Here is a 72,089-nt window from a genome sequence, read left to right as displayed (position 1 = left end):
GAAGGCAGCAAATAGATACACCCTGTTGCTCTTTTTCAGGCTGAACAATGCCAGTTCTCTCAGACTTCCCTCACAGGAGAAGTGCTCATCCCTCTAATCATCTTGGTGGCTCTCATCTAGACTGTCTCCAACAGGTCCATTCCTTCCTGTGATGGTGACCCCAGAGCTGGATGCACCTGGATTATCCATATAATAAAAGTTGCATGTGCACTTTGGTAAAGGACCCAGGTCCACTTACTTGGTTTAATTTCTCTACATGTAATGAAAATTTTCCATTTAATTTAACTGAGACTTGATTTAATCTTCCTGAAAAGCACTAATTCTCTTTCTCATTTTTATGAAGAATTTGTTGCCTTTGATCTACTTAAAGTGTCATGAAGTTCCTGACCTGTTATTGTCAAGAAATACAGCTTACACCTATGTCATTGCATTGATTCATTCTTGTGGAAGAGCTTCCTACTGGTAACAAAGTAGTTTTAGGCTTGCCAGAAGTGTAGTATTTTAAAGAGCATTTATACAGTAAACACTTTCAGGATAATCTAGGATTCTTCAATATGTGACCATCTGGTTGTAAAATTAGGGGGAAAAGCTTCAGTGTTGCTTAGTATAATCCACTTTCCAAAACTGCTAGTGTTTATATTGACATTTAAAGCTGGGGGTATTAAAATTGATGTAATTATGCCAGTGCAAATTTTAAAAAACTGGGGGGAAAATATGTTTGGTTTTTTTTATAAATACAAACATCTTCTTTAAATCATGGTTCATTTCTTCACACTGCATGGAAGTTACAAACCAGCCAGTTGACCTATTTTTGTCTCTACTTACCCACCAATTATTCATAAGCATAATCACTAAACAAGTTATTAAATAAGTAATTAATCATGAAACAAAATATTTTATTGGCAATGACAATTCATACTTCATATTGTTTTGAAAATCTGAATACAGAGTTTAGTTTCTTTGCCTGCTTTCCCCTACATATTCCAGAGTACTTGTTTTTGAGACGATAAAATGTTTTACATTAATAATATATGTGTAATTCCTTTGAGGTAAATATCTACTAAAGTAGATATTCATGAGATTCATGAAGTCCTACCAACTGTCAGTTTGAAAGCAATATCTTAGGAAATAGTTCAGAAACTTTGTTTTTAAAACATTTGTCAACATATTTCCTGAGTATTAGGTTATTGACTGATACTAGAAAATAAGTTACTTCAAAGCAATGTTTTTCCTAGATAATGCTGGTTTTGTAAAATTAAAATGGTCTAGAGCAAAGCCCATTTAGGTTTGACAAAAGAAATAATTTCCCAAGAAAGGCCACCTGTAATATTTTCTGCTGTCCAAATATTATTGCAACTCAGTTCGGGACATCTAGATTGATATTTTCCATGAAATCTCCCCTCTTCTCAAATTGCATAGAACTTGCATGATCTAAAAGGAGATACCTTACAACTCATACATCTGAGAATTTGTATTTCCTCCATCAACCATAGTAGAGACAAGTCAAAATTGGTTTCAGAGACTCAGTAATTCAGTCAACAAAATCAACAACTTGCAAAAATGCAGTTCACATACAATCAATTTGAAATCAATTATGTTACTCAGTTTAAATCAAATTTTATATTAGAAGCAGGTCTGAAGGAAAATATTGTTGAGTGTTTTGTTCTCAGAAAAACTTTTTAGATTTTTGTATTAACCAAAGATAAGTCTACTTATCCTTAAGAAATATAAATTCTGAATTTATTTCAGCTCAAAGAGATGCCTAAAAATCTTCAAGAATAATATTAAGTATAACTTCATAACCCTTGGCATGTTCTGGATGCTTTGGAAAAGCAAACTTTTTTTTTTAATCAAATGTGCTGTACAGAGCATGAGCAAGGGATAAAGCAAGTGTTTTGCCATGCATTCTGAAATCCAGTCACATGATTGCCATTCTGTCTCATACATGTAATTTCCTTCCGTTTAATGTTTTCCTGCACACACAGTGACCTGTAATTTATTTCTTCATGCAGAAGAAAATAGCCTACAGAAAAAATAACATTCAGAGCATCTGCAGTGTGAAAATTGAGCAACATCTATAGAGGAAAACCAGACTCAGTCCCACATGTATGCAGAGAAGCCACATACACACAGGAAATACCTCAGTGGCATCAAGGGGCAGAAAGATCTTGAAAAACATGCCTCAGCTGACTGAAACCTGTCCCTTAAAAGTCTTCCATAACCACAGGAGCTCTAAGGTTATACTTTAATGTTCTGTGAATCTATTTTAGTGTTATTTTACAACTGTGAAGTAGATTTTTAGAGCAAATATATGACATTCTGCTAAGTGACTTTTAACCCTAGTCTTTTCCAGCTTTACCTTTGCACCCTGCAATTCACTACATTATCCAGATTTCATCTACTACTTCAGAAGGATTTTAAAAATAAGCCTTTCAGCTTTATTCCTTGATAAATGGAAGATTATTTGGAAAAAAAATAGAGAGAATCTCTGGACATTCTAACTCTCAAAAAAAAAAAAAAAAAGGGAATGATAACTTTTATTCTTTAGTATGTTTTCCAAGTTTCTCAGTTCTGATACATAGTTCTTACAAAAATTGTTGCCTTGTCAAACCCTCAGACAAAGACGAGGAAAGTGTACACTATACAACGTCATTTCCCATTAATATGCTGAGTTTTGTGGGCAGTCTGCATTCCATCTCCTTAAACAAGTAAAACCATCACACTTACACAGCCTGTGAGAACTCTAGAATGTTCAAAAGACAAATCATGAAATCAGGCTATTTTTGAGGAAACTCTAGCAGTTATATTTTTGTTAGTCTTTAGCAGGCCTAGGCTTTTCCTTTATTCATGTCATAAAACATAGCATAGACCTCCTTTACAGCACAGCGTTCATCACCAAGTTGATTGTCAAAATATTAGCTACTATGATATGTCTGTCCTACAGTTTTGACAGGGACAGCTGAGGAGAGCACATCAGTGAAAACCAAAGACAAAATACAAGCTGCACCTGAGTGACCACCACTCAGAATAGGCAATAGTTTTTCTGGAGCAGAGCTTATGAGTAACTAGTTCCATCTCCCAACGCAAGAGTATCCCAACAATACTGTTATTCAGGCTGTTGTGAAAAGGTTAATTTAAAACAAAAGCAGTTACAAAGGCAAAAATATCAAAAACACCACATGTGTTAGACTTTAGTATCATGTCCCAAGTGAAAGAGAAAGAGCAGCAAACAATCTAACTGGTGCAAATTCAGTTGGCTGAACTATATTTGAATTGCATTGAACCTGGCAGCAGCAAAGGCGGGTAAGAAAGGTCTTCTCCTTCCTCCTGAAAATCTTGCTTTAAAAGTCTTCAACAAGTGTAATACAGCCTGAGGATAAATACCAGCTTGAAGAGAAATAGATGACAATTCTGTTTATTTCAGTTTTTCAAACTATATCCCAAAGCTCTCATTCAGTAGGTGTTGAAAGTAGAAAAAAAAACCACTGCAACTATAATTCCAAGAGCTGCAGGAAAGCAGGCATACACAATGTGCATGCCTTGACCATTTTCTGGGCATTATTCTGGTTTGATGTGCTGAACACAGAACCTGAATTGAAGGGGAAAACATATGTATATTTCAGCCCACAGAGTAGAAAAGGAGTGTCATGTAACTCAGACAAAGTAGTAAAGCAAAAACGTCTTTTTCAATCACTATTGGCAGATACATGTATCTACAGGTATGCATGTAGACTCTTACTGTCAGTGAAATTAAAACTGACAAGTGAAAACTTGGCACTGCATGATGTTTTGCAAATTTGATGAACCCACAGCAGGACCTAGAAGCCCTTAATCTCTGCATTTAACTTTAAATAAGTAATTGCCTTTTATTAAAATATGAACAGCAGGGACTTAAATTTCAGCTAGAACCTTGAAATTTCATGTTGCTCTTTGTTCCAAGCTACCAATCTAAAAACCCAATGCCAGTGTCAGTTACAAATAGATGCAATACAGATAGGAAACTGGGAATGTGCTCTAAATACAGTTTATGGTATATTTGTTGAACTGGTTCACAATTCCGAATATATATACTTTAAAAAAAAAAAAAAAAACTTTATTAAATCCAAATATAAATTTATGGTTTGGAAACAGTTTGGAAATATTTGTAATGACAGTATTCTTCATGTTTATTTTAATGACAGTATTCTTCAAATTTCTTTTTTGAAAAATTGACTGTTCACAGAGCTTCTATATATAACTCATTTTCATGTTCTCAGGTACGTTTAGAAGAAAGGACACATCCTTTTGTATGTAGCCATTTCTGCAGGATTGAAGAAAAAGCCTTTTAGTCAATAAACTAAGAAGGGCATGCATTATCTCTTTGAGAAATTCTTTAAAAAATGGAAATGTCTTCAAATGTTTATAATGCATGAGTCCATTAAAGAAGAGGTGACTGCTATCTCAGATTAGACCACTAGCAAGTAAAACTTGCTTTACTTCCTACTACTAGGAAGTAAACTACTACCCACTACCTTAGGTTTGGGGTTTAGAGACCAGTATTGGGCAATGCTTAGGAGCTGTTAAAGACATGCTGTTTATTCTCCTTGAACAATATTGGTAGTACTTTTATCATTATTAATACAAATTAGGGCACATATTTCACCACTTGTGCAGGAGTGAAAACTTGTAAGGTCTTCATGTGAAGCACAAGAGCATAGGAAAACATTCCTAATGTCCGTGTCACATATTAGACCTTTAGATTATAATAATTTTGACATTTCCTTCTCAGTTCATCATATTCCAACTTTGTATATGGTATTTCTTTTACCTTCATTTAATGTTTCTCAGTCTCCATAGATATTCTGGATTCTTGTGCTTGCATCTACTTTCTACCATACTGAAAATGGGTTGCCAAGGTGAAGAGGCCAGCACAAAGCACTGCATTGTTTTCTTGATCAGTGTTTATTTATTCTGAACAATGTGTACTCTCAGCTGTTCTGTTTATTATGTTTTGTATGCAACCGAGTCTCTTGCTGCGAACTCATCATTATCCAGCCTGGTCATCAAAGATTTAAAGGTGCAACAATTTATTTTTTTACTTAAAAATTCACCTGGTGCCTAAGAGGTCAATGCAAATCACCAAAGGCCTGTAGAATAAACATTTGCTGGCTTTTTGCTTCACAAGTTTGATGGGCATCTTGATGGTATGACTAAGATTACTGAGGAACATAAAGATCACTGTAAGGAGATCACAGCTGCAAACACACCCAAAAATAAGCTTCAAACTACCGCTGTGTTTTCTGAAACGAGATTTGTATTTTCTGTCACATACATTTAATATCTGCAGAATGCTTCTACCACATGTCATTAAGTTCTCCTGAAATGTAACAATCCACTCCTTGTAAAATTACATCAAATGGGCTGTCACTTTTCTGCAATGAACTCCTGATATTGCAAAGGTTGTGCTTTATTGAAGCTTTTCTTTAGGATTTCTACCAACAAAACTGTGAGAAACTGTTGATAGTTTCATATTAAATTATTTGCACAAACAATGACAAATTCTTGATTAAACAATCTGGCAACCAATTTTCATTAAATTGAAAAGCTGTTAAATTATATAGGCTTACTTTGCTTTAGCACTCAGGCTGCAATCTACATTTAATAGTTGCTAAGCATTCTTCTGATGTCTAAACTCTTTCTAGACAGAAATAAATTGGATTTTGTAATAAAAATAGAATTAAAGAAAATAAAGTAATAGGAATCTATTAATTTTTATTTGCTTTATTTTGTGCCATCTGCATGGTAAGGACTTTGTAAATGGTATAGTAAACAAGTGCACATATGGACAGAAATATATGCCAAAAAATTCTCCAACAAACTGAGAAGTGAAAGTAAAATGATAGGTAGGTAGCCATCTTTCTTCTGTTAACAGGTGACTTCTATTACTGGTATGTGTACTAGATTTTTAGGATTTGGGTGATTTGTTTTAAATTATTGTCATGCTTTATTTCATCCACTTAGTAAGACTTTAATTTGTCACAGGACTGCAAAGAGAGAAGAAAGCAATGCAAAAACCTCCGCCATTTCTGGAAAGGACTCGTAAAGACTGCTAGCTGTGTCTTGATTATTAGTATTTACATTTTACCGAGCTTTGCAAATTGTAAATTACAGGGATAGGCACTCTCTCTGTACTCTGCTAGCACTGCTTTCTGGGGTGTCCAACTAATGCCAGCATTATTCAGCATACATAGAATGGGAAGCTTTTTCTTACTCTTATTCAACAGTGCAGCCAGGTTTACATAGCACAGAAAATATTTTCCCCTCCAATAAGAACTAAAGACAGCAAGGCATTAGCAATTTCAGGGTATTGTTGGGCTAACATCCACAAGTCATGCCCAAATGAGGTGACAAAATCGCCTTTCCTTCTAGCATCATCCTGTGCTGAAGTTTCTGTTAAGGGATGAAGAACGTCAGTGCAAAGGGCCGACCATGGGGGAAATCAGTGTCCGGTCACTTCTGCTTGAAAGTAAAAATGCCTGTGCCCTAAAGACTTACTGGCCTCAGAATCTTGTATCATTACTATCAAATATGCAAATGAATATTCAAAAAGTTACAAATTAATATTCGCCTCTTGTGAGGGCCATGTCAATTTGGCCTCTGATGTCTGGATTGCAAAATAATAAGTCTTGCAGGTAACATTCAAGCTAAGCTTAATGGAAGCCACTTTAACTCAGGCAAAAACATGCATAGAGTAAATGCCTACCTCAGAGCACAAGAGATCTGAGGTAATAGGAAACTTTCCCTCCTTTATTTTGCTGAGAGCTCTATGGAGGCTTTTCAGCCAGCCCTGAAAGCTTCTTCAAGTTTCACCAGTAGAAACACGTTTTTGCCTGCTTAGATGTGGCATGCATGCTAGCAGCAACAGAAAAAAGCAAAATTAAAATTCCTTCTATTTTCCATTTTTTTACATGACTAACCACTAAAATGTGGAGTGGGAAACCTGGGCTGCATGGGTGAGAGCCCTGTTCTGATCCTTCCTCTGTCAATACTTCCTGTGTCAGAGCATGAGTTCAGCCTCCAGGACAACCATTTGCAGCTATGAAAGACACTTGTACCTGAAGTCAAAACACTCATGGCAATTCATGAGGAGATATAAATAAGTTCAAGGGGCAGCTACAGCACAATAACAGTGCATGTAGGCTCAAGGAAGTATTGATAGCTGCAGATTCTTTCTGAGTCTCATGAGACAGTACTCAGGCCCTCAATCCACTCCACAGACCTATCACAGTAGCATTAAGCACTGTTGCTGTGAAGGTAGTTAGCTATAAAATCGATGTTTTCTACCACCAGAAAAAAATCCTCCCCATCTTTAGCTTGTGCAGCTGCTCTTTCTCGTGCCCGTTTGTAAGCAGGGAACAGGCGTGTTGAAGCAAGCACAAGCAAACCTTGACCCAATCTTCAGCTTGTTATAGAGAGGCACTAAGGCAGAAGAACTAGGGAGCTATTTTTCAGCCAGTGAAGGACAGGCACATGCGTTTTCTCTTTCTCTTTCTTACACATCAGAAAAAAATGGGAAACCAACATGTTGGATGCATTTCCTTTGTGATTTAGTAAATCTCCAGGTTGTTCCTGAGGCAATACAGTGATGTACTACTTTTCCTTCAGGGGAAAGAGAAACTCACAGCATAGCCCCTGCTTAAATGACATTTCAGAAACACTTATTTTCAGTTGGCATAGCTCCTAGCATAAAATACCAGCTTCCTATTTCAAGAGGAATACCCTAATGAATTCGGTCCAAGAAACACATTTTAAACTGTGTAAGTCAAGCCCAGGAGAAATAAAGAATGAAAAACACACAGCATGATCAGTAAGTTTGTGTTACTACAACCTTCTTTCAGTGCTGCTGGCAACATCAGTACAGCTAGTACGAGACAGGTTGCTGAATCTCTGCTAGTAAAGCTATGTCAGTCCTGTTCATGTATATATTACTCAAGAATTTATTGTCCTCAGGAAACTACAGCAAAATACAGTCCAGAAATTATGAGGGCAAACAACAACATTTAAAGAGCAAATATCAAATTATTTTGAGACAGACATAATGTTGAGCATATTGAAAAGAAAAAAACACACTTATTTTTCTTACAATGATCATCTGGTTACAAAGAAAACAATGAAGATGGAATGAACTCATATATTGTTGGTTTAGAAGACAAGAGAAAAATTACTGCATATTTGGCTCTCAGTAGAACTCAGGCGAATTGCTGGCAGAGGCAAAAGTTAAAAAGAAAGGAATTATGAAAATGCTCAACTCTATACTTTCATTATTAGGTCTTCCTCACCCTGCATTTTTAAGTGTTTTGCCTTTGAGTCCTAATATGTCATTGGGCAACATTATTTTTCCTTTTGTTTGCTAACAGAAGTTTTCTATAACCTTCCTCTAAACTGGCTCTTTGATTACAACTCTATATAGACATTTTTCTAAGCAGTAAACTCCTGCCTGCTAACACACTGGGTCATAGAGTTGAGACAAAATACCTAGGAGAGGTCAGCAAGATGGGTTCTATTTGCTGCAGTTCAATTGTTCATGCTCCAATGTACAGACAAGTATCAGTAACAGACCCTAGAAAATTCTGTTTTCAGATGACACTCAATATATTTTTCCAAGAACTGGCATTTGAAACGTATTTTCCAGTTGCCCCATATCCAATGTTTCTCTCATTCTATTAATTTGCAATTTTATTTCCTCCATCAGAGCAATTATAAATATCACTTAGCTGCAAAGTGCTCCATATTTCTCTTCATCATGACCTATTGATATACCACAAAATGTAAAGCCTTTACTCACCCAGACTGCTTTTCTGCCTAGAGCTCTTGAATTGATATCCTAGCAGACAGCCTTGCTCTACAAAATCAGTTACAAAGGGTTTCAGAAATAGCAATTATTCCATAAGATGGAATAAGAAAATCTAATAGTTGAAGTATGTTTTATGTTGTAACATGCAATTTTTTTAACAGTCAGCAGGATCATGACACTGAGAAAAAATGGTAAGAAGTTTATCTTTTGGGCACTTTTAAATACTGTTTAATTTATCAGCAAATCTCAGTGCAAATTAGAATACAGCCTTTTTTAAATCACCATGAAAAACTTCAAGCATTACAAGAGACGGTAGGGTCTTGGCCTACCTGTCAACCTGTGTCTTGATTACAGTGAATTTCATCATTCTCAATTTCATTTTAATGCCAAAGCAGTACTTTAATTACCCAAATAAAAAGGTGAAAGAGGGAAGAAAGAACAACAACATGAGTGGCAAACAAAATAATTGGGATAAAAAAGGTATGGCTTAATTAGTGATTCAAATTTCATGAGTTAGAAAGTACTGCTTAAATACTTCTATACCAAGTACAATCTATATCTCACAGAAGTCCACAGAGCGAAAATCCTCTTCAGCTTTAAAGGACGTTAGATCAGCCCCATAAATGTTAGTTTTGCTTTACATAAATCTGTGAACTGAGGTTTTCCTTCCTTTCAGGGAAAGCTTATCCACTAATGGTGTCTGGCAGCTTTGAGATAGTGTGGGTTTCTGCACACGCCTGCTTGCCCCAGGCCAGTGCTGTGTTTATACGCCTTCCCCTGAAATGCCTTGCTATCTCATAGGAATTACCAAAAGGATGCACAGCATGCCTCCACCCTCAATTAGGGAAAGCTTCTGTTTCTAAATGGCATTTATCATCCTTTATAACAGTCTTTCATCTGGCCAAGCACATGTAGTGCTGTATAGGAGATAAATTCTAGGCAGTAGTGTGGGCACTCAGGAGTTAGCAGAGTATCAGCAATCTAAATATCTCTCTGACAATATCTCTGTAGTATCCCCAGTCCAATCCCTTTCCTAACAACATAGCACAGAAACCATCTGATACAGAAGGAATTTGATCTTTTCATATCATGCTTGAACAAAAAGCCTGAAAGAATAAAATCTAGTAATCAAATTCTCTCTCAATAAACATGGGTTGTCATTGCATTGTCTTCCTTCTCCTACAATCCTTACTTCTCTAGTGGGTGATAGGACTTTTCTAAGAGAGAAAAACCATAAGAGCACATAAATTTTATTAAAATATGATTCACAGATATCCAAAGAGATGTGAGTTTATTATTTCTCATTTTGTTTGAATTTCTCCCCCTTTCCCACAAAAGTACAAACACAAAACATGGGAGACTGTCCCTATCTGAAGGTACCCCTACCGACACACATAGATAGATGATAGATAGATAGATAGATAGATAGATAGATAGATAGATAGATAGATGGCTAGATAGACAGAAAGAAAGAGAGAGTGATCTCAAATGTTTTCTTGCACACCTCTATCTACCCAATCCTGTCTAATTCTTCCCATAAGCTTCACTCTAATTTTCTTTTGTCCTTGTGCTCCTCCACAGGATTCACTCCTCAGGTGTAAGAGAAAACCAGCATGTTCTCAGCCCCACCTTTTCCTTGTCTTTGCTAAAATTTACATCATAAAATCCTCATGGAGTGTTTAAACAGGTTCAGACAATCACAGGTCAATTTTCAACAGAAAGAAATAAATATATTTCCCATATCTTTTCTCCTACAGATGTGTTTAATAACCTAACTTGTGGTCTACTCCATAGTGGAAAGAAAAATAAAGGAAAGGAAAATCCATATTTCTCAAATTCTTTAATTAAGCACTTCTAGATCTAACCAGCTGCTGCTTCCTCTTCCTCTGTGCTTCAAAAAACCAGACTTTCTCAAGAATCACTTTTCTGCTTAACAAAAGTATAGTGGCTTTACCCTCAATTTTCCTTTCGACTACTCCAGTAAAGACCTAAAATCCTGGCTAGGCTGACAACTGCAGGGGAGTCACTTTTGCAAATGCTTGTACACCCTGATCCAAAGAGCAGTTTATCTTTACAGTTTAACTTAATTTGTTTTACACCCTTCAGAACAACCTTTTTCATACCTGTATATACTCTTCAGGCAATAGTCATTCAAATAAACCATGTCAGCAAGCAAGCTTTGCTTTTGATTTCACATTTTATTGTAAATATATCACATTCATCTATTCTTATAGATTAATACTATGACGATGACGGCTGTTTAAAGTTCTGCATTTCCATTTCCACAAAATTTTTCAACTTTCATTGTCAACTAGAATATAGAGATTAAAATGTTCAAAACCACACATCATCAAGCTTCTACAAATGAAAATCTTCAGTACATTTATTTTAGCTACATACAGTAATCTTTTTAATGTTACATCTTACTAAACAAGATCTCATCTTTGCCCTTATTGTATTTCTTTCTCAAAGTATCAATAATAACACAAATAAGTACTAATCATCACAATGAATAGTCTGACTAGCTGCCACATGTAGAATTAAGGAGAAGAAAACTTTTCCTCGATAACATAGTTCCTTGACTCTAATTAATACCTTTAAATTTTAAAATAAATCAATCATGCCAAGTTTTCAGTCTCATTCTGTACATCTCAGCACAGATGTCTGGGTGTGCTTCCTGTACCAGTCTGCCACCCCAGTGTGGTAAGCTACTGACTAGAGCAGACTCTCAGCTGATCAGATTTCCTTCCATGTATGCCACAAATACTCTGAGCCTCCTGAATCCCTTTCTAGCATAACTGATGTAACCCAGGCAGAATTAGAATTACTTCAAAATGAAATGTGTCTTATACCTTTTTAAACTACATGAAAACATGACACAGAGGGACTTGTAATCAGATTCAGGGGAAAGTAGTGAAGTCAAACTCATGATTCACCCATTTGAATTTCTCAATATGGGTTATAAATGAGGCATTTCTAGAGCAACTGAATAATTTGTACATTTTCACAGTAGATCAGACTCATATAGCAGAAGCTGGTTTTGTAATTGTGACACATTGACAGAAATTCAGTGACTCAGTGTTCAGTGATTTTAATTTCCACTTTGATGGCATCCTGTTGGAATACAGGCAAGAAAATCTTATAAAATAAGCCATGTAGAAACACTTGCTACCTACAAGATTTTATTTTCTCACACTAACAGGGTTTCTTTAGCTATATTGCTTTTGCAAACCTAAGTCAAATAATAAACAACACAGGAGTTTTCATTATTTTTAAAGTCTCAGATTAACTTTGTACTCAAAGTCACTTTGATCACTGATATATGCTTATGGGATGAAGCAGAGAATTTAACGCTATCATTTTCTAAGGAAAAGAACACAATAACCTTTCGAAATGGAATAATAACTATCAGTATTAATTTATATAGACTGTTACCCTAGGAAGGATAATGCAAATACATTGATAATATAATAAAAGAGGTTAATTGCTTTGCTCTGTTCTGCACACAAAAACCAAAGGAGGATGTGACTGAACAAATTACTTATACCTTAAGCTGGAAAAGAAGTTCCTTTATATGTTTCATGACAAAAAAAAAAAAGTGTGACTTAAAAATAAAAAACCTAACAGATAAAAAAGTTTTGGGGCTTTTTTTCCCTGACTGGATGTTTAGAAGGAGATTGTTGAGTAATAAAGTCGCTAGAAGGATTTTACTGACATGAGCCATGGAGAAGATCCTGCATATTAAAGAGCAACCAAAACAGCAGGAGTTCCTAACACGGCTGACTGACAAAATCTCTGTATGTCTGTGCAGAGGTAAGTTCAAACATAATGCCTTTAGGAAGAGAACTCTCCACTGTGTGACCTGTTTCACAGAATAGCATTAGAAAGCAGTTAACTCGTTCTGAAGGGTAGGCACTAATCTAGAAAATAGGGTAGGTACTAATCTTAGGAAATAAAAATGGGCAGTTGAAAGATAGCACAGTATATTCAGGTTGTTTTTTTTCTATCTGTTTTTCATTTTTCTGAAATCTTATGTTTTACCATAGCAATCGCACTTCACAAGTTTCAAATCTAAGGTGTAGATAATTAGTAATTGCATATACTTTTCCTCAATTGCCTGAGACAGAACTAGCTGTTGTGAGGGCATAGCTCAGGCCCTCCTCTGGCAAACTATGCTGCATAACAACATGAGGTCAAATCGGAACCTACACATACCCGTGCATGTTAATAATGCGCCTGAAACTATTTGAGAGGGTTTGCCCAAAATGTAGCAACTGAAGTGACAGAAATTCAGTAATCACATTAAGCAGTCATGGAAAAACTACAAAGAGGCTTTTAGCAAAAGAATCAGCCTAAAGAGAGGTTTAGGAGGAGCAGGAGGGCTGCAGTGGCAGAAGGGATGGTGTTGCGGGAGCAGATGCCATCAGAGCTCAGTTTGACACCACACAAGTCACCCAGGGGTGTCCTGGCCTCTGCCCTCCCAGGGGTGCTGTGAGCAGCTTCTCCTCCCCTCCTGTCTGCTGCCCCCGGTCCTGGGCCATGGAGAAGGAAGCGAGCCGGGCTGCTGGCTGGGAGCTCCCCCGGCAGCTCCACCCTGGAGGGTTTGCAGCCAGGGATCACAGGAGGGGAGAGCCTCCATCACACGGGGCTTCTCCAGAGGAGCTGCAGGGATTGCACTTCCTGGGATTAGTAACAGAGGGGTGCTCAGAGGTTGGGGATGTTTATCAGCATTTTCTGAAGGGGTCACAATGTATGGTTTATGAGTTACACCACTGACACTGATCTCTGTATAGCTCATTGATTGCCAGTTAATTACATGTCATAAACAAATCAATAAACCACTTCAATCCCAATTCAGTTTAACAACATGAAATTACAGTCTTTCCCCTGTGAAAGCTCATCATTTAGGGACAAGAAATGGATTCCCTAATGTTATATAATGTTACATTTTAAGATGTGTTGTAGATATTTCTTCCAGAAGAACAGAGTCTTTACAGCTAACAAAATTTTGCTAAGTTTATACCACTACAATTGAGAACATGGTGCCATTTGCCTGTGGCTTTGAAATGTCTAATTAATGTTACCTTCAATATTTTGGAAAGGTCTCAACTAACTCTATAACGAGAGTATTAGAGTTAAAGCAACAGGTATGTCAGTACAGAGATTTCTCTTGCTGTTTTTTTTTCACTCACTTTTGGCCAGATCCTTTGCCAGTTTGTTCCTCTTTTTTTCTTTTACTGCATCTGTCTAATTTTAGAAACAGAACGTGAAGTACGCATTTAAGCAGATTGTGTTTGCCCTTTTCAGAATTTTTTCCTTCATTTCCATGAACCCTCCAGATTACATAGCTCTTGATCTTTTGCAGTCACTTGAACAGCATGTGCGAAAAACAGCTAATCTTAGAGACTTATTTTAGAAACTGCACATAGATAAATATATTCTTTAGATATTATTATTTTATATAATGAAAGCAATGCTACATATAAGGTCTTAATAAAAAATACTGTCATAAAAATGCCCAAATGTGTGTGTGTGTATATATATATATATATATATATATATATATATATATATATATATATATGTATATATATATATATACACAGAGGGAAGATTTTCGTTAAAAATGCAATAGGGAAAATATTTTATTGAAAGGACGAAGTTTATGAATTAAGTCATACATATTTTCAAGATTTCTACAACAAAATTACTACCTCACTTGATACATAAGAAACTATATGATGAAATCTCACTTAGGAGAAATCCCCAAGTGTCTTATTATGCCTCAGTAATCTTTTAATGGTTTTTGCATTAAAACATTTGAATTCTCCTTGAACTTAGGCCTAGGAGTATATTATAAGTAGGGAAAGTAAGTACGTCTGATTCCAGATACTTAATTTTGGGGTTTTTTAAATCCATTTTACAAATAATTTTTTTTCAGTCCTATAGTTTTTTCTTTCATAAAGGAATGCAATGAATATTCTTTATATTGTGAGCCTGGATAATTTCTGAATCATGGAAAATGGAGACATCATAAAAGCTTATTGAAAGCAATTTGAAAAAATAATTGGCTTGAACCACACTGAAAGATTCCTCAGGGAGAGTCATGTCCCTTGCCTTAGGGCTCATGTAAATCTGAAGGGCATATTGATTAAGTGTCAGGACTGGTGTAGTAATGTGTCCCCTGTGGACAGAGTAACAGAACTATCCTCTGTTCCCCAAAAGGAAAGAGCCCAGAACTTTCTACACCGATCAGGAAAAAAGCCACCTCATAGGACCTTTCGGACTTCACCTCAAGTTTGGGGACAGCTAATTGGATGAGAGCCAAAAAGTCCCGCCTGGCCCATTTAGTAGAAAAAGAAGAGAACAAAGAAGCTAATAGCTTTTGTGATGTATTTTTACCAGGAGCACGACTTGTGAACCTGGCTCGGTTTTGAGTTTGTTATTTTGCCTTTTATTAAGCCTTTTTTGTTCCAACGCTGCAACAGAAGCCTCCTGCTCATTTATGCCTCCCAATGGAAGCCGAGCTATCTTGGGGCATAACGTTTGGTTGTTGAGAGCTTATCAGATTGGCTCGAAACCCCAGGGCAAACATTATAGACTGGAGGTTTTCTTCACATGTTTGTGTTTTGTGTAGGATCACACAGGTACATGCAAACATCAGCATGGTGACACTCAGAGCTGAAAGCCACATGGCTGTTTTGTTCCAGATAAATGTACACTACCTCCTTTAATGAAGCTACGTGTCATCCACAAAAAAGCCAGCTGGTATATCATTTGTAATGCACAGATGGTACCAACATGAGGAATGATTTCTTAGTGTGTCACATTCAACATGCACCTCTTCATGCATGTGTAGACTTAGCCCTTGATTTAAAATAAGTAAATTAATTAATTAATAAATTTAAAAGTTAGTCTGATGCATCATTGTGCTGGATTGTGGTTTTGGAACTTGGTTTGGATTTTTAATTTTTTTTATTTAAATTCTTTCTAGGTTAAAAAAAAATTTAAAAGGGTTGATTCTCAATCCTCAACCTGTCAAAGCATAGCGAAAGAAATCCTTATAGCTTGCAGGTTAAGTCTAGTGCATGGTTCACCTGAAGTAAATTGCAAACAAATAGAGATGTTCTTCAGCAATTCAAGAAACGTCCCTTTCTATGCTAATAATGTATAATTAATGATATAAGGAGAAAACAGATTCCCTGCAACTAAACTAAATTTAAATGTACTGAACAACAGGCATCAATGACCCATACTGATGAATCTGAACAGAACCAAATTTTCAGGCTGCAGCTCTGCCTGAAATCAAATACAGAATGTAATATCCAGAGTTTCTCAAGAAATCTTATGTCAATACTAGTGTACAAACATCTGTTTAATTCTTATGATTGACTAGGAATGTGAATGTGACAATTGACTCTGATGTTACAAAGTATCTTTCAATAAGCTGACTTCACCCAAGCATTCCATTTTAGCCCCATGCCAATGCATCACTTCTGTTATAGTCCAAAAGAACTATTATAGAGGAAGCAGGGAATCATCTGCTGACAGAAAAATTTACAAAAATAAATAATACATTTAATAAATAATCTAGACATTTTATAATTCTTACAGACATAAAATCATACATTTACTCTTATTTTAGTGTATTTTCATGTCATTATGTTATAAAACACTCTCCACTACTACTACATCATGTTGTGGTTTTAAAGGATGAAGTCCTGGTTTGACAGTTTTTCAAGAACTGAACTTGCAGAAGAATGCTTGGCTGAAGGAAGACAAAAGTGCTGTTATATGTCAAACATTAAATTATTTTTTGCTTTCTTCCCTGCTGTATCACTGGTATCAGAGATACTGTTTCTTACTTCTCATCCACTTGAAATGGTACAGAATCTTGTTAGCCAGCACTCTTTCTTTTGAAGTAGGATACTTTTTTTTTTGTGGATACCATTAAAACACTGAAGTGTAAATAAGTGACTTCTGTCACAGAGAACACCTCAAAATTTTATTCTGAGATATTTTCATGGAAGTGATAAATCCCTTTGGTCCCCAGACTGTGAGAATATGCAGAACCAGAACATATCAAACACCTCTGAAGGGCTGGGACTCATTTCAGAAATCTGGTGAGGGATTCTGGTATTTCAAGCTGCTTTCCCCAAGCAGAAAATCTTTGCTATTCATAAAATTGAAACCAAACCTTTACAAAGTCTGCAAAATTACTGCTTTTGAAAAAACACATTACTTTGAGAGATTTTTTTTTTTGAGTCTTACAATAAATAATTATCAGAATTTATTTTAAACACAGACATTTTATTAGTACATCAGTACCTATGGAAAATTTTTGAGTTCTGAGAAGGCCCAATCTATAATGCCATTTCTAACTAGCTAAATACTGTTAAAATGTTCTCTCTATTCATATAACATCATAAAACATACAGTTAATTTAGGTTCTAGAAAAACAAACAATAGAAAAAATTAAATTTGAAGAAAAAGGGGAGATATTATGTAGACATTAGTGTCCTTGAGTACTTGAAATTAATTTATTCATTTGTTTGTTTGATTTGTTAATAAGAAGATTGTCTGGAAAATTAAGACAACTATAAGGAACAATTTGATGACATCTTTTAGGCCACTTGATGCGTGTATGCCCAGCAGATAGTATCAGATGATACACCAGGATCTAAAAGATGTTGTGCATACTTGTAGCCCAAATGTGTTGTTGAAAGTGTTAAGTATCTGTAGGTACAGCAGACCTATAATAACTACAGTTTCTCCTACAAGAGCTCTTTTTTGTTGTTATGGAGAGTTGCTTCTTCTCTCACACTGCAGTTTGTCTGTAATTGCATTCCAGTGGTATTGAGAGCATTGGGCACATACATTTATTTATTTGTTTAGGTATTTTTACCAAATTCATGTTTCTACCACTTTGTTAAAGGTCAGGTTTCAACACAAGGGCTCTTCTATCCTACCGTCCATCACAGTTAATAATAAAACAGACAAACAAGTCAAAATGCCTGCAGTATAAATGTACACTGATTTCCATTTTTTTTTCTGAAGCACACACATTCTTGTAAGCCTTTGCTGCATTCTTTCATTGTACATGTTCTGTTAGATCAACCTCATGGCCAGCAACCCAGTAGAAACCCAAAGTTTTCAGTTAATTGGTCAGTGACTTTATATAATTTTAATGTCTCTATTTTAAAACAAGTTATTTCAAGTAATCTTTACACTAATATTTTCAATAATTTAGGCTGAAATTTCCTTTAAAATAAATTCTTTTAGACTGAATAATTTTTCTATGCTAAATATGCTTACCATCCAAAACTTTACTCAGCCTGGAATGAAAGAATAATCAAATTGCCGGCATTTCATTTTCTAGGTTATTTTACCATATTCCCAGTTGTAGTTGTCTAAATATTGCTGTAAAGATTATGCACAGCCATGTTAATAGCCTTGTAATAGCCATGTTCTGGCCTTGCTTACTTATGGTGTCAAGCAAGAAAAATTCATATACTACCTACACTGATGTGGTGACTAGGAAGGGGACAAGGAAGGAGCTACAGACATCATTTATCTGGACTTCTGTAAAACCTTTGACACAATTCCCCACATGTAAACTGGGGAGATATGGATTTGATGGATAGACTGATGGAAAAGGAATTGGTTGGACAGCTATGTCCAGAGGGTAGGGGTCAATGGCTAAGGGTCCCAATGGACATCAATGACAAGTGGTGTCCCTCAGGGGCCTGTACTGGCACCAGTTACTTAATATCAGACACCGGGATCAAGTGCACCCTCGCCAACTTTTAGATGACACTGAGCTGAGTGGTATAGTTTACACACCTGAGGGATGGGTTGCCATCCAGAGGGACCTGGAAAATTTCAACAAGTAGGTCCATGGGAATTTCATGAGGTTAATTTAAGAAGGCCACTTCAAGGTGCTGCAGCTGGGTGGGGGCAAATCCCAGTACCAACATGGTCTGGGGGATGAACAGATGGAGAGCAGCCCTGCCCAGAAGGACCTGGGGCTGCTGGTGGGTGAGAGGCTGGACATGATCCAGCCATGGGCACTCCCAGCCCAGAAAGTCAAACGTGTCCTGGGCTGCATCCAAAGCAGTGTGGGGCAGCAGGGGAGGGAGGGGATTCTGCCCCTCTGCTCTGCTCTGCTCTGGTGAGAGCCCACCTGGAACCCTGCATCCAGCTCTGGGGTCCCAGCACAGGGAGGACATGGAACTGCTGGAGTGAGTCCAAAGGAGGCTATCAGGATGATCAGAGGAATGGAGAACATCTTTTATGAGGAAAGCCTGAGAGAGATGGGATTGGTCACCCTTTAAGAGAAGATTTTGGGGTAACCTAACTGTGGCCTTCTAGTACCTGAAGAGAGCTTATAAGAAAAATGCAGAGACACTTCTTACAAGAGCATGTAGCGACAAGACAAGAGAGAATGGATCCACACATAAAAAGAGTAGGTTTAGATTAGATATTAGAAAGCAATTCTTTACTGTGAGAGTTATGAGGCAGTGGAAGTGGTTACCTGGAAAAGCTGTGGATGCCCTGTCCCTGAAAATGTTCCAGGTCAGGATTGGAGGCTCTGAGAAACATGCTCTAGGGAAAGATGTCCCTGTCCATGGCAGTGGGATTGGACTTAGATAATCTTCAAAGTCCTTTGAAACTCAAACCATACCATGATTCTACAATTCTCCCTATCTACCCCCTAGTCCAACCCCTGGAAAAAGCTCTCTTTGCCTAAAGATATATTAAGCATTCCTGTCTTCTGAAAAGTCATAATACAACTTCTGATGACACACAAACAAATGTGCAATCTTAGATTTTTGTTTTTGCAAACAGATAGGAGTTTTTCTGAGTCTTAGAAGAATTTGCTTCTAAGTTTTGAAGATTTTGTCAACTTGTATAAAAGGTAATATAAGAAAAGGCATAAAAATCAGCTCCTTTTCTTGTTGAAACTATTCTATGAAACACCAAGTCTCTACATATTTTTTTAAATGTGCCTAGGTAGTTAGAAACTACTGTATCATCTCAACTTTAAATAAATAGAGAAACATATACTTATCATGTTAGATCATACTCAAGGAAAGAGGCAATGTTTGTTGTGCGAAACCAAGATATAGCTCTCATTTTAGACAGAAAAAACGAACTTTGTCAGAGGGGCTGACATTCAGAAGTGCTAAGAAACTTACATGCAGCGTGTTCATCCAGTGTCAACCGCTGGATGAGGAGGCTGAGGAGACTAAATGTTATATGAGTATCTTGCAAACATCTACTGAATTTCAAAATCAGGGAGAACTAATTAAGAAAAGAATAAATAAAGAAAATAAAATACCCCCTCCAAAAAAACACATTTTCAAAAACCACATTTTCAATGTATTTGAAAAAAATTCAAAGCCAGACAGTCTTTCCTATAATATTTCAGCATTTCCCTTTTAATCAGGAAAAGTATTTTTACAAATCCTTTTTGAAATGAAAAGTAATCAAACTACTAACTCTGGAGGCCCATAAATATTCTAATTGAATTTTATAACTGCATAACCTGAAAAAAGACCAATATGCTGGGGGTCTAGGAAGAAGGAAATTGTTTCTTTAAACATATTTTATCTTCCACACTGGTGTAGTAATTCTGTCCCTTGCCTACTAATGACCCACAGATTTTTTAAATTAATAAACCAGTATGTGGACTATCCAAACCATGGAGACAAGAAGCACAGACTTTTTTAAACATTGCAAAGATGAGCCCAAGACCTTTTGCTATTCATTTTCTCTACTTCTCCTACTCCAAGTTTCGCAGAGAACTAAATATTACACGTTGACTGACTTGACCTTTGGAGCAATGACCTTCTTAGATTCTTCAGTTGTAGCTGAAGTTGTAGTATGAGGAGAAAAAAAAGTCACACTTGCAACATTACTGAGAACTAAATGTATATAAATAGGTAATTTACAGATCTGGTATGCAGATTTTACTTCATGCTAGCCAAACTTAGATCCAGTTGAACTCCTAACAGTGTCCAGAAAACAAGATTAAATACTTGATTTTCCTTTCTTCAGTACCTCAGAAATGTTGTTTTCTATAAAAATTATAAATTTTGTAAGACTGCATAAAACACAACAATGCTGATTCTGCTGCCTAGGAGGGAATATCATTCTTTAATCTAGGCTCTTCCTTTAAGATACAGTTTATTATCCATGGAGAAAAGATGACAGGGTAATCGTCTGCATTAGTACCAATACCTATGTGCACTCCAAAAAAACTCTAAAAGACCACTAGACGGCTTGTCTCCAATAATAACCAAGACTTTTGTTAAGTATCAGCTGTTCACTTCCAAAGTAGATTGATCCACAAATTAAGCCTATGGGTCTTAAAATGACAAGTCATTGTGTGACAAGTAGGAAAAACTTTAGAAGATAGTGTTGCTATTTCAGGGTGAAAGTATTCACTGTAATCAGTTCATTACTTTTTCGATTTGTCAGAATAAAAGGTTTTTCAGCTAGCACTTGGATTTATTCATACAATTGAAAAAAAAATCTTGAAAGCTTAGTGTGTTTTCTCCTATTGATTGTTTCAAGTATTTCCAGGAAAATTGAAGTAGTCCTAGCTTTCCCTCGTTCCCTTACCTTTCCAGATTTATCTTTTCTTTGGGGAAGAAATAAATAAGCCATTGGTGTAAAAATATTACTTCGAAATTGGAAAAAATGCAGTACAGTGTTTGTCAGCAGAGAGCAACAGAGAGCAGGGAGCAGAGAGTGGGTGCCTCAACTCACAAATTCTTAACAACTCAGGAACATCCTAACTTCCTCCTGTGGATGGTGGCAAATTAGGTTCTGACTCACTTTCCACAGCTCTAGGATAGCAACAAAGTTATGCTTTTGTATATCAATCTATTTCAAAAATTGTTTTGTTCATATGGCAGTCCATACACTGTAATTAACAAATGAAACTGAAAAAAAAAGGAAACCCTTGATGGTGTATGATTTTGTGGTTTCATGTATTAATGTGTTTTATTTATTTGTCTCAATTCCTTTTTATCAAAACCTTGTTAACTCAAATAGTCTAAACAGGATTTGACTCAGTATACCTGAGGAAAAAAAGTGAAACCTGTTTTGGTTTTATTACTTAGAACTTCTATATTTCTGGTGTTTTTTTGAGACACCCTTGAGCTCCCTATGACCTTCTTATAAATAAAACATTGCATTTAAATTATATGTTAAAAGCCAAAATGTTAAAGAAGTGAAATTTAAAGTTTTCTTTTTTTAAGAGAGTAGTTGCTGTTGAAGTCAGCAACTTACTGATCTTCAAATGAAACAGAAGATTGCTGTAATATCACTAATACTGTGGCTGTGCTGCTTCAAAGGTCATTCCATTTGCTGTCAGCAACACCAGCACTTCAGCCAAAGAGCACGAGAAAACTATAGGTCTAAATGACCCAAAATGAATTAATTTTAAAGTTTGCTACAGCTGAGCCCATTGTCAGAGATAACAGAATCAATTAAACAGGAAAAGACCTCTGAGATCATCAGGTCTAACCTTTGACCAAACAGCACCTTGTCAACTAGACCATGGTACTAAGTGCCACATCCACTCTTTCCTTAAACACCTTCACAGACAGCAATTCAACCACCTCCCGGGGCAGCCCATTCCAATGCCCAATCACTCTTTCTATGAAAAAATATTCCTAAAGTCCAATCTGAACCTCCCCAGCCCAGTTTTAGACTGTATCCTCTTTTAGACTGTCACTGGTTGCTTATGAGAGGAGACCGACCCCCATCTGGCTACACCCTCTTTTCAGGTGATTCTATAGAGAGTTGTAAAGTCTCCTCTGAGCCTTCTTTTCTCCAGGCCAAACACCTCCAGCTTCCTCAGCTGCTCCTCATAAGACTTACCCTCTAGACTCTTTCCCAGCTCCATTGCTCTTCTCTGGACACACTCCAGCACCTCAATGTCCTTCCTGAATTAAGGGGCCTAGCACTGGACACAGCACTCAAGGTGTGGCCTCACCAGTGCCGAGCACAGGGGACTATCACTGCCCTGGTCCTGCAGGCCACACATTGCCAATATAGGCCAGGATACCATTGGCCTTCCTGGCCTTCCGGGCACAGCTGGCTCGTGCTCAGCTGTTGTTGAGCAGAACCCCCTGGTCTTTTTCCCCAAGGCAACTTTCATGCCATTCTGCTCCCAGCCTGTAGAGCTGCCTGGGGTTATTGTGACCTAGGGGCAGGACCTGTCACTGGCTTTGTTGAACCTCATCTAATTGGTCTCAGCCCATCAATCCAGACTGTCCAGATTCCTCTGCAGAGCCTTCCTACCCTCCAGCGCATCAACACTCCTGCCCAGCATGGGGTCAGCTGCAAACTGACTGAGGGGGCATTTCAAACCCATAAAATTAAAACTGAACAAATAAAATACCTATCTTGGTTATACTATTGCTCAGCCCAGTTAGTGATACAGCTATGTATAACAACATTCTTGTGTTTACATTTTTATTGTCACATATAATACAAAAGAGATTAATATTATAAAGGATACCACATTAACTGATGTCACAGTAAATGCAAATGTACTTGAGCATCTGCCAGTACCAGAAAACATCATTCAGGGCAAAAGTCTATCAACTGAACACAAGGTGAAGGGTTTATGTTTTCAATGTATTTCAAAATCAATTACAGTGAGCTAATTTTATACGGTGCTTTGAGGTTTGCTCTTGAAAAATGCAAATTCCTCTTAGGATCTAATAAGTAACAAATAGTACAATACTTACTCTATATACATAGTGTAGAAGCATTAGCAAGACAGACTGCAATAAAATCAGGGATCTTGAATTTTATTAGCTATTTTAATGTAAGCAAAATATTGAGTTCCGCTAATGTAGTAACACTTTGTTCTTGTTATTATTATCAATGATGACAGTGATGACATTAACATGATGACATCTTTACCCTGTGAGGTTGTATTTTCGCTACTGTCACTACATTAAACACATCATTGTCTAAAGCCAAAAAGTGATCTTGAACACAATTTTTTCTGCCAATTCTAACCTCTTGGCACGTACTTATATATGTGAAGTAAAAGTTTTAAAGGATACATTTTAATCATAAATGTATTTATGTTCATATTATATGCTTCTTTGTTATTCATAATCTAAAGGACAATATCCATCAGGTAGCTGAGAATTTGGAAGAACAATTTTGGCAGCAATTAAATGCCTAGAAGCCAGATAATCCTCAAAGTTTTTCCAGTTCTTTAATTTGAGCAATTTCTTTTCAACATTGAAATCTCCACTGCATATTTATCCAATCCGCAAGACTGCCCAGCAACATATCTGACAGGTGAGGACAGTTCTGAATTTATTTCACAATCAAGAATCATTCTTATTCATAAATGAGCTGTGATACTCAAATCTGTATTTGCTGCACCCTTAGAATGTCAGGGACATATCCCTTAGCATCCAGATATGTCTTGCTTCAGGAACAGGTTAGTGAAAGGGTAGCAATGGAAAGCATTGATGATGCTCAGTTTCTAATAGTGAAAACGACAGCATTTAAAGGCAATATAAAATCAGTTGCCAAACAGCAACAGGGTACAAACACATAAATCTTATCTTTCACTGAAAGCCAGGTCCCTCTTTCACAAAAAGTCCCCTTTTTGCACTTTGAGCATGGTTGCGTCTCTTCAGCAAGTAATGTGGACAACATCCTGGCCTATCGCACTCCCTCTAGAGAGACTTTACATCCCATATCTGGAATATAACTGATTTCCTGAGGTAAGTAATGCAAGCCTATCACATAAGAGAAAAGAACATATCCCCTTTTTTCAGACCTGTGGTTTTTGAAAGCAAGTTTGAACATGGAAAGGATTTCAGGTTCTTGATGTGGAATAGACAAAGATCTATAACAGTCCCTTGCTCCACACTTTTCCTGTTGGCTGTATCCAGTCAGAAAAATGCCAACAGCACTGGATTTGCTTAGCAGGTTATTTTAAAATCTATTATAATGTGGCTAATATACTTGGCATTATTCTACAGAGAGTTTTAGCACTTCATTCCAGACCTTCACAATGGCAACAAGGTAATTCAAAGTTCAACTCTTCTACATCTGCTGTTTCTGCAACTTACAGTGCAAATTGCTTAAGATTACATAGTAATTATGAGGCTAAATTTGATATGTAAACTCTGATTTTCAAACCAGTCCTTTAAGCAGAAGCCAGTTCTATCCATGTAAAGATACAGATTGAAAAATATAAATATGGAACTAATCTACATCAGTCAGTATTTGCTTTGAGCACAGGCAAAAACAATTATATTTTCCATGTAGCTATCGCTCACAAACCTAGAAATAACAGCATACAGAACAAAAGTCTTAAAGCACTGCAATGATTCTTTTTAATGATAAGTAAATAGAAATATCTCTAGTTTCATAAACTGATACTAGGGGCCAGGATTTAGCATGTAGAGCTCCCAGATGTCAGCTGGAGCTGTACAGGCACAAGCAAAAAACCAATAATTACAATAAAGGCTACTGGCTGGTGATATAGAGCAATGCTTCCTTCACTGTAGCCCAGGGAGCACAATCAACAATCTGAAAAGCCAATTCTGTCATATCAAGGAGGCATCTGTCAATCTCCTAGCAGACATACATTACGCAGCAACAGTCAGGCCACAATTCTGTCATGAAACCCAGAGCATTTCTTCAATTAGCTAAACAACGTAAGTCAGGCTCAAGCACCGTATTAAAACATGCATGGCTGCATCCTTACTGTCAAGCTTGCTTCAATGCTCATTCTGATAGATGCAGAACTCAACAGCTAAAGTCAGAGTTGGAGGGAAGGTTCAGGAGGACAAAAGGCTTTTTGGTTGCCCAGCATTTACTATCAGACCAGCTGGAAGAGCACACCTTGCACCTCTAGGCCACAAAACACACTAGCTGAAGCACGTCACTGCTGCTTCCTCTTCACAGCCAAGTCAAAGAGCCAAATACATGGTATCAGTTCAGGAGGGCACATCAGTTTTGTACAGGAAGTGGGCAAGGAAGCAGGCAGTACACAAAGAAACACCTCCTCCAAGCCTAAAAGGCTGCAGGCAGGCCCCTTGCACTCCAGGATTGCAGAGTTTATCAGTGAGTGGAAGGACTGCCACCAAGTTCCCAGGTAAGCAGGAGCTGAAGTGAGTAAAAGTTTACCTGCCCTAACTCATCCCACAAAATTTCTGACTCACAGGTTTGCTCAACACCCATACAGGCACACCAGTGTGTTTTGCAGCTCCCTACCTCAACAGTATCCCTTTCTGGCACGAAAAATGGAAACCACCTCTTCCTCTGACTATGGCAGCAAATTTTAATTTTACCACTCATTTTTTGATGCAATTTGTTTGATTACAAACACTGAGATCAAGTGTTTGTAAAACATTCTACTGCTGTACGTCACTATTTAAATCACAGAGAAACCAAAAGAAAATTTGCTGAATGAGACTGAAATTTGCTGAAGGCAACCTGAAAGCAGTTGGACATTCACTGCTATTTTGGGGATACAAAACAAGTTCCCATTTCTCAAGTACATCACTAATTTTCCAATATATGGATCTACAGTTACTTAACAGCAAGATGACGTCTTTTCTTTAAAGGAGTGTTACAAAACAAGAAAGTGAATCTAATAGTCCCCTTGACTCTAAATTTAGGTCTGAACTTTGAAACCTACTATAAAATTTACTTTTAGGCCCATTTACCTGAGTGGTTTGGGTTTTTTTCCCTTTAAAACAAGCAATAAACCTGTTTATTGTGTTCATGTATGTTTCTGTTGAAAATGCATATATCTATATAAATACCTGCATAGAGTGAGAGTCACTGAATTTTTGGGGGCAGGGTGGGTTGCACATGGGCATGTGTGCATGCATGAAAGGCCCATATTTGAGGCACAGGGTTGGGAGCAAGTGATGAGCTGCAGAAGGATCCATGTCCATTCTGCCAGAGAACATCAGAGATCTGATTCGTGTTGATTATTTCTTCCATTTTTCTCCTTGCCATACAGTAAAACTTTTGCACCTTTTCTCACAACTATCTCTGATCCTTGGATTTCACTGGTTATCTTGTTGCTTGATAGAAAGATGTGACAGCCCAACCTTCACAGGTTTCTTGGTCACTCTTGAAGTTCCATCCTGCAGGTAGGATCTCTGGAAGAGTGGTCTTTGAAAAGATATCCAAAAAAGTTCAGTCTACTAGAGAACATTATTTAAGATGAAAACAGTCCTGAATATATTTCTCTGTGCTGCAGTACTCTTCACTAGATAAGCGGCCAAAGCAAAGAACAATCTTTGCTGCTTTTTGAAATTTACAGAGGAAGCAAGTAGATAGATAAAGGTAATCTCAAGCTTTCAGGGACAGGAAAAAATGCTTTTAAGAAACATTTTTTTGAGGAAAAACATTTAAAAGTTTTTTATTATTCTATATGCATAGTTGTTGGTAGTGGTTAAATCTGGTTATAAATTCTTAATTTTTGTTATGGTTCTACATGGATCAAAGATTAATAACTATCAGGATCTTGCTCTTATATTACTTAGGACTCTGCAAACATATACAGAGATAAAAAAGTTCCCTTCTTAAGATGATGCTTTCTTCTTAGCATTAGAATATCAGAGTCTCTCATCTGTATGGGCACAGCATTCTACCCATTAATTAACATGGTTAAGGATGACTTGTCAAGGTGGTACAAGCTCCCTATCTCATTACTTAGCAGCCCCATTCTTTAAAGAATAATAATTATTTCCTATTTACTATACACTTTAAAACTATTGAACATGGCTTTCAAAAAGACATTTTAAAAGAGCATTTTTTTAGCTTATGGCTTATAAACAAATGATCAAAAATTCTGAAACTGCTTAACATGTTGAAGTAAGAAAAAACAAATATTGTCAGATCAGATCTGAAATATAGCAACTTAACATGTTAGCAGCAAATCATGTGGAATTTGTTGAAATTCATGTAGAATTATGTTCCTACCAAGATCAAGATAAATTGTATATGTTCCTTTTTTACAAAGCAACCACCCTTCTTATTTGCTCCTAATATTTTAGTCCCTGCAGTCTATCTTTAAAAGTACTATGTATACAGTCCCTTTTTTGTTGCTGTTTTTGTTATTGGGTTTGGGGGTTTTTTGTTCCCACACTAAGTCAAATCTAAGCTCATTCTCTTTTGTTGACATACAATATTTGAGAAAAGGAAACATGCAAATGGTATAAATTATATCCAACATCTGACTTATACATCTAGCCCCACAGGCTTTCTTATGGGTGCAAATGGCAGTGAAGCAGAAAGGAGGACAGCAGTTAGTGGCCCAGATGGAGATCAGTGAGTCTCTCAGGGGTTCAAATGGGGACCCATACTGTGTAATATCTTAATTGATGAGCTAGACAGCAGAATTGAGTGCACACTCGGGAAGTGTGCAGAAGACACCAAGCAGAGTGGCATGGTTGTCATGTCTGAGGGGTCAGATGTCATCCAGAGGGACCTGGAAAATCTTGAGACTTAAGTACATGGGTATCTCATGAGACTTTACAAGACCAAGTGCAAGGTGCTTCACCTGGCCTAAGGCAACCATTGGTGGAAACACAGGCTGGGGGATGAACAGATCAAGGCAGCCTTAGGGAGAAGGACTTGGGGATGCTGGGGGTTGAGGCTGGACATGACTCTCAATGTGCTCTCCCAGCCCAGAAAGCCAAACATGTCCTGAGCTGCATCCAAAGCAGTGTCACAAGAGATATGATTCTCCTCCTCTGCTCCACTCTGGGGAGATCTCAGCTGGAGCGCTGGATTCAGCTCTGGTGCCCTCTAATAAAGAAGGACATGAACCTCTTGGAGTGAGTCGAGAGGAGGCCATGAAGAGGATTTGAGGAGGAGCCTGGAGAAGAGAATTCTCTGGGGAAGTCTCAAAGTCTCACAGCATACTTTCACTACCTAAAGGAGGCCAAAAATAAAAATAGGGACAAGCACTGCAGTGTTGCCTGTAGCAATACAACAAAGGGTAGTGGTTTTGAAGTGTTAGGTCAGTGGATTCAGCCTACATATAAAGAAGAAATTTTTTATTGTGTATGTTGTGAAACACTGGAACAGGCTGCCCAGAGAGGTTGTAGATTCCCATCCTTGGAAACATTCAAGGTCGAATTGGACAGGGCTCTGAGCAACTTGGTCTGGTTGAAAACGTCCCTGCTCATAATAAGGGAGGTTGGACCACATGACCTTTAAAGGTCCCTTCCAAGCCTTCTAATGCTGTTGTAGCATTCTAGCATTCTATTATTCTGTGGCAGTGCCTGAAAAATTCAGTTTCTGATATTAACTGTATTCTCCTGTACTTTCTTTGCACCTGGAAATGACCACCACTTTCTATTCAAAAATAGATTTAAACATTCACTTTGGGCAGAACTCATGGCAGATCCTCACATCACAATATCTCTCTGAAACTGGCTAATTTCTACACATAAAGCTATGGTACATATTACCCTGGCTGACATAACATGATACATTTTTTTGTCACAAGAGCCAGCAAGTGATTGGCAAAGATTCTGATTACAAATGTCACCTTTAACCGATTTTACTCTCCAAATAAGGATTGAAACAAAAGGCATTTCCCTTAACCTTTCTGGAAACATTTTGCTTCTAAAAATGAAAGTTTAACGAGATCCTTGTTGTCTGAAAAAAACACAGCATTAGAATAAAACAAATCGTGTAAATCTAGCTGTATCTAATTATGACCTCAATTTTGCTCTAAAACTGCACATCTGAATAACAATTGTCAAAGAAAGCCAAAGAAATTAACTTATAAAAAATACTTTTACATCTTTTGACCAGAAAGATGTTTCAGGTTAAACTGACAAGGTCACATTTCAATTATTTTCTACTCTCATCCCTGATTAGGACTCTGGAATCAACATTCTGTCTCTGAAACAACTCTTGGCACAGTAACTAGGAAGTTCTTCTGGTGCCCTTCCTTGCAGCTTGCATAATCCACTTCTCACAAACTAAATGTCAAGCCTCTGAAACACCCTCATCCATCAATGTCCTTGCTTTCTAGATTTCAAAAGCTCCTGAAGTAAAGGAAAATATTGTCTGCAGGTACCGAGAGTAGTTCACCAACTCTGCAGGAGCAAGAATGTAAGCAGTAATGATTTTATCTGCTGGAAAAAAGTCTACAAGAGTGATGTTTTATTCTTTTAAACTTTCCTGATGTATTATATGTGTGAATTTCTACACCTTTTTTTCAGTAAAAACTTTCCTAGAAGTCACTTCACATGCAAAGATGTAAAAATGTAAAAAAATTAAAAACTTCACATGCAAAGAGTAGAAAAAACTTGAATGCAGAATAGGTTCTGAGTAGCAGCATAGTAATTTGAAGTCAGTGATCTTTTGCATGTAGCACCTCTGAACTGGAAATCACTGGCTACAAACATCCCTTTAACAGAACAGAGGCTATTTTCAGAGCAAATTTGCAGTTCCATGGAAGTCATTGAGTCATTCAGCATTGTTCAGATCATTGCTGAGTATGTTTCAGGTCTTCCACAAAATATTGGTTATTCATTTGGCCATATATATATGTATATATACACACACATGCACACACACACACACACACACACACACACACACACACATATGCATTTTAATACCTGTCCAAATTAAACTGCCACATCTTCAGGATATATTTTCATTATTGACTGTGATTTCCTTAGTAATGCTTCATCACTGCATGATACAGAGGGAGATTTATGATAGCTTTAGGTTTGTTTGTTGGCTTTTTTAAACAGTTTTTTATTTTATTGTTTGATTGTAATAATATTAATTGAACAAAAGTATCCTGAAAAAGGATCCTCTGTGGGTCCTAGTTCTTCTGGGGAAATTTTAACATCCTTGGACCTGCAATCATAAACATGACATTAATACTGACAGAAGCCTTGGCTGCATTGACCAAGAGGTGTGAAGAGGACACGCAGAAAAATTATGGCCTTGGATTTATGGAGAGCACCTTGTTCAGGTTGGATGAGATGCTGTGAGAGCCTGCCCTGAAGTTAATTTGTGAAGGGACCAAAGACAGGTGGTTTATTTTAAAGACCAGCTCTTCAAAACAAAAGTAGCACAGTGTGTTCCTTTTTGATGACCTGTATTTCCTATGTTTCTTACAGTTCATCTTTATTTTAAGGAAGTAGTGATTTCATCATTCTAACACAGTTTTAAACTACTATTTACTGTGATTACATTGTGAGAATTAAAAGGCAGTGTTAGTACAGACTTTGTAGTTGCATTAAGATTCTGTTATGCTTCATTAGAACTCAAATTTATGTTTATCTTTTCCAGGTGTGCTATGTGTCAGTTCCAGAAATTTTGGAGGTGAGATTCTTGCCAAATTCAAAACAACTCCAGCAAGCAACATAGACAGTGTAAACCACAGTTTATGTGGTCCCCCTCAATTCTGATGAGTAAATAGGCCCATTCCATTTACCTCTGCAAAAGTGTTACTAATCTAAGAGTCAGTTAAACTTAAATGGGGAACTTTTCTTGTCATGAAGTACACCAACACCATTTATAACCAAACACTTCAAACTGCCAAAACCTATATGGGGGACATAATACTAGAGAAAGACCAAAGAGAGCAATTCAAATGAAATTATGTCTGCAAAATACTGTAAAGGAGACAAAAATTCTTTATGGTGTAAGAAACATTCACCCTGCACTTCTCTTAGTGCATCTGTATACTAAGATACTTAATATACTAAGTATACTATAATACTAATCTGATTTATAATCCCACTTTTTGCACAAAATGATGCACAAGAAACCTAGACATAGGGACATGTTTATTAAAAAAAAAAAAAAAAAGCCAAAAGAATAATACCAAAACCCAAAAAAAACCAGAAACCCTTCTGCAAATAATTTGTTTTAGAATAATCTGGCTGTAACAGATCTGCTTTCAGTGTTTATGTCATCTATCTGCCCCTTGTCTTCTTTTCCCTTTCAGAGACTTGCTATTATTGATGATTTGGCATATTATTCTTTATTGTCTAAAAATCAAAATAGTTCAAGCTCTGAAGTCTAAAGCTGCATGAAATATGACTGCTTCAAACCCCTGAGGTTATAATATCATGAGAGAGTCATCTGAAAACAAAGACCAGAAAATATGAGAACTTGCCCCAGGATAGAGTAACATTTGCTACCAATTAGCAGACTTTGTTTGAAATTTTTGCATAATTTTGCCTAGAAGCCAAACTGTGGGTTCCTATAAGATGATGTAAGAGGACTATTTTTCCTTTCTAGGGCAATTCAGTATCCTGCTATAAAAGCTTAGGATTATCTTCAACAAAACAGCTAATTCTCCTGCTGCCTCCCAAAAAGATGTGGAGGGTCAGCAACTCCCCTGATTTGTCTTTTGTTTGGGTGCTTCCCCATAGTCTCTCATGTCTAGAGAGACTATGCCATTTCCAGTGCTGTACAGTCCTACTTTTTGTTGCCATCTGGCCACTTACTGTGATTTCATTAAATCAGATAGATATAAAATATGCAGAAAAACAAAGACCAACTTAGAATCCTCCTGACATGGTAAATACCGAAATTGGTATAATTACTTCCTTCCCTACAAAGAATGAAACTGGATAAGCATTAGGTCATATTTCCAGATCTGAAAATCCATTATGTTGGCATGGATGTACCATTATGATTGTAGTTGATGTTGTGGCTGAGTCAAAGCAGAAAAATCTTTATACAGAATCAAGTGTCTGCCAAAAAGGTAACACAGACTTCAGAGAATAGGAAGCTGGAAGAATCAAAAAAAGAATCATAGATTTTTTTAAGTTGGAGAAGACCTTTAAGCTCATCAAGTCAAACTATTAACCCAGCTCTACCAGGCCCCCCATTAAACCAGGTCCCTAGATGCTAATTCTACACATCTTTTAAATTCCTCTAGGGTTGGTGACAGTAGCACTTCCCTGGGCAGCTTGCTCCGGTGCTTAGATACATTTAGAGGTCTTACATAATAGTAACTTTATCCATCCCTTTTTTTTCCTTTCTTATAGCACAATGTAGCAAATGCAAATGAGAGACAACATATGAAAACTGTATAGAAAGACAGAAAAAGTAGTGTAAGTATCATATCACATAGATCTTTTTTAAAGCAAACCCTTCAGCATCTCATGCAAAATAATTCGTATAGATTCTCAGTTCTCAAGTGTTGTAAAACCAATAGCAACTACTCTTTCCTAATTTGCTCTGCCCTTCCCACCATTATAGCTTTTATTTTCTTATTAAGAATTAAGTATAGAAAGAAAAAAGGCAGAATGCTTGTTAAACTCTGGGAACCACTAGGCATCTTGTTCATATTTCCTGCCATAATATTCTGAAGTTTGTCAGGCTGAGCCAGGATTAGCTGCTCACTGATACACTTCAGCGCTTTTTTGACATGAGACATTACAACATTTTCTTCAAACTGTTAAGATGGATTGTGCTAGCCCTTAGTAAGATGCCATTAAGTTTGGCCATGTCATTATTCTATTCATTATATTAAGTCACCACAAATGGAATTGCAAATGAAAATATAGTGGGGTTTTTTTTCTTTCAGCTTTCTGTCCATCCCATATATTCATACACCAAAATATCTGCTTTACAGAAGAGAGCAGGTTTGATTTTATCCAGATCCCATTTCACCTGAAATGCATCTATGATTAAAGCAGTTTTTATTCTCATTCTACCCTGCCAAAATGCCAGTGACAAGATTTGCTGCTGCCTGAGGTCTGTGCCTGAACTAGAGGTCTTTATCCATGGAAATTAAGCTAGCAGTAAGGAGAACATATTTAAACCAATCTGGTGAGAACAGAGGTTAGTGGGGGTTGTGTGTTACCAGACAGTGGTCTGAGCAGGGTGTTGAAGGGGTGGAGGTATTCCTAACACAAGTGCTCTAGAAGGCTGCACCCTGCCCAGCTGTACAATCTAGCCAGGACTGCTGCGTAGGAGGTAGCACTTTACCAGAAGTGATAGGTCAAGTTTTAAGAAAACAGTGACTCAGATCACAGTGCCCTGTGATTCCCTCTAAGGTCATCTACAGGCTTGAAGGCACAACTAATTCCACTACAACTGGATGCTGATAGAGTTTACTGAGTGGGAGGTCAGAGGAGAGAAAGTTAAATGTTTTCAGCATTACCATACTTCTTCAAGAGCTAGTCATATTTACCATTTCCAAGACACTGAAATTCACATGTAAAAGAAAATGTAGCCTAAGTGTTGCTGTTTTGGCAAACAGCAAATAAATACAATATTGAAATATTTTTTCAAGCAGCCTGCAATGCATGTTGCCTCAAGGAAAAAAAAAAAAGGAATTAACCTCAGCACTTAAATATACTAACTAGCAGCTGCCACAATAAGATGTTTCTAATTTTGTCATTGTAGGCTGTACATAGTGGTATTTTTGCAATCTAACAATCTAATTTTATACAATGATATCCAAGAATAGGTTTTCAGAATGGTAAATATACCTGCATGTCTAATTTGTATGCAAAATTTTCACAGAAGTGTGTACAAGTATAGTAAACAGACATACAAATTGGAGTATAACTATACATTTATGTAATTCTGGCAAGCAGAATGTCATAATTATATGAATTTTTGGTATCAATCATTATTGTTGCAAGAATCACAACATGAAATATGTAAGAAACTTTCTTCTTTATTTTTTTTTCTCCATGATCAAATTGCTTTTCTTGTACTCCCATCTATTGGTATGAAAACATCCTCTTTGTTCAAAACAGGTTGCTTATTCAATGTATTCAGCTCTCTGTATATGTTGTGTGCATATGCAATTCTGAAGTTTCTTTCTCTGAAAAGTGAGTTATACATTGTAAACTTATTAGGACCAGTCAGGAAATAATTTCCATAACCCCCATGATGATTCTTACAGATTTCAAAACACAAAGAAGTTATTAAGGATAACATTGCCTTATTTGAATAAAAATCTTTTGCCAATACTGAGGTTCATATACGTTGTATAAACTGTCAAATTAGTTTAAAAGCTCATTTTTTCATTTTTCCTTTTCAGAACTTTGTTGTCTTATTAATGAATGCAAAAGTTTCTACAATTTTAATTTCCATTTTTATAAAATAAACTCAACTGTACCAACTTCAGTCCTTACATCTAGTTTCCACTTTCCATCTTTCATATTTTAATGTAATATATTTTAATGACTAGGTTAGGATAGACATAGATGCTAAGAATAGGAGACAGCTGAAAATAAAGAGCTTTCAGTCCCACCTTCATGTGGTATTATGTGAATAATGTTCCTTTAGCTTCTAATCTTTAGATGCTATTTCAAATCAGTTCATTCTCATCATTCTTTTTTCAAATCTGAATGAAGCAGTCAATTTGGCTTAAAAAATAACCAAAACATCCAAATAAAAAGCCTTTGAAAAATTGTGATTTTATATCTATAATCCTGTAAAAGAAATTGGGGACTGTCATTTTTTTGATTGGTTGGGTTTTTTTCACTTGAGGATGATGGAAAGAATGAAAATACAAATTATACTAAATATCTTTCAAAGAAACCCTCCAATCTCCTTTCATCTGAACCCCAACAAAATACATTGTGTAAAACTAAAGAGACAAAAACTAAAATGAAGAATAGAGCTTCCACATATTACATATTTCTATACACCATTTTAGGTTTTTTACCCTGGTTAAAAATTAATGTCCTGGAATTTGATTTTTACTGTCCATTGTCAATTTAGTGCATGTTTCATAAGCAAGCCAGAACAGTACCTTCTAGTATAAACACAAAACAGGAGACACAGATTCAGTTCCTTTCTCTGCTGCTTAATAAAGGTCATACATCCTCATAAAAGTGTCAAGCTGTAGGTTACTGTGCAGAGGACAGAGAAGGAGCTTGGCAGTCTAAACAATTGGACCAAAGCAGAGAGCATATTTAAGAAATTGCCCTACACCATTCCAGTTGCACTGGGTAATTAGAGCATGAATTTGAAGATGCCATATTTTATTTCATACTTTTAATACGTTAGATTCTTCCTCATGACTAAGCTGATGTGTTAAATGCTGCACCTCATCATCACTAGCCATGCCTAAAGCACTGCAAGATGAAGAACTTTGTGTGTGGACTGAGTTACTGTGGGTCACAGTTTCAAACCCTTCTACTGGGGTCTGGCTGGAATAAAATTATGAAAATAATTTTGTTCAGAGCAGTCCATATAATGTTGTGTTTCGTAACTGTGGTTTAAACAATGTTGGTAACACAGCAGTGTTTTGCCTGTTGCTGTGAAGAGCTCTCAAACTGACAAATCTATCTCTCCTTCCTTGCCACAAAAGTTAACAGACTGGGGGTGGACAAGAGGCTGTGAGGGAACAGAGCTAACCCCAAGTGACTAAGAATATATTCCACACCATTTGACATTGTGCTCACCAGTCAAATCTGACGAAAAGGAGGAGAAAGGCACAGCATTCAGAGGTACAGCATCTATCTCCCAAAGTAACAGTTGCACGTGCTGACGCCCTGCTTTCCAAGGCATGCTTGGATATCTGGCCAATGACGGGAAGTAGTGGATTAATTTGCCTTTTTTACTTTGGTTGCACATGCAGCATTTACTTTTCTTATTTATCTGTCATTCAATGGGTTCTTGAGGTTTTTCACCTTTGTCCTGTTTTTTTCTCCATCTTCTAGCAAAAGGGAGTGAGGAAGAGGCTGGGTGGATGTGCGGATGCTGTCTGGAGCCAACCCACCAGAGTACCAGGACCAGGCTGGGCTCATGTGTAGCTATTACAGACACGTTAAGATGCAGAAATGTACTCCAGTTAACTTTAGGTATGAAATTAATGACATTATAATGCAGCAGCTGAATGAAAATTTCGACATTCCTTGATGTGGACTTGAGATACAATTTAAAGATCAAATTGCAACACTCAGAACTCACATGTCTTTCTGGAGATAGTTTTAGCAGGGTGATTCTTGCACATTTGTCCTGGAAGGTATAAACCTCAGGGCATTTAACAGTGAAAGAGAGGACAGAACCACAGTGAGGGTGGTGAAACACTGGAAAAGGTTACCTAGAGGGGTGGTAGATGCCCCATCTCTGTAAACATTCAAGCCTAGGTGGGACAAGGCTCTGAGCAACCAGATCTAGTTGAAGTTCTCCCTAATCATTGGAGGGGGGCCAGCCTCTAAAGTTTCCTTCTAACCCAAACCCCTGTATGATTCTGTAAGGTCAGCCTTATGTTTTGGATGACTAAGCAGGGCCTATGAAGAAGGATGGAATAGCCAACCTTTGTTCTTTGCTCATCTTTCTTTCAACAGAGGTGGAAGGATTCTGTTCTGATTTTTATTTGAACAATATATGGTACCCACTGATTTGAAGCATTGATGGAGGGGTGGAAACTTGGTAGAGTTATTTATTCAAGCTGTTAGGAAAGTAAAAACTTTATGATAAAAAGATAAAATCTAAAGGCGACATAGAAAGAGAAGCCTTGTAAAAAGAAAAGTAGCTTGTTTTATTCTGATTTTTGTTCCCTTGTTTACATATTCTCTCCCCTAATTTTTCTCTTTTTACTCTTAGCTTTGAGCTAATTTCCCCAAAAACTCCTTTATGTTTCATGCACTGGATTTTGGTTGCATCCCATCACCAGAATTTGTGTAAGTCACCTCTCTGTGTGTTTTCTTATGGTCTTTTTAAAAATTTTTTAAAGATCTATTCCTTTTCTTTTATATGATGCAATTATATCTTGCAAAGCATTTTATAGCCCCTGGGATGGTCAAGACTAACTACGATGAAAAGGCTCTCTGTCTCTTTCACATATTATTTTTATTTGTTTGTTTTTCTTGGTGATGAAGTCTACCACCATTCTATGTTGAATACTTCAAGAACACAGTCTGTGTTCCTGTAGTCCAATACATTTTTATACAATTACAGGTATAAAATTATAGGCTGTATCAATTACTATTAATAGGTATATAATCTATAGCTCTCAGAAGTAATTAAGTGATGACAAATCATACGTCTGCCCTTGTACATGTCCAAAGGTTAAACGACTTTCTTGATGTACTTGTGCCAGATTTCTTTCTTTTTTTCTTTTATTTTGATTACAGTTCTGAACTATCTCCATGTTCCATCTTGGTAACATACAATCCTGCATTTTGAGAACTGTACTGAACACTACAAATATGTATGTAAGGAACAGAATTTTCTTTTATTATTTAATGAAAAATTAGAAGCATCTTTTTAATAGTCTCTGTCTATTACAAGAGACTATTAGTCTTGTTCATGCCTAGTCTTGTTCATGCCTCTCTATAGGTAACCAATTTAGTATCATAATACATTTCAATCTGCTGCTTTTGCAGTTTTCAATCAAGGGTGATAGAAAAGCAAACCTTGATACATATATCTGTATAAGGTCTCTTTATCTTAACATGCATATATGTTAAAGTTTTTTTCTTTCATATTTGCTAGATCATATAATGAAGGAATGCAGACCCTGGAAAGATTGTAGTGCAATATTGTATAAGTCATTAAAAGGTCAAGTGGAACTTTTTCCTCCTCTTCAGAAAACAGCAGTCTGGGAAGCTTATGTCAAAAACCTTCTAAGATTTTCTAGTTTACATGGTTATTGTCACATGTTGTTATGCTGTGAAAGTGGGGCCTGTGTACCATGTGAAGTGACCGCTGCTGTGTAAACTGTAACTGTTGTTTTTCAGTAACTAGGTGTTTTGTTTGTTCGGTTTTTTTTAACTCCAACACTCCTCAAAACTCTTACATATCAAACCAAATTTAATTTCAAATACTTAGGAGAAGTAAATTTTGGAAGCTTTTTGAAACAATAAACTTTGATTTTTTTTTTTCCTGCTATGTAGACAACTAAAATTTTAACTAACAGAAAGGAAAATAGTGATTTTTTTTTCCTTCAGTGTAACTTTTTGCTCTAAATACTCTGCATAAAATTTTTCCTTCACAAAATATGGTTCTAAACATTTATGGAGAAAGTTAAAGTTTCACATGATTTTAGTCCAAATCTATTTTGATTTTACCTATACTTTTCCAAGTTTCATTCCTTTGTATTTCTTTCTGTATGGCAATATATTTTCCTATTTGTAGATGGAAAGTTATATGCTTTAATTTTTTTTTTTTTTTACTTTTTTTCTTTAGAGATTTATAACTGTTATTTGAAATAAGAACCTCCTTTTGTGCCTAATGTCTACTTCCTGACAGAAAAAAAAATAGAAGAGGTGCATCCTATCCCAGTTCTGAGCTGGTGTCGGAACTCAGGACTCTTCTCTGGGTGTCCTGGATGGCCAGAGCCGCTGGCAGAGGGCTCTGAGACCATAGCATGCAGCCAAAGACACACGTGGGGTTTTAATCTTAGCCCGTGGAGCAAGTTACTAACTCTGTATGAAGCATTACAAGCCACACACACACACAAGTTTAGATAGCGTAGTAGAGATAGTCACGAAGTAAAGGGTAGGATTTCTGAGTGCTGTACAGGGTGGTTTTAAGCCTTGTACACAGGGGTCCAAGTTTTGTACATGGGGGTCAAGAGTTCTAAGATGGAGGGACTTGAGTGTGCCCTGTCCTCTTTGTTTCTCCTTCCTAACCTCCATGTCTTTGGTGATGTTAGCACTCACAGATTAGTTTAGAGTAAAAAGTCACCATTCAATATAGATAGTAGGTATTGGAGAAAAAACATAAACATGTAGTACGTAATATATGATATAAAAGATGGCACCAGCCCCCTGAAAGGGCAGTGTGCCTTTGTCTGAGCTGCTGAACGGGCCACAGCAGTTCAGGGAGAAGAATCTTGTAGATAACCAACAATAAACAACCTTGAGAACAGACGACAGAAGACTACTAAGTCTTTCTTCGAAAGCACGGGTTAGAGGAGAGACTTTTCCATCTTTCGAAGTCATCCCAATCCGGGGGTGAAACCCCACAAGCTGGGAATTTACAACAGATGGAAGTTGGCTATAAAGAGCCGTCTTATGGCAGGGAAACTTCTCAGCTGTATATAAAAACTGGTGTGCTATTTTTTGTGGGAAAATTAGTCCTAGGTAAGGGTTAACTAGATTTACAGACATGTCCTGGTCATCTAAGCGGAGAAATGAACTTGTATATATCCTTTGGATCCTCCTGTTGATACCCAAATTCTTGCTGGTCTATTGCTCACCCAATGCTACTTCTTGTATCTCAGTAACAAAATGGTCTGCATACATGTTAATAAATGGATTAATATCCATACTCCACTCAACAACATTCTGTGAAAACTAAACAAAGCAAATCAGAATGTTAAATTAAATTAAAATTAGGTTTTATAAATACCAGGCAGTACCATATCTACATTACATTAAAAATATTGTGTAATATGTTTATGTACATTTGTAATATATGCATACAATATCTAGGGCAAAAACTCTGGCTTGGTTTGCATATCATACTTTTAATGACAGTATTGCCTGTTAACACCCACACGTTGAAACAAAATACATCTATGAGCATATAATGTTTTATCAGCACGTCAGCTTTACACCAGCTCTAAGAATATACCACAATCATGCTGCAGTTAAAAAGATGGCCTTTTATCTGATTTCATAGCTAGTTACCAAGACACTTCATGATTTAGATCCTAATATACTAAATTCTTCTTATCTGTCTTATGTTACATAATTCTTTTGTTTTCACGATCCCAGTACTAAATTTCTCCCCTGCCTTTCTGCTCGGCCACATTTGCTGCTACACTGCCCTCATTGTCTAATTCATCAGCGTAAGCTGAAGAACATGTAAAGATGCACAGAATTATAGCTATCCCAAACTTTAAGTCAGCTTTACATTTCCAGGAAATTAAGGTTTTGCACATGTGTCATTTTGAAAAGAACCACAGTTACCACCATCTTGGATAATACACTGCGAATTTAACTGAAAAGCTGTAGAGCTAAAATGACAAGCTGTTACAGCTGATAATCTTCACTACTCAAGATGTCTCATACTATCCATCAGCAGAACAAAGGTAAATGGAGTGTGCAATCAAAAAAATAGGAAATACTGAGTTTCATCATGTTAGGGGAGAAATTGCAGCAAATAGTCCACAGTACATTCCAAACCTTTTAATCTTGTAATGTGTTAAACAACTTCTAGTACTTAGACATCATAAAAATTTCAGCAACTGTCTTGCAACATATTCTTTGTGGTATACTTGTCCAAGTAATATTTAAAAAACATTTTAAGCGCTGTGGTGTCAAATCTGTTATGCATGGTTCCCTTTTATTCACCAGTGTCCATTGAGAATGTAAACTTTTTAGCTGTTTCCAGAAAGCACCTGAACAATTAACAGTGTTTGGAATGCAATTATGTTTGTGACATGGTCTCAGTGGAAATTCAGTTGTAATGGCATTTAAGCAAAAAAAAAAAAAAAAAAAAAAAACACTTCTAAAAAACTGGGAAGGGACATGCATGTGGGAGTAAATGATCTACCAAGTTCTTACTGGAAATGAAAACAGCAAGTCAGTTTATTTCTGTATTTGAGTTTTCTGGGACTGTACTGATATGCACAGCCAAGAGGAGAGCTATAACTATTTGCCACTGGATTATGCTTGCAGCCTGAAAATAAATATATGTGGTAAAGCTGAAGAAAAGGGAGGGCACAAGGTACCTTCTCATAGTCTATCTCTTGCTAAACAGAAACATATCCTATCAACCTCTAACAAAAGGACCGTAGGAAAAGTTCACACTTCTGAGAGGTAAAGAAGTTGAACAGCAGATAAGAAGAAGGCAGAAGTGCATGCCTTCATCTTCCTTACTCAAAATTTCCACACTGACTAAGATAAATTACTAGGAACAAAAGATAAATCAGGCTATCCTGGAGGGCACTGATACAGAAGTAACAAATACTGCACTGGGAACTCAAGACTAGATGAACTGATTACTGCTTCTAGAATAAAATTATCCTAAATTAGAAAGGGATAAATTCTCATCTGAGGGTAGTTATCTCAGTTTAAGGAGTGGATATCAGTATTTGCTTATCAATTACTTTCTGGACCTGGAAGATGATATATTCTGTTCCTGTATCCAAGATCTGATGCAGCCTGAAGCTTTTGGTTTCACTTGGCCAAACCATCATGTTTTAGAACATGTCTCCAGTCTAATGCTTTCAGTTCATGCATATGTACTAGCTGTGATGTGCACCGTTCAGCACATAACACAAAAAATTCTGCCTCAAAACAGGGGTAAAAAATCCAGGATATGAGGTTTCCCATTGCTAGAGGGAAACACTGTATTTAGCAATAACCAAACTAGTTCAGAGTTCTCTGGGGCATACCTGTAGTCACTGCAACATAAATGTACCTGAGGTACATCATCCACAAATGGGCCAACAATATTGACAGAGAAGTGGTATATTCCTAGGGAGTTGCAAAGTTAGCCTGCACTTTGAACATGCTTGCAAATGCTAAGTGTTGTTATTATTCTCCTACAGGCATAATGAGGTCTGAGGAATGATCATCTTTCTCTGATAAAATGAAGTCTTTCATTGCCATCATTGTGAGTCAGTGTGTAGGTTAAAAAGACAGACTTTGGGGCCTGATGTCCAAAGATAAAGAAAAAATTCCTTTGAAATTATCCCTCTATCATCCAAACAGTACTTTTCTTTTTTGTTTTGTAACATAGCCTCACCTTTCAAGAAATTTTCATTTGTCATCCTGCTCTAACTCAATAGTTACAAAACATCTCTGAAAGCACTTCCACCTGAAGGTGCGCTCCTCTAATGTAAGTTGCACCAACTGTCACTGTGATTCCTCTAGGACTCTAACTCATTAAAAAAAAGAAAGGAAAAGAATCTACTCTCAAACACAACTAGCTCTCACATCTTGAATATCTGATGATGTTTCCATGAGACAATGCAACTTCCTGCTGGGAAATCAAAAGTGTAGCTGTACATTGCACACAGGCACCAGGATTCAGAGACAGTGTCACTTTACCATCCTGTTCATCATAGCAAGTCTGCTGCTCTCCAGAATGTTTTTTCTATAAGATGTTCAGAAAGCAAACAAACAAACAAACAAAAACAAAACCACAGCTCACCAAGAATGTGTAAGAGTATGTTAGAACCATCTTCCTCTTTCTCTATTGAACTAGTCTGTGTGGCTCTCTAGTACTCACAAAAAAAAAGTAGTCTGAATTTTAAAGTCCACCATGTTTAACCTTGTGCTTCATTTAAACTGAATAACCTGAGGGACTCCAAATGAATGTGGCAACAGTGTATGTACTAACATAGGAGCCTGGGGAATAAATTCTATTGTTTGCACAAAAATCAAGTCAAACAAATGTAAGTGTTTATGCTGCACTTTTCTTTAAGCTGCAGCAGGTGCATAACTTGAGTCCTAACACAGTATCCATAATTAATGAGACTAGAATCATCTTTTAATAGTGCCCTTTTGACATAACAACATTTTAATTGGAGACCAGCAAAGTGAAGACTAGACCAGAATCACCTAGTTAGCGAAGCTGTACAAGGGATAAATTGATTAAGTCCTAATTTTCTGTCGAACAGGCCTAATTTACATCCAGTTTAGATTTGGAGTTTAATGCATATTTATGACTCTGTTATGTCATACTAGAAGCATTTTTTGTAAACTATGGAAGATGCACACTTTTCCTTAAACGTATGATGATGATAAACACTGCATTTTCTTCTAACTTACCAATAACTTTTCAATGAACCTTGTGGTTAAACGCAGAAAAAAATAAGGGTATGAACTACTACAAACAACAACAGAACAGAGAAAAACACTTCCCAATTTCTTTTTCAATTTGAGAAAGCTAAGGAGCTGCAGATTTATATCCTAAATATGATAACTAGGACAGAACTGAAACATGACTTTTTGAATCAATTACTGTTCTGTGAAGATAGAACTATGGTTTTACTGTCTCCAAAAGCCTTTAATATACTCTCTACCAAGAGTTTTCTTGGAGGTTTATAACCAAGGTAAAAGATCAAAAACCAGATCTTCACAGAAAAGTTCACAGGTATAAATTTATGCTGCTTCTCTTGAAATGCTGCATCATGACAATTATATTCAAGGTAATCTTTAAGGAAACTTGGGGGGAGTTATCCTAGAGATACTTTGAGATTTAAAATAACATAATTTTCTTATACATGGGGCCCTTGTGAGTATCTGTACTTCTTTGAAAATTTAAATGGTATTTAAAATTGAGGCTGTTCAGTTTGTTCATGACTCAAAAACAAAAACAAAAGACCTGATTCCTTGTATGTTATGTGACTTTCTAAATATACAATTGCCAATGGGGTGAAAAAATTGGGTTTTATTTTAATTATCTCATGCATAAATATCCTATTTTGTTATTTGATTTTAAAAAATACAAGTATTTATCCTAGCAGAACTCAGGCCTGCAGCTTAAAATCATGCAGACAGCTATGAAATAAGCTCTTATTTAGGATCCTGGCAATGAAACTAATCCACAAACTAAAATTGTAGTATAACTCAAAATAAATCCAACACTAAGTACCTCCTACATATTAACAGGTCCCTATGCTACCTCTCAGATGTTTTACATTCCTAATCTTTCTTCCAGTTACCTATTAAAATCTCCATTCTCCTGTTGCAACCTAATTTGTTAGAAGACAATTATCTTTTAAATTAGAAGTGCCACAATTTTACAGGAAAAAAAATTATTTTCTTGCAAGAGAATTTATACATATGGCATGGACATATGCTGTTCAAGATACACTTCAATTTCAGTCGTATAGAACTTCAGAGATATTGGTATCACACTGGTGAAGAATGTTTAGCTATGACAGGATGTGGTTTGAATTTGCCAAGGGAAAAAACATTTACTTATGCCTTTTTTATGTTTATCATGTTCACTGCTAAGTGCAAAAAGAAGAATTATTACTATAATGTTAAAGTAGCTACCTGAATGAAAAGAAATGTCAAACTAACATTGTGACTCCAGCATCGTTCAAGGCTTACTTACTAGTCAAGGAAATTCTACTTTAATGCAATACTTAATGTCAGGTGACAAGTACAAGTGATTTAGGACACATCCTTTCTGACTTGAAAAGCATTAATAATGGCACTTGATTTTTGATACTTTTTTGAAAGGCTCCCAGTAAAGTGATGCTAAATAGTAAATAAATCAAAGTTAAATACTGCCAAATTCCATATCTGGAATAGGTGGAATAAAATTCTTGAACCAAAATTCATTTATCTGCATGAAGATACCCAGCAGAGACAACACCTCTAAGCATAATCCCCACAAGGAATGTCACACCAGACAGAACATCCTCTTAGACTTCTTATGGTTCATGACATGCTTAAAAAATTGTAGAAATCCTGAGAGTTTTTATTAAGCTGCACACTCTGGATGTAGCTCAGTGTCATATTCATTACTAGTGGACATGTACTGCTCATAGAACCTCACAGACCTGACATCACAAAGAGGAGGTGAAAACCTGTATGAGGCAAATCCTCTATATGTACACAAACAAATTGGAGGTCACAATTTCAAAGCCTTCACATCAGTTCAAACAGACATTCAACAACCTCAGTCTCTCCAGAAATTTTCAACAAAAAATATTTTGGCCCATATATGTAATTCTAAAACTGATGTAAAACAAAATGATGAGTACTTTCTATTCAAAGTTACAAGTAAGACTTTATATTCAACTGAGTCCAAAACCAAGGAGTGATTCCCTATCAATTTAAGCACCTTACAAGGAACTTTTGAGCACCAAAGCAGGAGGAACTGCCACTGTCTTAGTTTTAGAAGGCAGTGCTTTGTTTTTATATTTCCCTTTTTTCCTCTTTTATCCTTTAATCAGATGGCTGAAAATTCCCCCTGTTTCTCTGTCTTTTACAAATATTGCCTTCAGATTCCATTCCTTTCTTTAAGTTGAAACAGTTTTCAGGCTATTCAGGAAATTCTTTCTCAAATAGTTCTGATAAGATTCTCTTTTTTTCTTACATTATCTATCCCAGATCAAATATATTCATTTATACAGATAAAAGTCCTGGTTTCTAGATCTTCTCATGCTCTCTGTCTAGAATCAAGGTTAGCCCAGAGTAGTGTATGAAGTGATAAACTGAGTTTGCTCCTCACTGCTTTCAATGTCAATATCTGAAGCTAGAGTTTTTGAAGGAAGGCTTTGACAAGGATGATTTTAAAACAATAAATAAATAAATTACTCTGGCAATGGGATAAATTCACTACATAACAATCATAGAGTTAGAATAGGCAACCTGTCACAGGTTTAGGGGAAAAAATAACAAAATCTAGGCTAGCACAAGGATAAGTTATGATTCATTTTGTGAAAGCATATACAAAATGGTGAATGCTGCATTTACCTGCTTGTATATTTTTGTTTTCCTGCCTCTAATCAGTATCCATAAGTAATGTATTTACAACAATAAATGCCTCTTGAAATCTTTATTTTCAATATTTCTTAATGATTGTCACATTCTGCAGTTCAGCCAGATCTGTCATAATCACAAACTACAATATGCCTCCTTAGTGTGCCCTACATCATTTGATGAATAATTTCTATTCTCTGTCCACTCCAAAACCTCTCCTTCTCAAATTATTTTCTCTCTAATTTTATGAATCCATTACACTTCTATGTGCTCTGTTTGCCTCTGTCTTCAATTATAAACAATTTTATGACCAAATTCTCTGTGAAATTTCTTAACATTATAACGTACTGTATATTTTTGCATATATTAGTCAGCATTCCAACTAAAAAGTATTAGTAATTTTGATATCTTCAGAAGACTAGTCTGACCCACACAATGAAAAAAATATTTCCTAGATTTAAAACACAGAATTTGAATGTTTAAATGCTGTTTGTACAGGTGACCCTGCTGTATTAATGCATAGGAAACTAGTGCAGGAAAAATTCTGCAGCATGGCATCTGTTGTTACCAAACCTGAAAGATTAATCTGAAAAGCTACACAGCAGGAAAAGACAGATGTGAAAGTATAATCAGCATTTTCTAAAAGACAACATAAGTTAAAAAAAATACCTTCCTCTTTTTTAGGCTGAGATTAATTTTTTTTAGACTGGCAACATCAACAAGTAAAGAAGATTGAATACAATGTTATCTTTTAAGCATAATGTTTTTAAAACATAGTCTGTATAATTTAAAGATAATTATACCAGAAACAGGTGTGCAAGACTAATGGCTACATCAGTGCAGTCTGGTCACTAGTATTTTTATCAACTCTTTCAAGAAACGTCGTAAACATAAGTCAGAATTTTAAATTTTGTACACATCCTTTGCATAACTGTGAAATGTAATGCATGTAAAGCAGACCTATCACTTGCGTAACTGGCATGGCTCAAAGGTGCATGTCCTGATTTTGGCTGGAACAAAGTTAATTTTTGTCCCAGTAGCTGTTGCAGTGCTGTTGTTTGGATTCAGTATGAGAATAATGTTGACAACACACTGATGTTTTGGTTGTTGCTAAGTAGTGCTTACCCTAAGCCAAAGGCTTTGCAGGTGCACAAGAAGCTGAGAGGGATCACAGCCAGGACAGCTGACCCAAACTGGCCAAAGGGATATTTCCCACCATGGGATATCATGCCCAGTTTATAAACTGGGGGCAGTTGGCTGAGCGCTGCTCATTGCTGCTGGTCTGGCCCTCAATCAGTAGGTGGTTAACAATTGTATTGAAAATCACTTGCCTTTCCTGGGTTTTATTTATCTCTGTTGACTTTCTTTTCAACCCAATGTTATTAGTATTGTTGTCAGAATTATTATTATATTTTATTTTAATTTCATTTAATTTAAACCCCATGGGTTTGGGGTTTTTCCTGGCTCTCCTTCCCATCCCTCTGTGTGTTTGGGGGCAGTAAGGAAGCATCTGTAAGGTACTTAGTTGTTGGCTGTGGTTATACCATAACAAAACATACCATTTTAAGCAGGCAGGGGGAAAAATCAACAGCTTCTTCCTAAAAATGCAGTGGCTTGCTCTGGATTCTAAGTACTATGTCACTCTCTGACTGGTTTGCATGGGTGTTATGTAGCATTTGTAGTGCCTTGTTCTTAGACTCTTTGACTCCAGCATAATCAAGTAAAAACCCACCACCTTTTCAAAATAGGCAAGTATGCATCAGCCTCTAATTTTCCAGCCTTTCTGTCTTAGAATCCATATTTCACCCATTTTAATGTCCTTTTATCCAGGCAGAAACAAAGTAAGTATCCTTAAATTAAGGACATATCATACCGCGGTACATCCTAACTCCTGGTGACAGCTCAGGGTCAGCATTCAACACTAGGTTATAGAGAAATGCTGATTAATAATCCTTTGCAAGACTGCTTTTAGGTACCTTAGTGCAATGATGAATGCCCAGACTCTAGAACAAATGGTTTAAGACTTTTACAGGAACTCCAAACTGAATTTCCAAAAACTGAATAAAATTTCCAAACAAGTAAAAGCCTATTATTGTATTTAGCCCTTCAGACTTCCATAGAGCATGTAAGGGTTTTCAACTCACTTGATTTGCTCTGCTTAAGGAACTAGGAAGAGTTAGTTTCACACTGAGACAAAAAAAAAATGTTTACACAGGACACTGCTGTTAACACACAGAAGTCTGCATAAAATATACAAAGCAAAATATTTTCATAAACGGTATGCAGGCAAATTAAGGTAATTGACTAGGCTTCAAAATTTAAGTCTGTATAACACACATTAAAATGCTTAAAAACTAAAAAATATATTAAATATATGAAATCCAGTATGCTAATTTCTATAAAAAGAGAACTTCACTTAAGCTTCCAGGAGATCCTTTAAAAATCTTTACATATGAATTCTAAAATCATTCCCTAATCCTTTTGTTTCTGCTGGCAAAAGCAAGCCCAATGAGGTGTGAGCACTAAAAGGAAATCTGGTGCCTCGTGTCATTATGAAAGTACAACAGCACCATTCTGAAATGCAGTACTCTTAAAAAGGGAAAGGCCTTGTTTAAAGCAGTCACTTCGAAGAGAATCAGTATTCCGGGAAACAAAAATATCATCTCAAGAGACATAAAGAAATACTCTTTTAAAATGCTATGTGTTTAAATTATGTTTATTGATCTGTGGTCTTCATAAGACATATCATAAATCTCAGTTCAAGCACCACAAACTTACAGGTTTCTGCTTACACAGTGGTAACATATGAGCATGTATCAATTAATCAACACACCCAGTGAATTCCACACTTGACCAGCTACACTGGTCCCTTCATGCTTCTCCTGTACAAATGTTCTTGGTATTTATTTCAGTAGATAGGAACAGAATTGACTTATTGCACATGAAGTGTGAGATTACCTACTGTCTTAAAATAGATGCACCCAAAAAAACCACATTTTTTTTAAAAATACAATATCTATTAGTATGCAATTTCAAAATTATGTATGCTTTCATGGCAGATGAAAACATTGTCTTAAAACTGAAGGAAACATGTTTAACTCAAATCCAAATATTTCATTTCATCTGAATAGCTAAGGGGGTATTTATTATTTTAAAATAAAAGCCAAGTAAATTTCTCAAGAGTAACTTATTTTTAGTAAGCAAGATGCAAGTATTTAAGTTGAAAATTTCTAAATAAAACTTTCTGAGAGATCAGAATTTGGGGAAAGGTTGGGTAGTCAGATGAGACTGTCTGATGAATGTGAAATGCAGTTGCAAAATATACTAGCTAACCAGATTCTGGTTTTTTTACCCTTTCCAAGAAAATTCAATTTTTTACTGCAGCACAATAAAACTAAAATATCAACCTTTAACTTCTGCTGGTAAAAATCTTGTCCTGTTATTTCCTGCTCACCCATTGCATAGCTGAATGTTTCAGTTCCACATATCCATCTGTGGTTTTCTAGCCATTCCCACAAAGATGACATCAAAGCTTGGAGATCTTCATAGTGAGAAATAAATGGGACACGTCAAGCTGTTACTGCTGTCTGCTGAGAGAATCTCAATCTTCTTCTTTTATAATACCCAACCAGGCTCATGTTGTCGATATCTTTGATTGTCCAAAGACAACCAGAAGAAAAAAGAAATCTCCCAAAAAGTTTTGTACTGATGCATCAAATGTCAACCACTCTTGACAGGAGATGGGATCTCAGTTTTATTTCCTCTATTGCAGAACACAATGCAAATGTCAACTAGCTCCTTGCATATTCCTGAAAGAATTGCCATGGTAGAATGCTCTTTTGAATTTTTGAATTTTTGCTCTCCATTTTTGTGGTTTTTTGGGGTTTTTTTTTTGTTTGTTTGTTTGTTTTGGGTTTTACCTAGATATCTCAGTCAAGTCTATGAAGCAGAGAATGTTTTTCTGGATATGCCATTGCATTTCTAAATTTTTCTACTCCTTCACATTATATTTTCTTTGAAGACACAGAAATCCACTGGGTCTTAACAGTAGATATAATAAACTTCCTACAAGAAATTAACAGTTTCTTCTTATTTCTCTCTCACCTGGAAGTAGTAAAAATACAGATTTACTCACTGCATGTCTGTTTTTTCTGGGGTGGACTGAGAGCATTTATTTCCTAACAACCCCGAAAATTTTGTAACAGTACTTTCCATGTGATTTTTTTCATCTTGACAGGTGCTACCATTTGCTTTATGATATGTCTGCAAGTCTACAGAACTGGCCCATTATTTGCCAAAAGATCAGTCCACCCATCTCAACATTTTGACACCTTTGGAGTTTCAAGGTCGAAAAATAAACATAATTTGCAAACTTTTATTCTGAGCCCACATCCTCACTGCAAAATGCTAGAAAGACAGAATGTAACACACTTGAATTAGCTCGTGGGTTAGAAAACTGTCTTTTTCAGACTTTTCACATTCTTCCCCTGTCTTGGTTTCAAAGGGCACGTGTCTGCTAAGGAAGGCAGGAGCCTCCCCTGAAATGGAAAATGTAAACTCCCTCCCTCCAAATGGCTATAAATTTTAAATTAAGGGGCTCTCAGGCAAAAACATGGGAGCAGAAACAACAGTTCTTTAATAAGGAAGAAAATAAAAAGATTAAATAAACAATGCAGTAAACTAAAACAACACTGAGTCAGAACACAGCCTGACACCCTGTTCGTCAGGGTGTTGGTAGCAGTCCAATTGGAATTGTGGCTACAGTCCTCCTGGAGTGTCAGGTGTGGATGTGTTGTAGCAGGAGTCCTGTAGAAAAGTCTTCCTGTGAATATCCAGTGGAAGAGGCAGCTGTTCCTCTGGGAAATCCAGTGGAGAAACCGTGCTGGTGTTCCAGAATCTCCAGACTATATTTTAGGTAGGAATGCTCAGCTCTTCCCTCTGGGTGGAGCATCTCACAATGGAATGCTATAGTTCTTGTCAGTCATGCAGTGACATTCAATGGCCTGTTATAAGCAGATGTCTCCCTGGAGGGAGGTGTGATTGTGGAAGAGATAAGGAAAACTGTCCACTTAACAGAAGACAACTGATATACAGATGGCAAATAGAATACAATTTGCTTGGCAATCCAGGGCATCCCCATGTTTAAGAAAATGCTGAAGGAAAAAGATGAAGCCTGAAAATATCCAAGAGTCCTTTTTTTCAGCATACTGCAAACATACTTGTCCCTACATACATTCCGGGTTTGTCCATACATTCCATACCATCAATCCGAAAACAGAACTATGTAGGTATGTTCAGAAATGCCGTACAATGATACACTCTAGATCTGAAGGAATTATTTCAACAGTTATCCAAACAAGGAAAGGAATCTTACTGTTTTCTAATGAACAGTCTTGCACAAGGTTTTCTTACAAATAAGGGCATTAGTGCTTTACGCTGCAGGGAGACTTCTGCAGTGGCACTTGCCAGAAGAGTTTGTACTGCAGCTAACAAATCAACAGTTTTGCAAAGTTCTTCAGAGAACATGAAATGTAAGGATTTTCTATAAATGCATTCTCTTTCATACAGTTGTTGTCAATAGCTCAAATTAGCCTAAAATGGAGCAGTTTGCCACCTTAACAAGTGATCTGCTCAGCCAGCTTCACCCAGAAGCTGAGTTTGTAAAAAGTAGTTCGCAGAGTATTATTCAAGAGAGAGCTGCTGGCACTTAATTTTTAGTCCTGTTCTCATTAGCTTTCTCAAGATGTACTTTTGAAAACACTGTCGACTATTTGTCATCTGCCTATGCACCCCTATACTTTAAAAGAACAAAGTTGTTATATACAGTAATTTTATTTGCAATTTTTTCGTGTGGAAAATCAATTCTGTTGACTTGTAGAAATTGTGTGGAAAGACAAATCTATTACATCCAATGAAGAAAAACTATTGGATTAAATTAGTATTCCTTAAATATCAAACTGATTTTCATCTTGCACACAGCAGAACACATGCACTGTAAAACCAATTTTATTGCTAAAAACTGAAACACCAAAATAATTGTTAAAATTCTAGAATAGCAATCTGCAGTCTCTTACTCAAGGTATCTAAGCCATTTTCTCATGACCCTGTCCTTATGATGGATCATCCATCCAAATCAGTGTGATGAATTTGGTTTGATAGACTAACAATAACTTTCACAATATGCTGCAGATCTCCATAACCAAAGCCATATAACACTTCTCCTTTGACAGCATCCGTATAAACAACTTATTAAGTCAGTAATTATGCTGCTGCTTTGCATTTTCCATTTCAATGGCAGATATTTTGTCATAGAATCGTGACATAATTGGTGTATTCCAGGAGAGAAAACAAAAGGAAAATACTGGTTTTCATTGCTTGTCAGCTACAAAACTAACTTGGTGTTAAACATTTTTAGCTTATTAAAATAAATTTGTCATTTAAACTAGCCTACATGAAAAGCATATAATTTTACTTTCCACAGTGGACTTGATCTTAACCTAAATGATTTGGGTTGTATGGACCCTTTTGGGAATCTGCTACTCAAATTATGTGTGTCTTGAACACCATCTAAGAAGTGCCCTTACTGACACTTTATTTTACTCATCATGAAGTCAAACAACTCAGTCCATCTGTGCAGCAGATATTGGGTTTTTTCTTCTTCAGAGTTCCTAAGATTCATAAGCTATTCTATTTTGTCTTTGCAAGTGACTTTAAAAAGTTAAGGACTGTCTCATGTATCACATGAGTAAGTAAATAGTGAAGAAATGAGAATAAGTGCTTCAGATTTCTACTCTAAAATCATTTACATTCTACAGGATGAAAAAATGGGAAAGTCACAAACTAACACTTCAGAAATATGTGATGATAGGCCAGCCCCAAAATACATTCTTTTTTTTTTTTGTAAGCATCTATATTCAACCCAAAATATAAAGACTTTAAAAGAAACCATCCTCAGTTTCAAGAAAGATGCTAATCTTTCTTAAGCAATTTTCTTGTATAAAATATATGTTGCCTTTACAATCTTTTCTTCATTTGTTTTAAGTGAAGAATATCTCACTCGGTCCCTCCATGAAGTTTGTGGGTTGCTATGACAGCAAGGGTAGCTTGAAGAACATTCACCAAGCTCCAGTCCCTTTTAAAACCTTGAACTTCAGTGCCAAAAACATGGACATGGAAGAGTTCAAGGATTTTGAATACCTTTTTGAATTAGATAGCCTGATGCAGGGGATTGATTGCTACAACCCAATAAAGCAAGCCTTTCTGGCTAGCTAATGTTATAATATCTTAATTTTCCTTCAACAAGGAAGCTGGAAAAAACTACTGTCATGGTTTAAACCTAGCCAGTAGCCAAGCCCCACCCAGTTGCTCACTCACTCCCCAGCCAGAAGGACTGGGGAGAGAACTGGAAGGGTAAAAGCCAGAAAACTCATGGGTTGACAGAAGGACAGTTTTATAGGGAAAGCAAAGGCCACACACGCAAACAAACTGAAACAAAGAACTCATTTTCTGCTTCCCATGGGCAGTTAGGTGTTCAGCTGTCTTCAGGACAGCAGGGCCCCACCACAAGTAATAATGACTTGGGAAGACAAATTCCATCACTCCAAATGTCACCCCCCTTCTTCCTTCTTCCCCCCATTTCACATACTGAACTTGATGATCGGAAACACCCCCTTGCTCTGTTTGGCTCACCTGTCCCATCTGTGTCTCCTCCCATCCTCCCAGGCACCCCTGACCTCCTTGCTGTTGTGACAGTGCAAAAAGCAGAAAAAGCCTTGACTCTGTGTAAGTCCTGATCAGAAGAAAAAAAATCCTCTCTACATTATCATCCCTGTGTTACCATAATGCAACACACTGCCCATACAAGCCACTGTGAAGAAAATTAATGCAAAACCCCACTGTACCCCAATCAGTACAATGTCCCATGTTCTATATAAATAAGAGTTTCAAATGAAAATTAAGGCATATTAGAAGAAAAGACTGTATTTGGGTGGTGTCATTACAATCATACTTAATTGTTTTTAAGTTACAATACAATACAGATACTGGTACCGTTTGGAGATTAAGTAAGATTTTTTTTAAGATGGTGATGATATTAATAAAAAGGAATGAGCACTGAAGACATAAAATTTATTATTTAAAATGGAAGACAAAAAGCTACAATGATCTATGCTGTCAGCCTTTCCATCAGGACATTATGTTCCTGTAAATACGTGATTCCCAGGTTGCTTAATGAAAAGCATCAGGTGAATATTTGCTGAAAATTTTAATTAAGTTTATACAATGGCCAAGAAACAATACAGGAATTTATTAATAACACCACAATTACAATTTCTCCTGGAAAGTGCCTGCAACAAGCTAAAGAGCAAGCTGTATGAAACAGATGAACAGGAAAATATGAGCTACATTTGAAAAATAAAAGTGTGCAGTGTACTGACAGTAATTTGATTCTGATTATTGTAGCCGATAAGCCAAATAAGAACTTAATGTTCACTTTCTTTGATTCCTTAGACAATGCATTTTGGAAAAACTGATACCTGAACAGATATAATGATCTTTGCTTTAATATGGCTTCTGTTAAAGAAACCTCTTAGTTCTCTTCCAAACACCTTAGAGGTCATACAAGGAAAATATTTTACAGGGATGTGGGTGGGGGGGTGGGGAAAACACAAACAAAAACAAGCAAACAAACAAACAAAAAAAAAACCACAAAAACACTCCCAGTGGTTTAGGGAGTTTAATAGGCTTTTATAAAAAGCTTTTATAAACTTAAGCCTCATTTATACAAGAGCTGCAGGAGCAATGAAAGAGCTGAAGGACAAAGAGACCATTATGTTGTTTCCTAGACTGGAAATTGGAATTGCAGTAGAATGGCAGTTGGACTCTTATATAATGTCCTTTAGGTGTTTTTAGATTTCAAACTTGCATCTCCAAGTCAAATATATAAGATTTCACAGAGCTTCTGGGTAAAGACATTTTTTCTTTGTCACATCCTAAAAATTTTTATTATTCTCACAAAATCAAGCATACAAATAAACTTCTTCCTGTGATTCTACACCTCAGAATATAAGTAGCACTCCAGATTTATGTGCAGAACATGGAGCACATCACAGGCATCGAGTCTTCTTTGTATCACAGGTACTGTGACTGAAGCCTGATGGGGTCTGATCAAAAGAGTTTGCCATGTTTCATGCTGTAGGAAGGACTCTCAAAGATCACATAACATTCCCCCAATACACAATCCTATTAACTTCAACAAAGTTCAAAATCAGGGTCTTTTATATACCCCCTATTGACCATTGCTATTGAGCACAATAAATTAACACTTGTGCCCTGAAAAGAACACCGCAGTATCTAATTGAGTTAACAGGGAGTACTTTGACATTTTTTTGCTTATTGGCAGAATTTGTAAAAAAAATTAAATACGATTTTTTTTTTCCTGTTATTAAGTAATGATTAAGGAAGAAGGAAATTAAGGGAAGACCTCAGAGGAAACTTTCAGTGACACACAACAGGGATCAGAGCAGACATTGCTGGAGTACCAGACAGGGTGTGAATGCACATGCCAATGCATGAAAATTCAAAATTCAGTGTTATCATAATACAAGCTGAAGATCATTAGCAGATGGTCTATCTAATTAACACAGCAGAACAAGACAGAAGTGTTGAAATGGGGCTTTATAGCACTGTCAAAAAATTTCTAACAGTAAATATTCTCCCTTGTTCCACAGAAGAGGCTGACATTCAATTTTTAAACATAAGTATAGTGAAAACTACAAAAAATACAAAAATCTTCTTTTCAAAGTATCTAGGACATTAACAGATCATTACTCTAAGTTACAAATAAAAAAAAATCTCAAAACTGAGGGCTACAAAAATGCCTTTTCCTTCCTTCAGTTTAAACAAATCCACATGCAGAAACTTGGAGAGGTATTTTTAAGAAGGTACAGTCTACATGCCATGCACAATGTAAATGTCAAGCCAGTACCTTGAATTTCATTCAGAAACTCACAAGTGAAGGTCACAAAAGCCTAGTATTTTGAACTTCTGAATGCGTTTTTGGCTTAAAACTAGGACAGAAGAGTCACTGACTGTAAGGGCCTCAGTTGCAACCCGAATTTGCTTTCTCTTTACTAGTAATGGAAAAGGGGCAACACTCCTTGGTATGCCAGCTGTTTGAGAAGAAACACAACAGATTTTTATTGCTAACATTTTGAAAGTCTGTGTGAGAAAGGGAAAAAAAATCTCTCAAGGTATAACTGCCTTCTAATCAAAATCAGTGCAATTTTGAAACATTGTATTCATAAAAATCTAAAAACTCAGTATGCATTTGCAGTCTGTATTCTTACGAATATGACAAGCATAAAAAATAATGTTATGCTGTAAAATGCTATTAAAAAAGGGATTCTTGCTGGCTTGCTTAAATAAGTCAGACAAAGAAAGCAGGAAATGAGGAAAAGGACAGCAATATATTTGTGTGTCTGAAGAACAGCAACAAAGGTGGTGGGGAGTTTGGAGCATGGGTCTTATGATGAGTGGCAGAGGGAGCTGGGATTGTTTAACCTGGAGAAAAGGAGACTCAAGGGAATCCTTATTGCTATCTACAACTGCTTGAAAGAAGATTGCGGTAAGGTGGGGGCCAGTCTCTTCTCCCAAGTAACAAGGGACAGGATGAGATGAAATTATTCAGGTTGTACCAGAGAAGGTTCAGATTGGGTATTTGGAAAAATTTATTTACCAAAATAGTTATCAAGCAGTGCAACGTGCTGCCTGGGAAGCTTTGGAACTACCATCCCTGCAGGTGATTAAAAGACATGTAGATGTTGCATTTGGGGGCACAGTAAAGGATGAACTTGGCAGTGTTGAGTTCATGGTTGGACTCATAAGGCTTTTTTCCAACCTAAATGATGTTATGCATCTATAACATGCTTTACATAAGAGTCATGGCAAGCTTCAGACTTCCTCAGGAACAAATCGTAAACAACCAGAGTTTGCCTATTATTCAGATTTTTGAGAAATTAACTCTCTGAAAAACATGAATGTTACCATTATAATAATTGAGATATTTTTCAAACATATTTTTCAAACAGCACATTTAGACATAAAATGGAGCTTGTTTGCACAGGATAGAAAAGACAACTGACATTGGAATTATTTTTTTGTATTAGAATTGCATTTTCTTGGTATTAGAATTGTACTAAATACTAATGGTGGTTTTTTTATCAAATATGGGTTTGTATAAAAATGAAGAGCTGAATTTATAAAAGTTTGAGAACCTTTGAGTGTGAAACATTGGCTCATCCCATTACAAATTCAGCAGTTGCCTGTTCTGAAACTGAAATCCTGATTAAAGTATTACAAAGTTCAAAGAGATTCTGTGCTTAGGTTTTTTTCTCAGAACCTCTCACATGTTGAGGACACTCTCTTGTTTAATTAGAGTTGATATAAAAATCCAAGCAAAGTATTTCTTACATTTTTTTTCCTATTCTCAGCTTTTCCAGCTCATGATGCAAAATATCAGTAAAAAAATGGCAGTAAGGAAAATATTCTAAGACTTTAGAGGAAGTATTTTGTCCAAGAGTTACAAGATTAAATCTTTTAAACTAAATGAGAGTTCTGTTCTTTATGCATCCAAGCCTTCTGTGTGTAATTTGAAAACATTATCAAATTCTGCATCAACAACTACCAGTTAAGTTATACCAATGTGTGCATAGATTTTTACTTCCCTTTTCTCTCACCAGCATAAAACCAGAGGTTAGTCAGCTGACGTCAGGCTAAGCTAAATCACTGAGCACAAACATAATTTAAGAACCAGGCCACTGCTATTTGAAGACAGATAAAGTCACATAGTATCAATTTCTTTACCGAAACCAGTGTTCCTGTAGGGCCAAATGACCAAGAATCTCATTAATTCCCAAGGAAAAAGAGACAGTTACCATGGTAACTTAGCTAGCGCTGGCTTTTTTACTTGAAGAAATTAATTTTTTCAAAACTATTATAAATAGCTCTGCAAATGAAAGAAGAGGATTGGCAAAAGTGGGGTCAAACCTGAAAGTGTCAGAAACCAAGATTTTAAGCAGAAGAAAATGAAGATATTGCAAGATAATGTAGAAAAAAGGTAGAAAATCTTGGAATAATAATGGAGAAATAATACTTAGCCAGCAAACAGAAATTGCATAGAAGATGTTAAATCTGATTAAAGGGTGAGAAGAGAAGCTCATTCAGGGCAAAATAAACTTAATTTTTAAGTCAACAGAGAACAGGAGAATATGTCTGTGAGAAAGCTATCATTTCACTTCATATTTCTCATTTGACAGAGACCTTCTTATGCATAGTACAACATGTGTTTAAGATCTCTAAATGCATTTCTCTGGGAGCCATGCCCTGTGCAAAGCAAAGAACAGCTGCACCGTGAGGGGATTAAGATCTGGCTTAATATTTTGCCCATAATTGGGATGAATTCCTTAGTGGATTAAAAGTTAGCCTAAAAGTTCCCCTCTTGTATTTTATGTTGCACTTTAGGATAAGGAAAATTAATCCAACTAAAACGTGAGGTAGGACATTATGAAATCCAGAAAAACAGGGTGCTTTCTGAGCACTGTACAAGTATTGATGTGTCCTCATTTCATTTTTCTTTCTCGTGTTTTATTTTTGGAATAGAACTAGATTATTTTCACATTTACCCTGGTGAATTGCACCATGCTGCAATTGAATGAAAATTAATTTAGGCTGGTACAATGCTAGGAAAAACTCAGGCATCTGGTTTTATGCACAGACGAGAGGCTTTTCTACCTACTGGATCTCCTCCAACATGAGATCCAGTCAGCAAAGTGAGCCTGTATGACATAAGGTCATTTCAATGCTCAGCTACAGTCTTTGCCTTTGCAATGTTTCTGGTAATGCTTAGACTTTGTCATCTACTCATAATAGGATAAGAAACAAAAAGGAAATAAACACATTATTAACAGCTGAAGTTAATGGATTTGTGTGGATAAAACTATCTAAACCTCCACAATAGAAAGTTTTAATATGACTTGTGTCAATAAAATGCTGTGCAATTATCAACAAGAATATTGAAAAGAAATCTTCATTTTTTTCACATTTCCTGTAGCAGTTCTTTTGCACAAAAAAAAATTCAGAACATTTTAAACCAGAATAGGTGTTAACTGAACTTGAAAATAAAGAAATGTGAGGAAGGTATATGCAGGCCTGGAGTTTTTTTTTCAGTAGCAATTAAGTTGGAGAAATATGCACCAAGCTGTTTTGATAATGTGGATAAATGCCAAGTATTATACTTTGTGAATTAAAAAGAAATGTAACTTAAATTAAGTCAATAAAACCATAAAAGTAAAAGAGACATTAAAAATATATTTGAGAAACAAGCTCAGCAAATAAATCTATCATCAATAACTTGGTAAGGTTGACCATGAGGAGAAGTTACTCCATTTCATAAATTAATTAATTCTAAGAAAAGCATATAGATACTTGGTACAAGCAAATTCCATGTGAAATTCTGTGAATTTATGTTTATTCTGTGAAATTATGAAAAGCTAGTTTTCATTTTTCCTGAAAATGTCTCAGGGAAAAAAATAGTAGACATGTAGATTCTCTACAGTTTCTGTACAAAAGCATGCTCCAAGTCCCACAGAGATCATCAAGGTCTTCCTGGGATTCTCTTCACTTTGAATTGGTTCCTTCAGATCTCTTCCTGCCTTCTTATCTGGCTCTTTGTGGAACACACTGAAAAATAAGAAAAGTAAAACTCCATTGCTCACATGACGCTTACGATCAATATTTGCCCAAGTATACCTGTCCTACTATCTATTTCTCTTTTCATGCTACAGTTTAATAGTTTTGACTCAGAAATCACTCTTTTGGTTGATTGAAATGTCTCATTTGCCTTCCTGCTCAAATGACAATACTTGGGAAGAGGCATGTGCTACCTTCTGAATTTAAATAATATTTTGAAATGGTCAACATTTTAGCTTCAATTGTTCTCAAGGTGATTTAAATAACAGGAAAGGCAGAACTCAAATTTCATAAGATGCATGTTTGAACTGGGTAATCAGCTCTTACAAGGCATATAAAGCCTGCTACTCCTGGAATCAAACATTTTCTAATCTCCAAAGAATATTGTTCCCCTATTAATTTTACATTGCATGAAAGGGTGAGCTAAATAATACAATTCTTGTAAGATGTAAAATAAATCATTGCTTGCCAACATGCATAATACAGACACTGAGAACTATGCTGTCATTAGTTTTCTACCACCACTTTAATGTTGCAAAGAAAAGCACTGAGCACATACACAGAAGGCAGGAAGCTCCCAGAGAAATGTTTTGTGCTCAAGTTTAGTAATTCTCCATTCCTTATTGCACATCCCTTAAAGTAATTCCGAAATACTTGACTTTTTGCTCTTTTTGAAAAAAATGCATAATTTTTGCTCAGCCTGAGAAATTCTAGTACAGTACATACATGAAATAACAAGCTCTCCATGGGTGCTATATTAAACTCATGAACAACATTATTATGCGTAATGAACCCTGGATGAGGAAAAAGACTCTTGCTCAGTCAGTTATTGTTGAAAAGGACTACAATACTGTTTATATTTATGGCATATTTCATCAATGCAGAAAAAAAAAATAAAGTCCTCTTGAAAATTTTAGCAGGAAACTAATTGCAATTTTATGCCTGGCTTTTGGTTACCATAAGATGGATCATTAGCTGACGTAAATTACTTTCTCTATTCATAATAAGCTTTCTTTAAAATATAAAGGTCCTAACTTAGAGATAAACTTGCCAATTTGGCTAAAAATTCTCCAAGAAGTTTTAGTATATACTGCACACACACAGAAATTTAAGTGACTTTTCATCATCTAAGTGCTGAGGAATATTCCCACAGAAGCAGAGAGTCTTGTAGAAAAGTTACAGTCATGGAGCAGGAAGCACAGTGGTACTCAGGTAGTAGGCTGGACAAGCCAAGACTTCATGTTTAAAAATAGGCAAAATATTGTAAAATGCTGGTAGCTAAACACAGAAAAAGTGCCATGTCTCACTTTGCATGTAGGACGTAAGAAAAATAAACAAACACCTATTAGAGAAACCAATATTTTCACATTGTCTCTGAGCTCTGTGAGGAAGAAGAGTCCAGCAGAATGGAATGAGATGTTGTCACGTGAAAAGGAGAGACTTCCTCTACCCTTAGTATTTAATTTGTCTTTTAGCACCATATAAGAAAGCCAAGCTCCTTGTGCCCAGTCCCCAACCTGTCTCTCTGCATCCTGTTAGGGAAACTCTTCACTGGGCAGTCCTGCTGGATTGGAGGGTAGTTCAACTGACTTAGAGACACACATCAGGAGTATAAGGGAGACCCCTCAGTGGGTCTTCTCACTTTATGAACTCTCAGTGGGTCTTCCTCTTTATTTGGGTATGCCACCTGCAGCCAGCGAATGCTATGGCAAATGACTGGAACCAACAGTTTACGGAATAACACTCTTTATTAACAGAATATTGTGACAGGTTAAGGTTCAAGGATTGACTCACTGCAAAAATATATTCAAAGCAAGATACAGACAAGCTCTAATCCCCAGTGAAAGTCTTCAGCACACACACAGTGTGATTCTCACCCTGTAAGCATCTCTTTGGGAGAGAAAACAGGTTCAGCCTGATCCTATTAGCCATAATGGACTCTTTCCTAACTTTCCCCTCATTCTCAACTTCCTTTTATACTGTTCCTTTATGTTTAAGTGGAGCTTGAGTGGCTCTAGTCATGCATACCTTTGCCACTGATTGGTTTAAAATTGTCTCACTTCATTTTTAAAGACACAGTCAAAAAAAAGAACAGAGCACGTGCCCAGTGAGGGATGGTTGTATCTTGGAAGTGGGTACCTTCGTGATGGTGTTGGCTCAGCCGCAGGACATCTTCTCCTATCTCCCCTTGCTGGGCAAATTCTCAACCACAAAGTGCCATCAAGCTCCTCTTCCTGCAAGGATTACAACAGAGTCTGTCTCTAGTGTCTCCACACCACTCTGCCCTCCATTCCACCCCCTTTAGCAGGTGCTCTGGTTGCAGATTGTGGTTGCAGGGAATTATCATGGAACATGTTTCAGGCAGGCCAACCATATTCCATCCAGGGAGTAGCAATTGTATTTTACGCTGTAATTTTTAAGAATGTGAATATAACTTCTCAGTTTCCTCTGATTTCACCTCCAACCATCTTTCTACTGATATCAACAACGAATGACAATTAAAAGCTCAGAAAGTATATTTTTACACAAAGGAAAAAAATTAAAACCAAGACAATATAGTATTCCTTTCTTCTGCTTTATTCTCACCTTAGCCTGTCATCAGTCTTGCCCTGTTTTTCCTCTGTCTTCATCAACTTTCCACCATCTCCTCTTGAGGGAGTTTCTCTAATCTTCTGATTTAGATCTAGCTATAAAGCCAGGTTTGTAGGATATGCATGTACATGTGTATAAAATCTTTTGGGTTTTCTATTCCTGTGGTGAATATTTAATTCAATAAAGAAACCCACAAAACTAATTTTGCTTTCATTTGATGTACAAATTTTATTTCTGTGTCATATGGATTTATGTACATTCTTCTAAAAGACTTTCTTGAGACTTCAATGCCTTTCTGATGTCCTGTGCATTTGCATGTATAACTTTATTCACCTACATGTTTATGTAGTCAGTAATTTATTAATCACATATTAAAAAATTGACCACACTGTTGGAAGAGCACTGCAAACAATGTGGGATTGTTTCAATATTTGGAATCTAACCCTGCATATTTCAGACATATAAATAATTGTATGAGTTTGGTAGAAATATTTGTTTAACTGGTCCAGTAAATCTGAGAGTGCTTACACTCTCCATGAAGCGTAAGTGAGCTGTTATTGGCATGAAAGGGCAGAACAGTTGATTCAGCAGAAATGCCAGGAGTTTCTTTTGAAGGCTGCAGTCACCTCTCTCATTTCATGCATATTTGGGGTTGGTTTTGGGTTTTTTTGTTGTTTGTTTGTTTGTTTGTTTGTTTGTTTTTCTGACTGTGCTTCATTAGATAATGAAGTGTAATCACAACAGTATTGTTAACAAGAGCTTTGCACATGCAAGACAAGTGACTAGAATTGCCACCCTTATAAATGCAAGGGTGATCACCTGGACTGATTCCATGCTTAGGCAGTCAAGGCTTATGAAGCCAAAAATTGACTGTTTTGAACTTGTAGTTCTGTTTATTTTTGCATCTGAAAATCAAAATAAACACCTGGATTCCTTAATCCATCTCCTCAAGAATCCTAGGTTGCAGTTCCTGTAAGTTGTTTGTCAGCATTAGATGCTGAGATTGGAATCCAATAGTTATGATGATGCATTTTCAATTTTTTAATGTATCTTTTCTTCCCACCTTTCATGAATTTATTGTGCATAGGCTGATCTATACATAAGCATTGCTTGGGGATTGTTACTTTATTCAAAATATGGAACGGAGTACAAACATTTGTTCTTCCTTGCACATCTTTGCAAAATGTGTTACACATTAAGAATTACACAGTTGTAAAATTTAAGAGTTGAAGACATTGCCCATCATCAAGCAGATATACAAAAGCTTTGGTACTTATTTCCTTTCCCAAGCAAAGGAGGCCATCAGCAATATGCAGTGTTACAGTGGTACAGGAGGATCAGATTAAATCTCAGCAAAATCTTACTGCAAAATGCATTAGCTGAAGGATCTAGAATAAGTGAAAGAAAGGCATGAAATCACCCTATTTGCGCTCCCACCTGGGACAAAAAACAGACTGTTCTTCTAAAAGTTTGGATGAATTACACTGCACTGCTAGTTCCACACACAGCATCATGTCAGACAGTGTGATTGTCTTATATCATACAATCTTTTACAAGCAGGCATTTTTATTTCAAGTCTTTAATGGAAAATACTCCATCTTCCTTTAACTTTTTCACCCCTAAAACTCACTTTAGGATGGTTGAAATAACTGCTGTTATCTGTCTCATTTCACAGTCTCTCAAAGCCACCCTCAGCTCTAACATTCCAATCAAATTTTCTCAGAAAATTCACACTTCATTTTAAGGACAAGATCACTTCATCAATGTTAAGTACAACATTTTACACAGACCAAAGAGAGAGAGACCAGACTGACACTCTCAGACCATTTTTACAATGCCTAAAGTCTGGAAAACCAAGTTCCACTGCAAAAGCCAAATTTAGGACATTTAAGAAAGCACAGACTGATTGATTTCAGCAGGTGTTTTACCAAGCTTAGGTTTGTAGTGATCAGGTCCTTACTTTTAAGTATCCTATTAAAAAAAAAAAAAAAAACAACCAAGGATTATTATTTTTTCAGTGAATTTGTCTCTTTTGTAACAAAAACCTAATTTAAAATCTTGTATAGAATGTAACACAAAGAGAAAAGAGAAAGATATCTCCCAGAGTGGAATCTTCCCAAGAGGTTGCTAAAATTCAATGAATCAGTTCTTCAGAAAATATGTTCAGAGCTCTTCCTACATCCAGGCTCCATGTTATCCTGGATCAGAGTTCAAAGTTTCCCAGAGGTAAAATCTCCAAGCTAGAATCAGCTGCAGACATGAACTGGGGGAAGCATCTCTCTCTGTAATTTTTGAAGGACTTTGAAGACCCTTGTCTGGTGAATGTAAGAGAACAATGAAATGCTTCCACAGTGATCACAGCAGAACTCTTGACTAAATAGAAAGAAGTTGTTGGGCAGGGGAAGGAGGTCACAATTTTTGTTTCAACTGCAACATTTTTACAGACCTTTTAAAGGAAGTTATTGTAACTGAGACAAGTATCTAGAAAACTCTTCACACAAGCATAAACTGCAACAAATTTTAAAAGATGAGGAGAGGGAGGTGATCAGTTAATGGACCATGCAAGATCTGCTCTCTGTAACACGCAGTTCAACAGAACATTGCCATATTGAGCTGATGAATCTGACAGCAGCATTTGTCTTAGCAAACATTCCTCTTAATACCCTGGATCATCCAGCCGTGAAAAAGCACACACAGACTATGATTTAAAGAATATTGGCCTAATCTGGTGTGGCTCGCTAGCTGCTCACTAGCAGCTCACTAGAAAGACAGCCTGACTGTCTTTTCTGATGCAGAAAAAAAAAAAAAAAAAAGAACAAAAAAATAAAGATAGAGCATCTATGCCCTGCAATCACAAGATTACTAAGGTAGGGGACTGAGACCCTGTGCTTTGAACACTGCTCTGTTAGAAGCATGACAGCAGCTTGGGAATATGCTCACTGAAACCCACTACAAGAGGCAGTGTGGTCTTTGAAAACAATAGCTTCAGAAAGTCCCATAACTAGAGGACTGGTAGACAGATCTATATTAGGAATACACAGAAAAGGCAAACCCTCAATAATTTACTGTCACATGAAGAACTATCCTGTCCCTTTCTAGGAACATAATAAGGCTTGTTTACAACTTTCTGGGGAAAAAAAAAATCCATTGTTAGAGATGCTTTTAAGGGGAAAAAATATCACAGGTATACTTAGACTAGTAAATCAGATCTCCATCAGATCTCTAGCAGTCCATAAATACCATCAGGAGTACTTTGCCCCACCACGAGGAAAGCAAATAGTTTATTACAATGCCAGGAACAATGATTGTGCCAATAATAAAGCCTAAAACTATCTCCAGATCTCTTGTCTTACAATCTTCTGCTAGACCCTAAGATTATTCACCTACAAGTCCCTGTAATTGCCAAAGATATTGTCTTTGGAAGTTTCGGTGGGTTTTTTGTTTGTTTGTTTGTTTGTGTTTATGTTGGGTTTTTGGTTGGTTGGTTGGTTGGTTGGTTTGTTTTGGTTTTGTTTTTTGGTTTTTGGTGGTTTTTTGGTTGGTTGGTTGGTTGGTTTTGGTTTTTTTTGTTTTTGGTTTTGTTTTTTTTTTTGCCAGAGTCATATCCCCAAGTAATAGTGTATTCTTACTCATTTTTACACATTATAGTAAGCTTTGGTGAATTAAAGTGTATTCCCACTCAGATCCCAGCAGTGCAGATCTGAATGAAATACCACAGTCATTTGGCAAGCAGATGCTAGGAGGATGGTCTTACCACAGTTCATAACTCACTGTATGTCTAAATATTTTCACTATGCAATGTTTTATTACCGCATAAACCAGTAACTGCTCTTGTGACAAGAGCCTTGACTTCAAATCATATCAGAGCAAGTAGATAAGAAAGCCCAAGGAAAGGTAAGCAAGGTAATATATTATTTTCTATTTTTTGGTAGGGTAAAGGTTTTGTTTTTTTCATTTTCCTTGTCATATGTTTCAAATGCAACCAAGGACTTGGAAAGTCAGCTGGAATTTAGATGCTCTGCAGCCCCCATATAGTTCTGGCTCCACTCAACAGTTGACCTTAGCACTTTCATCAGTATCAGTGCACTGCATGTCTGTATCTGTGAATAGTATCTCTGAGGAATATTCATTAATAATGTGCAAATATATTTTGACAAAATGAAAGAACCATTAAGAAGCACGTGTGATGACAATTATAAACAGGGTGAACTGAACTGCAGCTTTAATGGAAATAAATTGATTTGTGGCTGGATTTGACATCCTACAGTCTTGAGACAGAAAAGTTAGCCAGAACTCGCAGTCTTTGACATGTTCCAATAAAGAAGTTAAAGAGTTTCATTCATTTACAGTCTCAAATATCTGAAGATTGGTGTAATGTTCATTATAAGTTTTTAAATCTTTAAAATAGCTCCATAGTCTTTCCATTGATGACCAGCCATGGAGCACTGTTCAGAAACAGGTGAGCACTAAGAGCAAGCTTTCCAAATCTCTCCCATTGGCAGGTGCCAAGATTCAGCATTCATTCCTGTCCAGCTCCTGCTGACTTGTTGAGCAGAATGCAATTCATTTCATATTTGAAATACACCACAGGGGAAGGACTTTCTGGGCAAAATGATGCCGTTTGAGGCACAGACCAATATGTAGGACAGAATGGATGCAGGCTACATGGCTGTTGTTAAAGCCAAACTCTGAGACAAAAAGAGACAACATACATATAATAATCCAACACATTATGTCTGAAATGACATGATAGATCACTGATTTTCAGCTCAGCTCTGATTTCATTACATCACTTTTTATTGATTTGGAAAGGTGTGGCAGCTGTTTAAGGTTGATGAAGAGCAGAGATATTTATAGAAAGGCTTGTATCTAGGCAAGTGTCTTTATATAATCCTGTAAATACCACCTATGCTGCAAAATACCCTTCCCTTACTCTCACTTCTGTTATATCAACTCTCACTTCTGTTATATCTGTGTCAAACACTTCAGTATGCCCAAAAACTCCATGAAAAACATCCTATAGAAAGAAAAGGAATCCAACCAAAAACATTCTGGGCTCTCTATTTACTACACAGAGAGAGAATGAGACTACCTGGGAAAGCAGAAAAGGAAGTGTGAAAAAATACACAGTGTTTGGTGATTTTCTTGAATGATGCCTACAGCAACCAGCAACACTGCTGTGTACAAATGCCAAGCCCTGCCTTTGTTTGTGTACTTCAAATACCTTGTCACTGTTACATCCCAGCATATGATGAATTTCTCTTCAAGCAAGCATTATATAATTACCTGCTGTGCCAGCAGTCACATAGGTTGCACTTGCTACAAAGCCACAAGAAGGCTGGCACTGCTCACTAAAGTCTTTCTTCCTAAGGATCCTGCCCTCTTGCTTCAGGCTCTGCAGGTGTCAAGCAGGTAGGCAGATATTTCTGTTGCAGAACACTAGATATGGCTACTCACAACTGAGAAAATTTTTCCGAGCATCAAGGGCTATGCATTGAAATTTGGAAGAGGTGATTGGGATATAATTTCCCAATTTGTGCTCTACACAGTGGCAGCCACATGAGAGTTGCAATGCCATTGCCCAGCAGGTGAAGTACAAATGAACAGCCCAAGGAGAAAAATACTGAGAGAAGAAGATCTCTTTACTAAACTTTGTTTCATAGTTATCACTCAGCAAATCTGAGCTAGCATCATGTGAAGAAATTACCATAAGACTTGAGCTGCTATTTGGTGGACGTGAAAGTGGATTTTTCTTCTCTCTACTGCCATTTTTGCATCCAAGAGCAAACTGTTAGGGAGAACAAAGCTTGTCTTTCTTTGACAAGGAGATAAAGTAAGGTTTCAGATAAACTAGATGAATACTAAAGAGTGAAGTGCGGATGAAAAAGGCCATCAAACCTTATTAACACTTTGCCTGAACTTCTTGCTCTGGGGGTGGTTCTTGCTGAGAAACACAAAGTCTGAAACACAATCTGACATTTGTTAATACCTGCTAGGTAGAATGTAGGGTTGCCGTATTAATCATCAAGACTTCTTGAAAAGAAAAAACCCAAAAAATCAAACAAAATCTAGAGCAAGCTGATGAAGCTGATGGATGGATCTAAAGGTAGATCAAATTGAGTGGACTTTTAGGTGTTACGGTGGCCAAAAAAATCCTGTTCAATTTCAGCATGTCATTCTAATAATTTGGCTTATTGATCTTAAAGGTCTTTTCTAACATAAATTATTTTATGATTTTCTGCAAATTTAGATGTCTTAAAATGATTGCTATTCATTGGCTCATTTTATTTTCTCTGCAAATTCCTATTTGTTCTGATTTTCTAGAAAACCTGTCCACAAATCATACACGGAAATATCTACCCTTTCTGTGGCTGTAGAGAAAGAAAGCACAGGTGATTTCTCAGCATTGAGGCAATATACTCCAGGGAAATTCAGCAGCTGCATTATTCCTAAATCAATTTTGCTATTAACCCAAGACCTTTACACTGCATTCTGTATTGCACTAGTAAACCTTTAAATGATATTCCACTCTCTTTTTCTTACTGAAAACATGTTAATAGGGGAAGGGACTTAGGCACAAAGGTGCCACAGCAAAACCACTGATGGGGATTGACTATTGACACCAGCTACACAACATACAGCAGCTGCAGATTTGTCAGCCCACACTGTTGCTTGAACTGGTTACTCACAGTAGTCAGTACATTAAGCAGAGACCATATAAACTAGCCATCATTTTAAAAAATTCTATTTGAAAATTAAAACACCTTTTTTGTTTATTTCTTTGAAGGAAATATTTTCATGAAGTTCATTGCTAGCAAGCCTCTTAATAGCATCTGCTGGTAGGTACCCAAATTTTTTTCTTTGAAACACAAAAGTCACTCCTTTACCTTATGGGATTGGCAGAGGAGGGTAGCTCTTCTCCTCGTACCTTTTCATCTAATACCAATTACAGCATTTGGACTGTGTTCAGTCTGCAGGTAGTAAAGATATTTTAAAACATGCTGGATCAAAATTCAAAGCTCTATGCTTTTAATGCTTTGCAGAAACCTGCTTCAAGCAGAGTATCTTGAAGTGCCATGTGATAAAGTGGATATAATTCTGAAAGGTTAATAGGTACAATAAATGTTCAGAGTTCAATGGCCATCTGGAACATTTTATCCAAACTTTTAATGCTTTTGGTATTAAAATAATATTTCTTCTAGAGTAAGTTATATCTGATCAAATGGGTTTTTTAAAATAAAAAAGCTGAAATACAGAAAGTTCCATTGATCATAAAATAATGCAGATTGACGTGAAGAAATTGAAGTGGGTTTTGTTTGTTTGTTTGTTTAAGGTCTTTTTGGGTTTTAAAATGTGTAAATATACATTATAAGTAATACTTTTATTTTTATTTCTCTTGTTTAGGTCTTTTATGTTAAGGTTTTTATATATCCCAAAGTTTGAACTTAAAATGCACTTCACATAGAACCGTAAATAAATCTACCATAAAATTTATCATAATTTTCTCATATATAGATATAATTATAATCCTGCAGTCTAGAGGCAGGAAACTTTCTAACAAAGACGAGTTGAAAACCATTTTTCTTAGCCTGTGAACATCATTTACAGGCCATTCTAAAGTATGAGCCACTAGCAAAAGGACACACACTCACTCAGGATTAAAATGGGGCAAAGAATATTTACAAAATATTAGCACACTTCTACACTGAAAGCTGTCATGTATACACATAGAAATCAGCAGTCGTGGAAATTATACCAAGTCCCCATATTTTTCATTTCTAGTAATGAAAACACTGTCCTGTTTGATTGTAGATACCCTTAAAAATTATTTACTTCAACACTTAAAAATATATTGAAGCATCTTGGAACTGTTTGGAACAAAGCATTTTCTTCTTAAAACTTCTGACATTTTTGTTGTGACTATCAAAACCAAGCTGAAAAAAAAGAAGTGTTAACTATTCAGGATTATTTTGGTCTCTTCAGGTTTTGCTTTCAATTTTGTTGTGTTTCAAATTCAAGTATTATAACATAAAATTCCAGATGTTCCATGAGGTCGGTGGTTGGAGAGAGGGATCACACACACACACCAAAGCTCCATGGGACAAACAGCCTGTCTTATTGTTGAGAGCCTTCTTATAAAGGGAGTTCAAAAGTGCTGGGTCTCTACAGCTCGTTGGTCTGATCCTCTCACAGCCCAGTTCCTGACCAGGGAGATGCCGGCAGCTCAGGATGGAACATGCTAGATGAATGTCCCTGTGTAGATTTAAACTCAACCTATCCCTGCCTCATCTGAGGACCTGTTTACCTCTAGGCTAGCCGAGGCTGAAGGTCTGATTCATTTGGCAGCTACAAGCTAGCTGCAAACCATGACAAAATATAGCATGTTGAGTAAACTAAATTGAAATTTCCTTCAATAGACTACATACTTATATCATCTGACCAGAAGAGCTCTAATCCAATGCAACTAAATATTTTCATTTTATTTTCCAAGGTTGCATTTCAATATCTTTTCCAATCCAGCTCTAGGAAAAGAAACTATAAATACTATTTTATCTACATATCAAGCAAAAATCAAAATTATACAAATCTATCATTTCCTTTGCAGATAAACAGAATATTTTGTTAGTGAAACATGACCATCTGTAACACAGTTAAGAAGGAAAAAGAAGTCAGTATTGCTTCACAGTTCCTAAGTCTTTAAATCAGAGATAATTTGCTTTACTTTCCCCATCAAGCATGTGAAAAAAATAGTTGCTTTACATGCCGTGCCATGTCTTGTGTAAAAGCCACAACTCTTCAATTTTTCACAAAATATCACTCCTGATATTTATCAATGACTAGAAGTCATTGACCCCCTTTATTAAATGATTAAACTAATAACATTCCTTTGGAAAAAAAATATGTGCATGTACATCTATAGATATATTTATAATGAGTAATGACAGAGTCATTTAGAACTTAAAGAAAACTTCGTTGAAAGCATATACACATCTACATTCAGAGCCCTGCCAATTAGAAAAAAAAAATCTCTTTTTATTCAAAATGAATGCCATGAAAAAGATGGACGAGTTTTGTTAGCATCGGAAGGGAAGGGGAGGGGAGGGGAGGGGAGGGGAGGAGAGGAGAGGAGAGGAGAGGAGAGGAGAGGAGAGGAGAGGAGAGGACTCTTAAGTAATGGGAATATTAAAAGAACCTAGTGCTACTAAAAGCCATAGAAATTTATAAACTATGCTGGCACATATTCACCCCATCATTTGAAAAGTTTGTATTCACATAATATATTCTTACCTTAACCATTAAAAAAGGTATGCAGGTGATTAAGCAAAGTATTAAATGAATGGATTTTCAGTAAAGTGTCCTCTACCTGTTGGTCAAGACAGGAACACATGCCTATCACCCATTTTTTCTAACCTTTTTTTAAATTTCTTTCTGTAATTTCTGGCATAAAATAAATAAAATGTGTTCATATCATAGCATGGTACCTATTAAACTTCAACTGGGAAGTCTATTAGTCTAAACTGAAGATTAAGAAGATCTGG

The sequence above is a fragment of the Motacilla alba genome, chromosome Z (genome assembly GCF_015832195.1).
Source record: "Motacilla alba alba isolate MOTALB_02 chromosome Z, Motacilla_alba_V1.0_pri, whole genome shotgun sequence".
NCBI classification, from domain to species: domain Eukaryota; kingdom Metazoa; phylum Chordata; class Aves; order Passeriformes; family Motacillidae; genus Motacilla; species Motacilla alba.
Note: the sequence above shows the minus strand (reverse complement) of the source record.